The sequence below is a fragment of the Leuresthes tenuis genome, unplaced genomic scaffold, assembly GCF_036924035.1.
Source record: "Leuresthes tenuis unplaced genomic scaffold, fLeuTen1.0.hap1 SCAF_22, whole genome shotgun sequence".
Lineage (NCBI taxonomy): Eukaryota > Metazoa > Chordata > Actinopteri > Atheriniformes > Atherinopsidae > Leuresthes > Leuresthes tenuis.
Window position 1 is genome coordinate 15,865,338 of NW_027325376.1, and position 72,089 is coordinate 15,937,426.

Here is a 72,089-nt window from a genome sequence, read left to right on the forward strand (position 1 = left end):
TACTTTATTTTTTAATAAGAGTAATAAGAGTAATATAGAGTAATATCATTTTTTTTTTTATTCTTTGAACAATAAACTACCCTCTGTCAAACTACAACCCCTACTGGCGAAACTTCCTGAACCTTAGGCAGCTCCTTCATTTCCTGTCGCACAATATTGGACAAACTGATTAAACCAGTTGTGTCTGAGTAATCACAATGGTCAGATTCACTCAGCTTTTAGTCACACACTCTACTAGCCATCATTAATAAATGGCAAATTAAGCTTCACTTATTCAACGATCTATGTTCATTTTCTAGATAAAGCTGCAACAATTACTAAAGTTTAAATATTAATTCAACGTCCAATTGCCATAATACGTGCAGCCCAGAGAATTTTTGGCAATGCATTATGGGATATCTTGCTCCGGTTAGTGACCATCGGATACTCACTACATTTTCGCGGTGAATTGTGGGATACATTGAGTGCACTACATAGTGAGCATCAAAAATCCCTAAACATTTGGACACCACTACAAAATGGCGTGGTCACTATATAGTGCACTATATAGTGGTTAGGGAGTGATTTCGGACACAGCCACGGTGTTGGACAAATGCTCGGCCCCTCTATGAATACTGTTTCCCCTCGATGGCCCCTTACTCAGAAAAAAGTCAGAAGTTGACTGAACCCTGAACACTGAAGTTGCTCAAAATGACAGACCGAGTCATCACATGGCAGCTCAATTCAGTACGATTGTTTTAAAAAAGAAACAATACCCGTACAGCACTGTGGACAAGAGCACTTTGTAAGTACAGTCCATTTGCCATTTTCACTCTTTACTCACAAACACAATCAGTCAAAGTAAACAAATATCAGCCCACCAGCTAACAAAAAAAGGATTAGAATAGGAGTTACTTTAAAGGGGGATGAGTTTCGATATCAGCATTTAAGCTTGACTTTCTGGAAGGGAGTCTGCTGCTCTTTTGTAAATTCAAGCAAAGTGGCTTCAAGGCAAGAGGTCTGAAACCTTTATTATACAATTTACTCATTCTAAACAGATCTGCTAATTGACAGACACTTATTTTGGAAATGTTAAATTAGGTCAGAGTTAAAAGAGAGGGTGAAACGATGTGCTGCCAAAATTTAACTTGAGAAAGCCAGAAAACAAAGATGTGTTAACAGAACCAAAACAAAGTGACCGAAAAAAAGGCAAGTCAGACAAGACCAAAAATTCTCAGAAGAAACAGAGGTCTACACAGCAGCAGCTCAGTACTGTAAATTCAGATTAAGTTGAAATCAAAGTTAAATAATTCTAAAAAAAATGTACAAAAGGAAGACAACAGATGGCTTCATTTTGGGGGACTTTTAACAAAACTAACCCACCACAGAGCATTTTCTGTCTCTATTCATCAAACGAGACAAGCGAGATTAATTTGCCGACGAGCTGACTGAAGGCTTTATTATCAACTCTGTATCAAATATTTTGAAAAGAGGCGAGTGAGCGGTGGGAGACAGCTGTGGTTTTTAACACATTTCAAATGCTCATCAGAGAACACGCTGACAGCCTTGACAAGCAGAGCACACGTAATCCTTTTACATGCGGCTTCCAACTGTAATGTATAATCAGGGAGGGAAGGCGACAGGACAGCTTAATGAGGCTTTCACTGCCACTGTAGAGCTGTAATTTCCCCTTAAACATTAACAGGTGTTTGATTGAAAACACGAGCCGCTGCCTTCATCATTTAACGGTGCCCTCCAACAGTTGCCCCTTTGAGCTAAACGGCTCCCTCCGCTGGTAATTGCTCCAACTGACATCACTGCTTTTGCCCTGTTACAAGTCGATCTTCTCCTTCTTGGCACCCCTACACAAATATCTGAAGATTCGAAATAATATGTATGCTTTTTTGCTCAGTTCATTAACTTGTGTGTGTGTTTGTGTGTGTGTGATGTTGCAACAGTGATCGGAAGGCTGACTCAAATTGGCTAGTTTGGACATTTAAAAAAAGTCTCTATATTCCCATTTAAAGCATCTTTCAATGTCAATCAATGCAGATTCTTTTATTTAATGTAATGTATATTTATTTTGTGAATAAGTGCTTTAATAGCCATGTAGGCATAGAATAATACAATCGGGATAGTTTTTATATCATGAAAAATACCCTAAAGCTCTTTATTCGACATGACATGCTCATCCTTACAACACTCTAAATCAAACTGGTTTTGGTTGAAGACCAGACGTGGTGCATCCTCCACTTGGATATGTCACACTCTTACCCTCTGCCACAGAGGAGGAGGTGGCGTGCAGAGTCTGGCTGCTAATGAGCTCTAAAGGCTCTATCACAGGGACAACGAGCAGAGGAAGGGAGGTGGAAGGTGTGATAGACAGAGAAGTGATGAGGGGATAGAGCCGAGAATCAAGACAGGAGGGAAAAATCTTCGAAAGATGCAAAATAAAGAAACAAGGAAAGTTCAAGGAAGATGGAGAGAGAAATTAACTCACTTGAGGTAGTTTTTGCCTTGTTCAAAAAAGACTTGATACACACTTTGGGCGACTGAAACGACTTTTCCCACCATCTGACCTGGCAAAGACTAAAATAACATGACAATGTCACACCGGCTTGGCTAGTGAATGGAAACCTGGCTACTGACTATAATGTTTTATTCTCATTTGCAATTAATAAACTGGTGTCGAACACACGGCGCCCCTAACGTTGGTGAATTTAAAAGCAATTTGTAGGTTTTCATCAACAGGGGAGACGGCAGGTTGGTGGAAAATCAGCAGAGAAAGCCATAAATTAGCTGACCTTCACTACCAGAAACAGTGGACCCACAAAATGATCAAAAATCTATTTGAATAAAGTTTGTACAGTTTTCAAGCGTCAAATTATGACATCGGACATATAATAAAACACTCCTCTTGTGTGGGTACTTTTTTGCAAGCAAAAGTGCCCACCCCTCAGTTTTGGCATTGTCTCACTGACATGTTAAGCATATTTTAAAAGTGATTACAGTATTACTGTTACAGATTGGATACAAGAATATGTTAATCGACCTGTTGCATGAGTGCAATCATGTTTGCTTTTTAGCACCAAGACGCATAACCACACAGCAGCTGTTTCAACAGAAACTGAAACATCTTCGCTAAAATTTGAAGTTTGATTGAATACGCTGTCGGATTTAGAAAACCAGCAAAAATTAGACCCAAGCCCAAAACCCTCTACAGACACCGCCACCTCCCACCAAGACCGGACTGGCCCTGGTTCTCACACTCTCTCATTCCCCCTCCCACGGTCTGTATGCTGCCATAAATGTTGCTAAGCATCCGAGTCCACACATAGTTGACACTCCTCTCTGCTCTGACACATTCACACACATGTACATGTCTAACATTTAAGGAATCAGAATGAGAGATACAGATATTCACATTGACACACAAACATGAAAAACGTGTTTAAAGAAGCATTCAAAAACACGCCGTATCTGGGATACTGTGTGTGTGATAGTGAATAAAGTGGTGGGTTGGCACTCTGTGTGAAACACTGGCCGGCCTTTTAATACCGGTGTCCAAGCAACCAGAGAGGGCAGAAAAACACTCGACAGCAAACACAGATATGAGTTTCTCTGATGTGATTTAGTTTTATATTTTTGGCAGTTGAAAGCCTTGACCATAGAGGATGCAGCAGCTCTGAGTGTGCCAAGTCTTTTTAGGTTAAACGCTGAATAGCTGTCAGACAATACCTGTACTCCAGTTTGGCTGTCAGCTGTGGATTAAAGAAAGTTCTGCTGTTTGACTGAATGCAAGATTTAAAACTTCACCGTGGAGTGAAATAAATAAGGTTCAAAGCTCAGCGCAGTGCATGTCAAAAGGAGCAGACATAAGGAGTAATGACATAATTACAGTTTGATTTGAATTGGTTGAAGGTGTTGTAGGCCAGATCTCAACTTTCAGTCACACTGGCCCACGCACTAGCTAGTTTCAAGCTAGAAAACTGCTTAGAAAACTGAGTTATATGCGTTTGCAATCATAAGAGTTGAGTCAAGTTACCTTAGCCTCAAAAACAGGTTTAGAAAACTTAAATAATTCAAATTAATCATCCGTTTCATGTCAATAGGGTTTCCATTATCGTTTCTTTCCTGCATTTAGAGGATGTAAGAAAAAGTGAATGGAAACTGTAAAAATCTGTGTGGTATATACATATAGATTTATGAATATATATATATGTATTCACATGGTTGGCCACCTCAGACATAATATCCCAGATATTCCCATAGATTAAAGTAAACGCTCAAAAAGATATCTCTCCATACTCCCCTGGTGGATGTCCACCACAGTTGTTGTTTTCTACCTCCTTGAGGTTTGTTTCCCATTACGACAAACTACTTTTCATTTAATTACAACAACTGGCAACGCAACCTATTGCATCACCCTCTAGCACACCATAGAATGAAACTAGTGAATAAAATCATGCTTTTTTTTTGTTTTGTAGCCTTTCTGAAGATTGCATCAGTTTTTGGAAAGAGTCCAAACACAGATTATATAATTCCAGGCAAGCGGCCAAAAATACAGCAACCGTAAGAAAGATGGGAAACAAAGATACAGGTTATTGATCAGATACACACGAAAAACCTTTTGCTCAGGACACAAAATTTACGGTCATGTAAGACGATTGAACACAGCTGCAGAGAGAAAACTGGTGAGAAACCTCTTCAGCTGCCTGGTTTTTTTTTTTTTTTGCTCTCCTGAGCACTCTCCTGAGCTCGGTGGTTGCTCTGCAGTTGCTCTGCAGCCATCTCTTCAGATTCATCAGATTCTTCTGCTATTGGTCCACCATCCCTTCATTGGACAACATCTCATCTGAAGAGCTCAATGGCAGGTTTCTCTCTACATTGAAGGGTGTGCTTGACTCTCTGGATGGCAGCGAATGTTGAAATATAGCGCAGGTTAGATAGTTTGAAATCTGCCTCGTTCATTTTTTAGCTCTACCTTGTGTATCCCACGTGTTGAATATAAGTGGGCTCGCTTCTACATTACCCAGGTAACAGGTACCATTACAGAAGAGAGCCCACTGTCTCCGGTAGTTTGTGTTCACTGTCAACAACAGCTAAGGCTGTTGGCCAAAATTAATTCCTCTTTTGTTTTTAAAAATCTTCTTGGCAGAAGTTTTTCATGTGGCACCAATATCACCAACTGATTCAGGCGGGACATTTTATTTTCTCCCAAATTCTTGGAATAAAAATCCACAGACCTCACATCACCCACAATGGCCCATGGCATTTGTATTAATTTTCAACTTATTCTGGAAGACGCCCAAATTGAATGTGATCTTAATTAAATGCAGAGGAAGCCTGTACATAATTAGGGACTCTTTACTGCTCATTTTATGAATGCTTGTGGGAACCTGTGCCCATGGCAGAAGTTCATTTTTGGCAATTGCTTGCATGTTCATCTGCCATGAGTTCGTTTAGCCGCTGTCAAGTAAAGTCAACGTGATGCACTGATGCCACTCTTTGACAGTTGGCCGATGACAGGAGGATGAGATGTTGCTTAGTAACTGAAATCCTGACAGACTGAGGGATCAAACTTTAGACCGAACAGTTGGCAAGTGTAGGATGGGAGTGCATGCTGTAGTAATAGTGCATGTTGTGTGTGTGAATATGCGTGAGCTGTGTAAATCTGTCAGCCAAGGAAGATGCAAAATGTTAAGCCAGGATCACTTGATTTGAAATGTTTTCAGTCGGAAAGCCCACAATCAAGAGCACGAAGCAGATGGTTTTTCAATCCTTGACCTTCAAGAATCCATGTGTTTGAGGCTCCAATTAAATAAATTGCCAGGTATCAACATTCTGCCCATAAGGCAACATATTGAGTCGCGAAAGGCAGCCACCTGGAAAATGTTAGTCCCTTTTTTTTCTTTTCTTTTCAGTCCTAATTGACTGCAGTGGAGTTTAAGTGTGTACCTTTGAAGCTGCTATATCTTCCACTATGTACTTTCAATCAAGCCTCACAGCGAAACATTAAACATGCTGTTGGACACAAAGATAATTGTAGAGATACATACAACTTCTAGACATATTTCTGAGGCTGTTGTTTGTTTCATATGAACAGGCAACAAATGCTGCACGTAGAGGTCGAGGTTGAGCTCAACACCCGGTTGTTCTAATGGAGCTTTACTTCAAACAGAACTTTTGGTTTCAGTCAGTTTTCCCTGCATGATCATTGCTGTTTTAAAGTTAAAGACTATGCAGTCTAGTGGGAAAAAAGAAAAAACAGTACGGTGCATATATATATCTATATATATATATATATCTATGTGGCCCATTTTTGTTACCTCTGTTGAGTTAACAATTAGCTTCTTCCCTCAAATTCCCCCAAGCCATACACGGCCTGCCAACCCAACCCCAACCGAAACAGTCATGTGCTTCTCAGTGAAGAAAAACACGGAGACTTTTGTCTTTTTAGGAGCATGTTGAACACTTTTTCCCCTCTGCTGGTATTTCAGCAGCAACCATTTTGTGTTGTTAATGGGCTGAGATCAATAGCTCTGTGGGTTTCAAAGCAATGTGACAACCCTTTTAGGCAGTCATTGGGAACTGCAATTAGGCCTCAGCTTACAGGCCTTGTGGAGATAGTATAATTAAGAAATTGCTTTTAATGGAGACAGCACAGTCTAACCTTGAACTGGCCTAATGTACTCTACCTATGTCTGACAGCAGAGGAATGCTGGGTGCACACACACACACACACAAAATGTATCACGGTAGAATTTTGGGACTATTTTTACTTAGTATCTAACATCTCTGCAGTGAGTGGATAAAAACGAGAGAGATTACTTCAGAGTAATCAGAGTCATTTTCATGTTAATACTGTGTCATACACGACCGTATACTGTTGTGTGTGTCATAAAAATAGAAATCTATTGGCTTATTCAGTCATTGCTCATCAGAGGGGTAGTCAACATGAGCTGTAATTAACAGACCGCCCTGAGGAGTCACTACCATCTGCAACATCGGGACACATTTAGATTTCAAAGAGGCAGGCGTATTTCAGGAGGTGAACGAACAAAGCTGCAAATGACTCAGGTCGCGTAGAGGAAATCTGGAGTTGAACTGAATCCTTTTAAAATCCCGCGTCAGAATAAAGCCGTCGGCTCATGCGTTGTGTGAATGATCAGGGAAATAAATCGGTACCCAAGTTGCACGGAGGGGGGCTCTGGCTTCCTACCACCATCCCAAAAAAAATGCATCTTAGGCTAAATAGTGTTAGGTTCGAAATTGTCCCTAGAAGTGAGTGTGGCTGTGCGTGGCTGCTTGTCTGTTTGAAGGCTCGATTATTTAGTAAAATGGTGTTTCCACAAAATCATTTTGCACTGGCTGGTAAGTTAAGTAGTTAAATGAATAATATTTATCAAAAATAAACACAAAAATATACAAATTACTTTATCTGCTATTAAATGTTGCCATAATTAATGTATTATGACATTAAATAAACTGATATTTCTGCTGTGTTCATTTAACTTTATGTTATTTACATATTTACTTACACTGACATTTAGTTTTCATTTATTGATTTTATTATTTATGAATGTATTCATATATCTATTATTCTATACTTGCATTTATCTGTGTCTAGGATGTATTACTCCCACTCATTTCCATCCAGTGAGAAGGAAAAGACATAGAAGGTCATTCTCTTTCTCGTACCTCTTATGTAGGTTTATTTCACGTCAGAAGAGATACCAAAAGAGACCACCAAGATTTTTAGACTATCAAGAAAACTTGTGTAATCAGTCGATTTGTACTGGGAACAAAGAAAGTGATTCAGTTAAAGTCAGGATTGAAGTTACCACAGAACTTATTGGGTCCAATCAAAGTTAATCAACCAAAAGTGAGAGTTAACGCACCGGAAACGCAAATTTTTAATTTTTTCCATGCTAACTGACAAAATTACCACAAAAATAACCAAATGATTACATTTAACTTTATGAAGAAATGCAATCTCAAGTTATAGAACAGTCAGAAGAGATCAGAAGCTTTTGGCGTGGAGCTTAAAAAGTCCCTGACTCCCTTCTCAACCAGTTCACTTTCAAAGTATTTATTTTCCTTTGTGATTTTAGCTGCTATTACATTATTACATATTATAGGGTTGCCCATTATAAACCTTTTCCAGCTCTTCTACACTAATATATTTGAATTTGGGGTGCGTACAAACACCCCCCTCTCTGAGTGTACAGAGAGGACTGCTGTGCTTGATCCGTGAGGAATTTGACCAAATTATTTCACAGACATGTCATTAAGGTGCCTGTGACCCTTGTGAACTGGTGGAAAAGAGGTATAATTGTTCTCCTTTAATGTTAGGAAAATGTAACGGGTTGCACTGAAACAGGTACTGCAGTAATGTACCAAAATGACATGTTTTCTGGATTAATGGCTGATGACAACATATACGCAGTTTGTTGCAGACACGACCCCAAACTTCCCACTAAAATGCAAACACCTTTCCATGTTTGGCCATACTGGGTTGAGCAAACATGATGAAGTGATCAACAAGTTCACATCTGTTGCCTTATAATAGTTCTGAACAATAGCTACGATCATTTTAAATGGCTTAATTACAGTTGTTTTGTATTTTCCATTGTAAGAGTTGTTGTGGCTTTAGTGTATGTATTTAATTACGCTAAAGAGGACAACAAGACATTAAATGGCTGTGGCCTAACACGGAAAGGCAGGGCTGAGCTTTAGAAGCCAGTTGCTGTATGCGATTTATCATTTACCACTCTGATCTGGCCGTCTCTGCTTATAATGGAGTCTGATGCCCTGAGCCACTGGTCTGCAGTTAGTGCAGTCAGTGATTTGAGCCCAGTCCTTGATTTCTGCTGTGCAGTCATCGTCATTAAGAGGAGGAATAAGAAGACAAAAAGTTGTTTTTAAAAAAAAAAGAGGATGGGAAACAGAATGGGAAAGATACTGAACAACTTTAAACTTGAAGTGTGCGAATGGAAGGAAAGTGTGAACAAAGGGAGACTTTTAACGGAGCAGATAGGCACTGAGAGATGGACACGCAGCCAGAAAAATGACCAAAAAGACACCAACATGTCGCATGACGCCCATTAACAACACATCATTCAGTTGGGCGTTTCTCTGTCGGGGAACTCCACCAATATTAGCCATTAACATTCTATTTAAAGCTATTTGGAAATATTTCCTCAAGCTATAGAGGGGAGTGGGGGCTAAAGACAGAAAAAGATTACAAATGCACCAACGATTACAGGACAATTAGCCACTGTTAGTTCCCTGGCAATTGGGTTAAGATTTGGGATATCAGGGGCTCAACTTGTTGGGGTTAATCTTTGCAAATGTTTTGATAATTTTGAGTCCTAAATCCAAGAAGTAGAGTCATGAAATGACATTGGTTTGATACAAGTGGTCTTACCAATGTTTGTGAGCTGCGCCCCGCCCCATCTCGAGGCTTGCACACAGTGGCTCCATTAGCTTTTATTAGCATAACTAGAATAGCTCCTAAATCATTCATACCATGAGCATTATAGAGAAATCAATATGTGGAATGAAAAAACTCTGAATCATTTCCATCATTTTCATAGAGAAGCATTGTTGAACAGGTGAAGCTGTGTTATTAGATACATTTTTCGGTTGATATTTACAGGCAGTTTATGAGTTTCTCATAAAAAGAAACTCACAAGTGGACTACCACACCTTTATTCATTCAACATCCTGCTATTATCTATCCATCCATCCATTTTCGATACCTGCTTAATCTGTCGGTCGGGTCGCACAAGGGCTGCAGCCTATCCCAGCGGTCATCGGGCGAGAGGCGGGGTAAACCCTGCACAGGTCGCCAGTCCTGTCCAAGGACTTTCCAAAGGGCCATTGTCTTGAAACATGCAGTTGAACCAACATTACAACTGTTTAACTAATGTTTTTCATCATGCCAAGGAATTCTGGGGTAGTTTTGCGCCATTATCATGCCATTCAGTATTTGCTCGCTACCCATTCGACTGGCAGTGAAACAGTCCCAGAGCATGATGCTACCGCCCCCGTGCATACCCATTGGTATAGTATTCTTGGGCTTTTACCTCTCCAAACATACCTTGTTTACCGACCAGGAGTCGGCAACCTGTAAGAGTCAAAGAGCCATTTGGACCCCTTTCCCACAGAAAAGAAAACAGCCAAAAAACCTTTTGACATAAAAAATTATGATAACACTGCAGATATTGTTTTTTACCTTTGTACTATGTATAAAAAAACAACCTTAAATTCCGGACTATACAGCGCACCTGAATATAAGCCGCACCCTCTAATTTTAACAAGAAAATCCATTTTGTACTTGTATAGGCCGCACTACATTGTAATATGAGATATTTACACAGAAAGATGTTCCACGTGAGGAATTTTAAACTTTTGATTAAATGCGTATGGTGACATAAACAAATACATACTGCAAATGCTTTTTTTCCCCAACAGTACCTGTAACACTGATGGTTTTAACTCAAATACCTATCGGTGACGCACAAATCCTTGGCGTAAAGGCTTTTTTTTCCTAAAAAAGTCAGTAGCCTACCAGGAAAAGTCATTGAACACCTTCTTCATCTTCCACCTGCGCACTAAAACTATCAAAGTCATCTTCTTTGGTGTCTGAATTGAACAGCCTCAGAACTTCGTCGCTCACTTCAGTCTCTTCGTTGTCACTCTTACAATCTCATCTCAGATTGATCGCCTTTTGATTTAAAAGCTGCATCATATGCATTTCGTTGTTTGTTTTCCATGTTGAGGGTGAGTACAAGTGACCCATTTACAATAATTTAGTGGTGTAAGTGCGTTCCATTTATCGTACAATTTCTGTTTGTTAATTTTATCGGTCTAATGTTAAGAGGCAAAATGTTTTTGGCGGCATGAAAAAAAAAGAAAAAAACATATTAGCCACACCGTATTAAACTGTGGTGCTCAAAGCCTGGGAAAAAAGTAGCAACTTATAGTCCGGAATTTACGGTATCTTGCGGCGCATTTATGAAATCAATGAACTGCTACAGAGAATGCAACAGACACATTTTGGCCTACCGGGGATTGAAAAAGCTAAAAAAATCAAACCTTGACACAGTGGCTGGACCCTCAATAAGTTATTATATTATTATTTGACCTAATGATCTGCAGTTTAGAAAAGGTTGTTGGACTTTGTTCAGTCCAATAAGTGCTGGTTCAGAGCAGTTAAAGAAGCTTTGACTATGAGGTGCAAAAAATCAAAGTAACAGAAGGCAAGACACGACAGCCAAAAACACAACACGATTAAGAGAATGCATTTTTAAAAAAGACCAGAAAAGCCATAAATAAATCAAAAGTAAGATTACAGAAAGCACAAAAATAAAACAATGAAATATTTGATTATTTCCTCCTAAATATTCCTGTGTATTCTGAAATTTTGTGAAGAAAAAAAAAAGATTTCCATGTCATTTAAGTCCGCGATGAGTGATTGTAAACTCCTGTCCAGAGCTTTTAGCATAGGTCAGAGATTGTCAGGCTGCACGGCTCAGGTTAGCTGTGGATGATAACACCAACTGGAAAACAGAAAACTGAAACTTTCTCTCGCTCATTCAACTGAGAAACGCCTCTCCTGCGGTGTGAATGAAAAAAAAAACAAGGTTAAAGAAAGTAAAGGCATCAAAACAAAACAGAATTAAAGAGGTGCTGTGACTCTGCATTTTCATTGTTTCTTTTTCCACTGACTCATCCCTCTCAATAAGCACATTCACACACAGTGGCACAACAGTCCTTCTCCTCCACTCTCTCTCTCTTCTGATCTGTCATTCCCTAATCCTTCCCTTATCCCCCATTTGTGGTTCATTCTTTCACTCTTGTCTGCCTTTCTCTTCCTTCCCTCCCTCCCTCCCTCCCTCCTTTCTCAGCAGCTGAATCCTCGGCGTTGTTTTGGTTTGGGGAACTTCCTCTGTTCGCCCCCCCCCCTCCAAATAAACGAGCTGGTCTTGTGATGGGAAACAAGAACTTCCCTATTTTAGTCCGCTCTGGGGAAAACATAAGTGCAGTCAGGCACAAACGTAAATCTGAGTGTGCTCATGGGCTCAACCTTACAGTTTGCACACAAATGGAAATGTTTGGTGTTAAAATCATGTTTAATCCAATTTAAGATTTATGTGTGTATGTGAGAGAGAGAGCCCAGCTTCGTATAATATATAGATTGTGTTTGTCTGTTAGGAAGGCGCCTTCCCCATCCCCAGGAAGGACACACAAATGAATACACGCTGCTCCAAGCTCCATTTCTGGCCCAAAAAGCCACACCCAGTGCTGCGGTGCACCAATATCTGCAACCTGCCAATATATAGGTTGCAACTTTCCCCTCAGTGTGCAGCCTCAAAACTGACGAAAGGGGAGTAAAACATTTCAGAAACAACACGGTTGATAAATAATAGAAATGCATCAAAAGAGAAACTACAATTTAAATGCAAATGATTCAATCTGAGGGTTAAAATGCCCACATTTAAACATTTGTCCTAAACCATTACACTCGCTGACTTTTTTGGATGGTGGTTTAAGGAATCCTGGTTATCGTGGTCATATAGATTTTGTGATATTGAAGCCTCTGACTCTGGGCCCGACAAACCTTACTGGCCCGTGTTGTGAAGCGCACCCCTCGGAACTGAGCCGGGCTTAGTTATTTTGCTGCACATTCGGGCGTCTGTTTTTGGTTCTTTGCTTTGTTTCAGGGCGAAGTGGTGTTAGCCAGTGCCAGATCTAGGATTTTTCTGAGTAAGGGGCCATCAGGGGGCCACAATATTCATAGGGGGCCAACCATTTGTCCAACATGTTCGAGATTGTTCAAATCTTCTTCTTCTGTGAGCTTTATTCACGCTGGACATTCCTATTTGGCTCATTTGTGCCACTAGTGTTTCAGCGTGGAATTGCAGCCACCTTTAATCTGATCATCGCTCTCGGACGAAGGACAGTGACAGGACAGGGGAAGTTCAGGGGACCAATCAGATTCCAGCTGGGGCCAATGCCCCTGTGGCCCCGCCCCTAGAATCGCCCCTGGTGTTAGCCCTTCTGTAATGAAAATTGGTTCAGTAACACAGCCTTTTATTTACTTTTTCCTGTTAGATTAGAATAGTTTCGTCCCACTTTTTTTACTGTTAATTTTTATTGAACATTTCTTTTCCTGTACTTTTGCCTCCTTTGTTGCGCACGGTTTACATCACTGTGTGCATATATGACACTGACATTCAGGGACTCGGTACATCTTCCTGTGTCTCATGTTGACATCAGTCAGCGGGTGCACATGATGAGATCAATTCGATTATAGCTACAGTTAGATTATGCTCCTTATTTGAGCAACGGCAACTATCCAAGTATATATGGCGATAAATAAATCAAATCATTGGCACAAAGCATGTCATATCCTGGTACGATAGGTGGCGTTGTACCCATTTCAACTAGTGGTAATAGAGCAACTTCCAGTTGACCTCTTCACGGCCATCAACAACAACAACACGTAAATAGAATCTCACAAGCAAGTAACAGAGCAAGTAAAAACTAGAGTCATTCGTCCTATCAAGGGTTCCAGGGGAGGCTGAAACTTATCCCAGCTGCCACCGGGCGAGAGGCAGGGCACACCCATCACTGGGCTGACACAGAGACACACAACTATACACACTCATTCTCACTTTGAAACAGGAGCCTTCTTGCTGTGAGGCAACAGTGCTAACCACCAGACCACTGTGCAGCCTGAGAACTAAAGCCATTTTTCCAAGTTGTGTAGCGGAGCGATTGTGGACTTACACGCTGATTTTGTACACTTTTGGTTGGGTTTTAGGTCAACCTTAAAAAGTAGGTGTCAGTAAGCATCACGGCTTGCCTCGAAACAGACACCTTTAAGTGCAACAAACATCTCCTTGTTCTGGATTACAAGGTGACAAGTCCATCCCTTTTGTGCTCATCGTCACAAAAGAATTTGAATGATGTTTATCTGCAGGAACAGAGATAATTAGCGGTAAGAAGAGTTTGGTCACAAGCCCAAACATGATTGGCTCCCATTGTGTTAACAGACGAGGTTGCTAACTGTACAAACTGTATTTGACCCCAGGGCTCTGTTTAGATCACCAAAGCCAAAGAATGTTTCATTCATGAGCTAAAAGCCATTCCGATGTTGACCCTTATCCCAGAGGATGGTCACATTTCCATTTGCCCAGACAGGTTTCAGTGTTTCATCTGATAAAGAAAAAAGAAAAAAAGTCTGCAGCTAGTCATGAGCAAAAACAAACACAAGAGAGGGTCTCACACACGGATACATTCCTACATAAATTACCTTTAATAAACCAAAGCATAGAAATTTCAACTGATTGTTGATGAATGCAGTCTATTCCCTCTACCTGACACCAGCCAAGTGAAATGGAGCTTCCTTAGCGGCAGACTGGAACAATAGACGCACTGTTGTTCATGTATGCAAAGAAGCATAGTCATTTCCAGTGAAGCAACAGGGGGAAAAATAACGTTTGGATTCACAATGATGCATATACACAAGCTCTCACACTTTCATCTTTCATGCAAATCTTTCTTTTTTCTGTCGGCAGCCGCAGGTATTTTCCACGAGACTGTTTAAAGTTAAGGACCTATTTTTAAGAAGAAATATCCTTTAGCATAACACAACGCCGAAGACAAAGCTACTTAGTCAAAGAAAAACAAGCGGAAAGAACAGCTTGTGTTTCTGACAGATATGTCACATGTCAGATATTCAAATAGCTCTCAGTGGGGGGTGGATGAGGCAGCTGATGATCTTTGACTGCCAAGGAGGCCATATGAGAATTTTCAAAAACATGACAGACAATGGCTCCACAGGCCTTGTTTTGTCACAGTAGAATAACAAATCAATGCAGTTTGTGCCTCAAACATTTCCATTTTAAGAACTGCAGAATAATCACCATCACCTCTAATCTCAGAAATCTCAGCAAAAGACAATTCATCATTATCCCACGTTCCCATGGACAAGAAAAAGCATAGTTTGGGATGAGTCTCAAAGGTGTCTTATGACCCACAGTGGTGTCCCGACCCCCTATTTGGGAACCACTTAGTGGGGTTACATGGCACTGTAAAAATCAGACTGATTATTAAGTTCATGTATACACCTTAGTCTGACAACAAATTGGACCAGATCGGATTACTCGCAGTCGGATTAAGACCCTGAGATAACTCAGTTGATGGTCACCCTAAACCATGAATGAATGGTGAGGGGTGAATTGGACTTTGTGTTCTGCGCATGCTTGAGATTTTTTCCCGGGGTCATGACCCGGAAGTCGAAGGAGACGATATTACTGCTGTTGTTGTCGCCGCCGTCGGAAAGAAATAAACGATGGAGAATGTGCCGTTGTGCGTCGCGTTTACGCAGTAACCATGGTCATCACATGTAGAGGGACTTAGCTTCATCTTGCTCTTCATTTGCCCCCACAGCACGCTGTACTTCCGACAACGAATGGGGATTTCATGTGTTCGGATAGGAAATTACATTTACATGTTTGGCACAGTGCTGTTTTTCCTCTTTCTTTTTTCCTCCACTGATCTCTGCATCTTCACAACTTTTGCATCCGTGCAATCATTCACTGCTCATGTGCGCTGGGCTTTTATTGCACACAATCCCACCGGTATGATGTTTGATGCGTTGTGGGTAGGCTTCAGGGCAATACTTCAGGGGCCAGCGGCCCAGTGGTTAAAATGCAAAGAGGATATTCGCCTTGTAGCCTCAAACTCTAAACTACAGCCACGTGCTGCCACCTCGCAGTAGCGAGGTGGCAGCACGTGGTGGCCACGGTTATCAATAAGATAACCGTGGCCAAAAATGCTGAATCGCAGCTTTGTTTACTCCTATTTGCCATCTAAGTGAGAGGATAAAGACGCTTGTTGTTGGATGGCACACAGTACGACGCATTTACCTCTCTGATGCCTGCTGTGAAACCAGTGCACCCATTTTGCATGAGCCTTTCATTTAAGTTCATTTCGTGCTGCTAATGTTAGGGAAAGCATTGTTCTCCATTAACAGCCCTGAAAAGTTAGCCCCACCCTGCATGCTGACACTATTAGTTTCATGGTTTCTGTATATATGGAGACTCGAATAGATTTAATTACTAAATGACTGTCAGTGGTCAGTTATTGTTTCAAGGTGGAAAACTGAGCCATGGTGTGCAATCCTTCCACTCATAGTATGTTCTCTAGCATATATATATAAAAAACATCAAATGAAACAGATAAAAAAGGTTTAAAAGTTGATTTTAAGCTATAGAAAAGGTGTTGAAGCCAGAGCAAAATGTCTATTTTTATTTTCCTATGTGTTTAAGTGCATTTGTGTTAAAAGGGGGATTTCATTGTGGCCTCCGGGTCAAAGATGTTACAACAAAAGTCTCATTCATTGCCAGAGATTGGATGTTCCGTCTCATCATGAGTTACCAACCATAAGCACAGTCACAGCTCTTTTTCTGATACCAAAGAAAGCCCAGCTCAAAAGCCTGAGGGTCATGAGATGCTCAATAAAGTTTAGGGAAATGTCTGCAGCTGGAAAAGGCACTCGCAAAAAAAAAGATGTCAGGGTCAAAAAGGCGTGATCGTCCTCTGTATTTAGGCTTTGCTATGCTATTGTTTTATTTGCACCAACTCTGCCTTCATCGCAAAGTTATGCGGTATTTCCAAATGAAGTCACAACACAAAATGCACATAAAGACATGTGAAACCATTAGAAGTCCTGAGGCTTAGCTGGTAACAGAAGAATTTCTCTCAGTGGTTTTCTCATGTGCGCTTGAGGCCCCTTTTAGTCTCCATCGTTTGATATCATCCACATTTAAGCTGTACTTCAGAAGTGCCGAAACAGCTGTGCAGTTAACACCTACAATACATACAACAGTGTTTGAGAACTTCTGTTAACGAAATGGAAGGAAACTTGACCTCAAAGAGGAAGACCATCTTAAATATAACTCTGATTACGTAACCTCGGTAAGTCCTATGTGTCAGAAACTGAAAATATGACATTGAATAGGAAAGTGTTTCGCATGATTGCATGGTGTGAAATAGCCTGGTTTTACTCGTGTAATTAAGGTTCTTGGTTTACAGCTGACTTTGAACTTTTTGTTTATTACAATGAAGGGAAAGTCCAGCAAGTTCACTCGACAAAGTCTGTTTCTCAGGTCTTTTACAGTATATCAAAATGTATCAATCAACACTCAATACTTTCAAAGCACTTGCTCCAGCTTTAACATTTATCTGTGTTTTTTTAAATAGATTTAATCAATGAATAGTGTGAAAAAATCTCCACTGGAACCTGTCACATTTGAAAACACGGTATGTGAAAACACGTCTTTTTGTCCTTTACAAACATATAACACAAATGAACGCCTCTGTGTATTGTTTCTCATTAGCCGTGACACTGAAGTCATTGTCTGGCGTGCATAAACACGAGTTACTATATAGTTCCATTAGTTTTACGAAAGGGATCAGCCACTGCTGAGACTGCCTTTGATTTACAGTCTACACAGAGCGGAGAGGGAGAAATGATCATGATTGTATTCTTTTAATTATCATCAACCCACACATCAACAACTTAAGTTACGGAGCCAAGCAAGGGAAATGGGACAGAACGAGAGAGCTATTAATTACTGCTTGCAACCAAGAGGCTAAGTCTGCATCCGTCTGTCATCCTGTTTGTTTTCCTCTTAACTCTCACCAGCGGTGAAAACACACACTGATGTTCACTCTTGTCCCGCGCAAAACGCGTAGACTTTACTTCTCTCTCCTCACTTCCTCCAGTGACGTTGTCCTGGGTGCTTATTTACTGTCCCTCAGCCTCTGTGCGCTCCAGGGCAGTTTCAGCGAGGAGGGGGGGGTTGTGCGAAGGTCTGCCTTGAGGGAGGATGACAGAGGAAAGTTGAAAGAGCGAGGATCAGACTGACTGGCTCAAAAAGTCGCAGGCAGGAGGACAACTGGACAGGAGGGGCAACGGCAGAATTAAGAATGAGCAGAGTTTGACAGCGTGGGAGAGCAAGAGCGACGAAGCATGGCAGGATGAAAAGCCCAAACACGAGGGATCGAGGGGTAGACGGGAAGGAACAGATCTGCCTTGCTGAATTTCCACATAAGCTTGCTAATAATTTAAAAAAATGATTAGCAATTTTAGTCATGCCTAAAAGAAGCAATGGTGATGAACAGTTTCAGACAAGAAATAAGAAGCAATCTTCCATGATAAAGTCCAATGTTTTCTCAACCCATCTATGTGGCCTGACCTCCTCTCTGTGTGGGTAATGTAACACCACAAGCCACGCGAGTGCACATGAACATAAACATGTAATGAAACATTCTATTTTTTTAATGGAATGACTGATGGTACTTTATACCCTTCTTTTTTTTACCCTTGCATGAGTTTTCCCTCGTTTCCAATACAGTTTCCAGTAAATCATCTGCAATGCATGCTCTGCAACCAACCAGTGGAGTGTTTTACAAAGGTATTTGTTTTACCCCGCTATTAGTGAACACACTATTTTAAATAATAGGTTTTAGATAACACCTCCAATCCCTCCAAACAATGGATTGCTGGCAATTTCTGAGACCACTTTCCAACTGCAGGCTGCATGTTTGCTATTGTTTCTCACACAAAGGTGAAGTAGAGGCTTAGTCTCTCTTTCTAAACACGTATAATCCCGTTTTCCCACAAGTATCCATTTTAATCGTGCTACATGGCAACCTTTCTTCCGGGAGGCCAGAAGAGAGAAACTAATGAATGATTTAACCACGTCTGAGGGGTCAGCGCCCAGCAGCACAGCTCCTGCTGGCTTGCGCTCCTTTTGAAAAGAATGAAGTTGGTGTTTTAGGTGAAGCTGTGATGGAGAGAGAGAATCAGGAGGAGGGATTTGCAGGCTGGATGGTGCTGTGACATCAGCTTGGAAGAATGTGTGTATGCATGTGTGTCTGCGTGGAATCAGGAGACAAACGGAGAGAGCTCTCACTCTGCTCATTTTGTTGAGGACCAAAGGAAACGGACTCTCACAAACACAGCAAAAGAAGCTCTTCTTCACAAAATCCCATCAACCATTCGATCCCTTTGTGGCCAACCGCCTTCAGACCAGATTTGGATCAATCTTTATTCCAAAAGACAACATGCCAGACTGTGAAGATGAAGGCCAGAATATGGCAAGATGTTTTCAGTTAAGACTTTGCAGGAGAATAGATGCTGTCCACACCTTCACGGTGTAGTCCAATTACTTGCCCACATGGGAAGCTTCAGTGTATCTGATGCAAAAATGACTATATCAAGGACCGCATGCAGAAGCCCAAACAGAGATTCACACTACCAGGCCTTCATGTGCAGCGTTGTCAGATCTTACTGACTTACAAGGAACACGGTCCTCTCAACAATAGCAGCACATTACTGGCAGTTTGTTAAGTGGGTGAAGCTGGGGTGTCAAGAGTGTTTGAGCAGAGCTGCGGGTGAGCAGCTGCAGGAAGTCTGAGGAGACCGAAGCGAGGATCACTGACATATTCACGAATCTGAGCGTTTTGTAGAAGACAAAAGTTGATTAAAGGCACAAAGGGGTTATTTTCATGGTGGGAGGGGGGACAAAACAAAAAACAAATGTCATTTTGATAAAGTGATAAACAGTTTAACTTATTTGATTAAAGCAGTCATTTTAAATGCCACTTGTAGGCTGTTTTGTCTTTTCATGCATTTGCAAACAAAGCTAAGGTTTACATTCATTTGAGCCTTACCTCCTACAAACAATGGCACCAGGTGTTGTTTTTTGAAAACAGTATTAGGATCTCTAGTTACATTTTAAGAAAAGGTAACCTCATAACATAAAGATTGTGACAGAATGTGTTTTACTCCACATCAGGAACTTTTCCTCACCATAGCGGAGTACTTTTTATTCCTAAACATAACCAAGTAGTGTTGTTGCTTAAACCTACAGAGCCCCTATGGGAATATACTGTGTCATTTCATGGCCATGTGTTTCCAAGATGTGATTTCGGATTAGTAGTCTGTGGAAACAAGGTAAGAGTGCGCGATCACGCCTAATTAAGCCTTGGGAATGAGATGATTAGGTTCTGGGAATGGCTATGTGGCTGTGACCACAGCTTCATTATCGCGAGGCAACACTTTGAATCTATAATCAAACAAGATGAAACTGATAGTTTGCTGTCCATTTTTGCTGTTACAGCAAATGGAGGTAATTTATTGTTTTCTTACCTTGGCTTATGATTTTTAATGTTCAATTTAGTCTCTGGGCGTGGCATAAGACATGAGTTTTAATCCAAAGATGCGACAAGAACATCACTCTGTTTTGGTATGCAGGTTGGATGGTATGTCATCAGGTATGTCTCATGCATCTACCTATAGCCATGTAGTCTTTTAGGTTTTTCCAGGTAAGGAATGATAAAGTGGACTACTTACCCGGTGTCCGTATTGTTTGCAGTGGAAAAACTTGCCTCTTTCATATTATGACACTGCTTAGCAGCAGGGAATTGCAGGATATCATAAGAATTTACATTGTGGGTGCAACAAAAGAGCATTCTCCTATTTTACGGCCACAGTTATCATGGTCTCAAGCGCAAGACTAACTTGGCAACAGCTTAACAATTTTGACCCCATGTATGAGTAATCTGAGCAGTCATTGGGCGGGAGGCAGGGTACATCCTGGACAGGTCGCCAGTCCATCACAGGGCCACACAGAGACAAACAACCACACACACACACACACACACACACACTCACTCCAAAGGACAATTTTAGAGTCACCAATTAACCTGACATGCATGTTTTTGGACGGTGGGAGGAAGCCGGAGAACCCGGAGAGAACCCACGCATACACGGGGAGAACATGCAAACTCCACACAGAAAGGCCCCAGCCGGAAGGTGAAGCTGGAACCCTCTCGCGACGGTGCTAACCACCACACCACCGTGCAGTCCCCAATAGTAACATAAAAGCAGTTTATACAATTACGGTAAAATCAATATAAGCAATAAAAGTAATTGAGGGAAATTTACTTGTCTCTCCTGTCGACCCAGCACCTGCGGTTGAGAAGGCCCATAAAGGCCCAGTTCTTTGTGGACTGGTTGGCAGTGTAAGGCAATGGCGTTCTGATTCCCAGAAATGTCCTTTTGGGCCACGAAACGTCACACATTAGTAACGTGCAGCGAGATAATATGTTTGACATTGGTGGGAAAGGTACCAACCTAACAAAAGAGTGGCAAGGCAAGGCCATTTTATTTGTATAGCGCATTTCATACACAAGTGCAACTCAATGTGCTTTACATAGCAGGAAAATAAATAACAGAATAAAAGGATGAAAGGATACAAAGATAAAAACGTGCAAAGACACGCAGAACAAAGCAACAAAACCCTCTGTAAAATCTACTCAGCCGGAACCAGAAGTAGTGCAAGATAGAATGAATAAAATGCTTTGGTAAAAAAGGATAAGACAAGTAAAAAGGAGATAATAAACACTCAAGAGTATATGTAACTCTAACCATTGGCACCCATCATCACATTTCATAGGCCTGACAAAACAAGAAAGTTTTAAGCCTTGATTTAAAAGTAGCAACATTTGGGGCAGATCTAAGTGTTTCAGTGAGTTTGTTCCAGAAAGAAGCAGCACAATATCTGAATGATGCTTTACCATGTTTTGTCTTAGGACTATAAGTCGTTAGCAGTCCCTTTCCAGATGACCTAAAGGTTCTTGATGGTTGATAGGGAATAAGAAGATTTAGCAGGTATTTTGGGCCCAAACCATTTAGGGATTTGTGGACCAGCAGATTGATTTTAAATTCAACTCTCTCACACAGAGGAAGCCAGTGCAAAGATCTGAGAATCGATGTGATGTGGTCATATTTTTTGTTTTTTGTGAGTACCCGTGCAGCTGCATTTTGAACACGCTGCAATTTTTGGATGGTTTTCTTTGGAAGGCCGGTGAACAACAACAAAAAAACGCTGGAAAACAAGAATTCCTAGGATGGTATCAAACATACAACTTATCCCGCCCTGACATATTTAATGTAGTGACAGGCTTTGAGGTGCTTTTTGAAGAAATTGGTTAATTAAACGCACTGTATTTCATAGAATGGACAAACACCCTTGCATGTTAAAACTGGTTGACTTGTTTATCATATCTAGCAATAGCTAGCATTCTAGCTAGCACCTTTAAACCTTCTTGTAACCAATCTGGTGAAACTGTTTTTTTTTTTGCTGTTTTTGTCATTGGTTCTCTTTTATTTGTAATTACATAAACCCCGTGGTGCCTTTTATGTAGTATGTCTCCGGTTTTGTCAGTTGTGTTTAATTCGCGCACGCGTCCCTGTTTAATTTGGCAAATTTGTTAGAAAATCTCATTTTTCGATTGATTTTCTGGTGTATTTATTTCCGGGGGTGGCATATCGTTTCGAATAAACGATCTCTGGACGAATCAGACAGCGCGCTGAGCCGTGACCGAGGAGGAGAGAGACGGAGAGGGAGGAAAAGGCGTTTCCACTGCTCAGCAGCTGGTTTTAGAGCAGCGGACGGAGGAGCAGACAGACACACAGGAGAGTCACGAACAACACGAACGCTGAATTCCTCTCTTATCATCCCGAAAGTCCGCCTGACTGTAAAACTAACGCGCATCCCCCTTCCGCGGCCACGTTTCCCACGCTGATAAAACTGACTCAGATACATCACTGAACGACTTATCACCGTAAAAAGACCGACGAGGTGGACTTTTTTCCTGCGCCGCGTCCGTCCTCTCTCTGGTCGACATCAAACCTCAGAGGTGTCAACTGTGAGATTTAGAGGAACTATCTTCCCGCATCTCTCCCTGCCTGTAGCTGACTCATTTTGCTGCGCCCGGGGTGAGTACATTTCTATTTTGCTCCCCTTGTTTTAACCGTCGCACCATTTCAAACACACAAACTGTTTACCCGTAGGGGATGATTACTTTTAAATTACAAATCCCCGGAGTGTCCTTCATTCACTTCACAGTGGTCGGAAGCAGTCTGACTTTTGCGTTCAAGGATGTGGGTCGTTTCTCACCCTGCTAACCGTTACGACCGCTTCATAACCCGTCTGAAATTGTACTTTCCCGGCAACAGATCCACAGTTCAAAGAAAACATTAGAGGCTTTTTTTCTGATTTTGTATGGTAATAAGTTTTTTTTTTTAAACCAAGTTATGACAGTTATAATTATTTAAAATGTGCAATACCTAGTTTATACAACACAACTTAATCGTGAACTTGACTTTTAATTGGCCAATTGGCGAATTTACCATCCTCAAGAGGGCTTTCAACACACCATTGATTAAACTAATTGGATTGGGATTAGCGTGGCTGCCAACCTTCATGTATCCGGTGTCCTTTCCCTGCCCAGTATCCCCATGGCATTTCTTCCGACACCATCAGCCATATTTCTCCCTGGCCTCCTGCTTTAACTCAATAGGTTGCCATATTACATAACAAAAGCCTATAGTGGGGGTTGGATACTGGGTAATGGTGAGGTTGGCTGCAGTTTCCATTTTCTGGAGCAGACTATCTGGAACATTCTGCCTCCAAACCGACACAAACAGACTGAAGAAAGAGGCGATGATAAACGGCTGGTGACCACCTGTGTCTGTCCCGGATGGCTGTGTGTGTGTGTGTGTGTGTGTGTGAGTGGATAGGGTTGGGTTTGTTTTTTTTTTATGAATGGATGTGACTGGACGGCCAACTCTATGTGTGTGTATAGAATGCTTCTCTTACACAAATAACTGCCTTGTATTACCTAAGTTCCCTATATTGTCATTTTTTTCTTTAATCCATCGACATTGTCATCGAATGAATGCAGCACAATAGCTGACAAAGTCTTATTAAAGGCAGGGAAAGCTTTTTCGGGGGGTCATTTAACGAGAGTGGTCAAAGCAGTGCACAGGAGCCACTGAAAGGCTCTTTAAGAAAAGCTCATTAGCTACCGTTTTTTTTAGCAGTTTTAGTTGGTGTTATTTTGGGGCTGTCGCTTTTTTTACAAAAATGAAGTTGGAAGTTTGTGAAATGTAATGTTTTGTTTGGTTCTTTTTGTGTTCGAGCACGTCTCGCGGCGTTTCAGCGCAGAAGTAGACGTCGAGTTCCCGCGAGTTATCTTCAAAGGGCGCATTCGCGTTCTTCGCCAACGACGTCCAGTCGTCTTCGCTTGGAGCAAATGTTTTGTCCTTTAGCGTTGTCTCACTGTTTCCAAGTTTGGTGCCTGGGTAGCAGGTTGAGTTGCAGGCGGTAAGTAAACGCTGACCTGCTTGTAAGTGGCGCCTTTGGCCTCAAATGGATGGCGACTCTGCAGATTTGTCCATCTAACATATAAAGATGCCGCCAAACACTGCTTTTCAGGTGTTTTTGGGGTCCTGATCGTCCTCGTGGGACGGCTTTGCCTGCTAGTTTTCCCCATATTTGTAGCGACATTAAAAAAATTTAAAAAATGTTAGCATATTTCACTGAACGTAACCAGGGCAAGTGGATAAAGCGCCCTCTGCTGGTTGACAGGGCAAGCTACTTCTAACGGTCTGACACACCTGTCTATACATCCTTTGGTCTGAAGCGCTTACAGACAGTCATTTTGAAATTGGAATCGGTAACTGACATTCAGAGTTAGCCCGAGTTTGAGCCGACAGTTGAACCTCAAAGAAAAAGTGACAGCCCCAGGACAGATACACACTCTGGTCGTCAGAATAGTGCTAATGGTCCAGAAGACCAGAACTACGGGGAATGACTAAATCATATTTCAATTTATAATATTTGCAGACAATTTTTTTTTCTCCTGAGCTTTGTGCAGCTCTAACTTTTTGTCAGTTTGTGGGTTTTTCCGAACCATTCATCCCTCGCACCCTTAACCCTATGTGACTGTACGACTTTGTACTTGAGCGGACTTGACATTTGTGGAGTGTGACAGCTGTCGGATCATTTCCTGTAAGGATGGATTCCTCTCGTTTCATCCCCAAACGACGCGCTCTCAAGCGATAAAACATACCCGTGCAATGAAACGTGCACGCTCTTGCCCCTTGACATTTCAGTAGAGGTAGGGGGTCCTCACAAGTGTGCACGCTCGCGCGTGCGTGAGCCTTGACTCAGCTTTTTGGGAGCTTGTCTCCTCTGTGATCCACATCGATCTGTCTTCTCGAACAGAGGGGGAAAAACTGGGCAGCACAGCAGAAATGTGCTTTCTCTCTCACGTCCACTTCCTCTGTGTGTGTGTGTCAGTGGTGTTAGTTGCACCCCACCACCCCCCCGCTGCTGCCGCCGGAGGAATGTTTGCGGTTGACTGTTTGCAGGCTCCGAGTCAAACAGTTTTCGCCAAGATCAGTGTTAAACTGGTGGAACTTGAAACAGTCACAACAGAAGAGGAAACATGTCAGTGCTTCTTTTTTATTTATTTTTATTTTATTTTCCCGTTAGCGTGGACCGTCCTGTCTGCAAGCTGTTTGTTGTCACACATTCCAAAGAACCAAAACTGGACAATGGAGCAGACTTTTAGTTATTTCGCTATAACCATAGGAGATAGATTGTTGCCAGCCTGACGAGCAAATTGTTGAAGGATGTGTTATTTTTGGTGTGAAAGGAAGAGCATGACTCACCACAAACTAAAAACCGAGTAGTCAGTGCATTTTATGAAAGATGAAAGCTTGGAGTTGAGTATTGTTACTTCTGCAGCCACAGGAAATGAGGAATCGAAACTTTGCTCAGACCAAACTTGACACATTAACATCTGATCCGTTTCCTCTCCACCACCTTGAGCCTTTTGTTGAATCGCCACAGAGCGCAATTTCATTTTTAGCATCGTGACTCCATCTGCCAAAAAATAAAGCCCAGCAGTGGGGCCACATAATCCATTTTTGCTATGTTGAAAAATAAAGAAAACCAGATCCAAACATCATATAAATAAAGGGGCTCGCAAATACTTGCAACACATTGTTAAATCTTAACATTTTTGGGTTAATGTTTTGAAGAAAACAAACACTTTAAAGGCCTTCATCTACTGACTCGTATCTCATTAAAGTCACCTGCACATAAAAAGCTATTCTATGTGCACGTCTGTGGACATGGAACATTAGCCTTCAGTGCCTATAGACTGTTCTTAATTGGCCAGATTTTGCTCATTAGTGGTGGATACAGAAGGTAGTTTTGAAAAAGCCAAAATCTGCCATGTTGACATTTGCAATTGGCGGTTGTTGTTGTGTCACCTTCACCTTTTGTACTTTTGGACCCATTTCACATCCCTCCATTGGGTAGCAGCCATGGCACTCACCAGTTTGTTTGTTATTTTGGCGTTTGTGTTCTTTTTGCTCTTTGGCTCCCTCTACAGTTGTGGGATGTAACACCACTGTCATAAAAACAAATCCCTGACTGTGAACCCCGCACACGTACAGCCATAAACGGGGATTTGTGGTCATATTTGAAGAGACCACAAAGGCAAAATCAGCCGTAATGCAACATGCCGCGGTGCTTGGCAGGAAACCAAAGGTATTAACTGCGGTATCTCAGCCCCGGGGGGTGTCCTTGGGCAGTTTAAGGCCCGGGAATGTGCATAACAATCAGAAGCACATAGTTTTAAGGTTCCCAAAGCTTTTTAAGCCTCTCTAGTGTTGATAGTGTTGACCTTTTTATCTGCGTGGTGTCAGCTGTTCCTCTAAATGTTCCTATGCTGAATAAACTATCATTTAGCTAAAAAAAAAGTCGTATCGGAATGACTAGCATCAGAATAGAACCAGAATGAGCTCTGCTCTGGGTATCCTGAGATAAATGGATCAGCTGTTCAAAGGATTCCAGGTAAGAAATAATTTTCCTTTCCAACACTCCACAGTGAAGTTTGCTTTTAACACAGAGGGTCTATGGACATCAACTCCATGGGCGTCACTTTTCAGAGGCAACCAAGAGGAGCGGCAGGTTTTGGTAACTCTGGTCTGGGGGTTAAACTTGATCAAAACTAACCTGGAACCGAACGGATTGTACTTAAACATTCGCGTAACATTCTCTCTGCTGGTTTTGTGTCATGTGAGGTGTTCGTTTTTCAAGCTGTCGCTCCTGTTGTTCGGCGGAAGTCTCGGAACAAGCCTTTGTACCACGGTGAGACCAATGAAAGCGAAGCCTAACCCTCACTGCGTCGCCTTTGGGTGACACGATGTTTCCCATGTCTGCCTTTCTCCTGCCTTCTGTTTGTTTTGTTGTTTTTCTTTTTTTCTACCATGTGCACACTGGCTATACACACCAGCTAAAAGCTACAGCGGCATTATGCCCTGTGACATCACTGCCCGTAATCAGGGCTGCAGCTGCTTGCATGCATCGTTCTGCCGTCCACTTTTCTCCAGGCCGCCATTTATGGATTAAACTGTTGGAGCATATGCCGCCTTCTAAATCCGCACGAAACAGACTCCATATTCTGAGCATATAGATAGATTGCAAAAGATCGTATTACAAAAATCTTAAATACTCTTCTATGACATATATCCAGGCTGCTGGTGTACAAAGTTTTACAACAGCGCTGTAGAACCCGTCTTTTTCCAGTCCGGTGTTATTTTATGAACCTTGAAAAGATGACGCTAACCACATGAACAGGTTGAATATGGAAAATCTTGAAGTTTCATTAGCTAACTGCTACTGAGCTTGGCTTTATTTAAAAAGGCTGCCGCCTGAACACCAGTGATCAGCTGAATCACTGCGTTTTTGGTGGGGTTTTTTTGTAAGTTAGTAATTTCCCTCTCACATCTCTACACCTCGTTAAACGCCCTCCACTGTTCGGTATGACTCAGCTGTTTGCTTTACTAAATGATTGAGAAACATCAGTGGTGCTGGTTTAACCTTGGTGTAAAGTATTTTCGGCTGACCTGGGCAAACTGTTTCAATGACGGTTCGAGGTTGTGTTGAGTCTTTAGAATGTAAAGATCAAAACAAAGGCACAGCATGAACACAGCATTTGAACGGAGCTCATAGTATGGGAAGTTTTGCATCTCTCGCTGTGTAATAATATCACATACTCGACCTCACCCCCGGGTGAATTCCCTTACAGCAACAGCCCTACCGATACCTGTATGAGTTGAGGTTTTCCGGTAAAGTTTCAGCAGCAGTGACACAATTCAGCGTGCAGAGAAGCCCACGGCATCGAACAAAATATCTGCGCCACAGCTTGTAAACAAATGACTAAATCTGTTGTTTCTCACAAGATGCTTCGACACTTGAATAATGTTGATGTTGCAAAGGAACCTGGTGTGATCCACTCTCTGAATAATAACGGCGTTTGCATGGCAGGTTTTGGCTCTGCCGCAGGTCTACTTGATCATCAGCTGCTCTGGTGGGATGCATTGTGGTATATATTCCCTGTGTTAGTGACCATCGATTCCACGCTACATTTCTTTATGCATTGTGGGTTACTTTGAGTGCATTACACGGGTATGCTGCAATCTGACATTTGTACATTCAAACCGCACGAAAAAATGAGTGGTGAGGGATTTGGAACTTGGGCTCCGTCTCTGTCATTTGGGTCACTGGAAGTGATACTGCCAGCAGGACGGAATATGTGTGGGCAAGAGTGAAACCAGCACCAAGAGCCAAGCTTACCGCCCCCACTGAAATAAAAATGTCTATAACAAACACTATTTATTGTGTTAACCTCTCCCAGAACACTGGACACTCTGCTCGCGGGCAGTCAGGAAGTGATGCCTGTACATTACATCACCATATCTGTTTTCATTGCTTTTCCCCGGTGTCTTATTTTCTGGAGTATCTGGTTATGTGGGCTTTTTCTCATCAGAATCTACCCACATTACATTTGATGACAATGTATTTATGTGTGTGTTCTCGTTTACCTTGACAATTACCAAAGACCAATGTAGAGTAAATCTATCACAAAGAATAAACCTTGATACAAAGTGTATCCGAAGCATGTGGAGTGATTTATGTCAGATTCCCCGCTGCCACAGAGGTTAAGCCTTTCCCTCTCAGCTGTAGCCTCCACACGCACACGCATGGTAAAATTGGAAAAGATTTAATCCCTCTGGCAGCTAACTGCTGGGCTGCACGGGTGGTTGATGCCTAAAGTGATTTTGATCTCAATCATCCACACGTTCAAAGTTTTTCCTTTTGAGTGGAGCTGCAACATGTCAGCATGCGTCAGCATGCTAGCGAGTACTTAAAAAAAGATAATAAAAAAAAAAGTGTGTGTTCTCACACTTCTGACGCGTGGCAGGTGACGGCTGCATTAACACAGCCACGGAAATGTTGCAAAAGCAGCACCATAAGCAGCAGTATGGCAGATGAACTGAAGAGCACACCTGCACGATTCACTTCATGTTGCATTCAAACGCACGGTTTGATTTAAGCCGTTCCCCCCCTTATCCGTGGGCATAATCTACTCTGCCGCTTGACTCTGAATGAAACGCCTCAGTGGGCCTGATTGGATTTGACTTGATTCAATTGAAGCAGGATGGGAGGGAGGTGAATACACTTCTGCATCGTGTGTGTGTGTGTGTGTTTCAGGTGTAACAGGATATTTTGTCTGAGGTCACCCCAGAGGGTAGCGTCTGTTTCTGCCTGCCCACCTCTCACTCGTGAGCGTTAATCATCAAATCGGCTGTGAAAAAGTCCCCGCGTTCAGATGTGTTTTACCCTTTAGTTTCAGCATGTGCTGCAGTAGTGTGTCTATCCACCCAAATACTGCAAAGTCAGCACCAGAGTTCCAGAACTTTCTCATTGTCTCTGCCCTGTAATTAGCTAAATAATTTGGGAGGTTTGACAGCAGCTGTCAATACAAGGTCCTGGCTAATTAGCATATTGATACAAACACACATTATCGAAGCTCTTTGTCATTTGCAGTCTTTTTGTAAAGAAGAAGTGTGATTAGAGCATTACTAGCACGCATGCTAGTAGGTGCGCTCTACTACCTTTGACAAATAGCACAAAGACCCTGATATAGCCCACCTGAACTGGTCGGAATTAAACTAGCTCTTAGTTGTTTTTACACTGTAGCTTTCATTCAGATGTATTCAGTGTAAAAATGGGGAATGATGGGATTTCTTCCACCCTGTTGTATAGTTCAGTAGCCTGTTAGCTTAACTAGACTGCCGCGTAACCCCTTGTAAAACCAGAAGTTTTCTTCTTTTTTTTTACTATTTAAGAAATAAGCAGTTTATCAGAATGAATTATGTGATATCTTTTGAGTAACCTTTGTTCATTTTAAATGGAGGTGAGGTAGTTTTCGCCTCCAGTTTTGCTTCAGTATTTCAGTCCTTATACTAAGCTAAACTTATCCTCAGAAGCTAACCTAGTGGTAGCTTTACATTTACAGAGGCTAACTTTTCTCAAGCCTCATCTTGTTGAAAGTGACAAAGTGTCAAAAAGGCTAACTAAGCTTATTTAAAACGTTTTTCCTAATTTTATTCATTAGAAAGGGCTGAAAAACAATGCCTCAAACTGAAAGCAAGTGGAGACACCATGTCTGACCATGTCCACCATGTCTGAGTCTGCGAGGACTGGCCGACTTTTCATCCCAGGTTTTGTTTTTGTCTTGTGACAGACGAGGAATCAGCATGTGGGACAGTGGAGAATCTGGCAGTGCCTGTTGGGGGGTGCCTGGTGTGTTCGCGCCTCTTCGTCTGCTCCTTTGATGATGAATCTTTGTGTGTGTGTGTGTGTGTGTTATGAAGAAACTTGTGGCGTGGGTGGAGAAAACAGGTCTGTTGCACCGATGAGCCATTGGGGCCTTGATGAGACACTTTGTGTTGGTGAGGTAATTCAGAGGCGTGGACACTTTTTCTTTTTTTATTCGCCCCAAGTTGGACGTGATCAGAACCAAATGTTACCAAGAAAGATGGTCCCAGCAAGAATATTTGACCTCTCTCCTAACGCAGCTGTTTGAGTGTCCATCCACGTCGAAAGGAGAAAATTTGTTGTCCCGACGACATCGATTCAAATCTTGAAGCTGCCTTTGAATGCGTTCATGTTTCCTCCTCCATCCCCTCGTCTAGTGTCATGTGTGCATTCAATATTAAATCTGCATGTTTCTGTATGCTACTTTGTGTAGTTAAGAAAAGCCGAGGGATTCAGGTTAACTTCCAGGCCTCTGGAATGAAATATTCATTCGCACAGACACACACGTGGACACACAAGCTTCTCTCCACTTCGACTCGAATGCAATGCAGGCGTCACACTCGGGCTACGTTGTTTATAGCCCTCTTTGGACCTGCGTAATGCACTAATGCGCTGTAGCGAAACACAAAGACCCGACTGGAAGCTTTTAAGTAATACCTTTTTCATTGAGTCTTTTGGAGACGCTGAACACAAAGTTTGCAGCAAGCGGCACCTTAAACCACTTCTGCTCTTGTTGATGCTTACCTCAGAGTCTGGTCCCACCTTTTGGGAAAGTCGTCTCATCAACGATTTATGAGTCATTAATTATTATGTGAAAATGCATTGCTCTCTTCTGTAGGTGTTGGGCAATGAGTACAATTCTTTCTGCATGTATCAAGTCTTTTTTTCCCTCCTTTTAATTAGTTTTACAGCCTTGCTTTGATATGTCTCTAATATCTCATTAAGTTGAAGTGAAAATTCTTTCAGACGTGCACCATTCAGGTGTGATATAACTATAAAATAATGTAGCGTTTGAGCAGAAATTAATACATTGGCTGCGTCCATCCGTCAGTATGCAACCTTGACAGTTAACTTCAACAGTTTTTGAATGTTGTATCATATCAATGAAAATGTACAGATATTTACTTTGATACATTTTTTTTTGGGGGGGGGGGGGGGGGGGGGGGGGGGTAAGCCAAAGAGAGGAAGGTATAAGATGGTTGTTTTTTTTAGCTTCAACAATCTGATTATGTAATTTCGCCGAAAATGTTTTGAATTGGAAACATAAGTGTAAAAATTGTAGGTTTTTCCGCATCAGTGACACGCTTTCAGTCAAGTGGGGAAAAAAGGGTCCAAAATACACGTGTAGGTGTCTATTAGTAGGTTTTGTTTATCAGACCAGAGATTTTAGTCAATTAGATGAAGCCTAATTTGCTGGTTTAGAAACAGTTTAATCAGACTTGTCATACAGGAGATGATTGATGGAAGTAATCAGCTAGCAGAAGTTTGATAGTGATGAGTTCAAACTGTTACCTGTTAAAGGTTGTTTCAATTCTAAATGTGTGTGGAATTCTACAATGTAAACTTCTAGCTGGAAATCCCCACTTTGGTAACAGCCTGCATCCACCAAACATTCCAGTTTGATTCCTACGTGTATTCTGAAGGTTTATATCGACGGGTTTTTATGTCCCGTTCGTAGTTAGATTTATGAAACATTTGATGATGCGTTCCTCCGATATGTCATGGAAACGAAAGAAGGTTTGCACATATTTGGCTGTTTAAGACTTCTAATCCAAAACAGGAAAAAATCTGAATAGAATCTTTGAAAGTTACTTTGTGAAATAGTTCATTTTGAAGTTAAATAGTGTGACCTGGAATTATGACTGATCTTTTAAGGTTTTTAGTGGTGCTTTGCTTGAGTTGTTTGTTGGGTTTGGTTGAACGGGTGGAGAGTGGTGGAAACCTAGAATTTGAAGAAAATTCTCCTCATACTGCATCAAAGGAACATCTGTTGCTAGACATACATCACCACAGATGCTATTCTCCTATTTGATTTATAAAAATGCCTATTTTGAGGTACAAAATACAATTCCAAGTGTAATCCAGTTACGACACATTAAATTAACACTCTCTTTGTGTTAATCACAGCTGAAGCGATCCTCGACAAGCGGTTCAATATCCGAGCGGACGGGCCGATTCCACTCCCCTCTACGCACATTATGTGCTCCCTCCATTATGGCAAAAAAACGCGGCCTGGCAGTGTTTTTAGAGAGGATTTGGGGCAACTATCGAGTGGCAAAGTCCATTTCAGTTGAACGGCAACAGGAAAGCAAAAAAAAAAAAAAAAAGCCAGAACATTGCTTTTGGATCGATGTGAATTAAAGGATGGGCTGGCTGAGAAAATGAAAGGGAAATGATAGATTTACCCTGCCATGCCGTTGTTTTTAAAAGGTCTCGCACAGCCTCTAGTCTAACATTTGCAGGATGTGTAATGGAGCAAATTGGAGTTTAATGCTTGTATTACATAAGCGGTAATTGAACTGAAGCTGTTGTTGTGATGAAAGTTTCATTGCAGCCACGCTGATTATCACGGCAAGGAGACACAGCAGAGATTCTCACTGGTTGCTAAGGCAGGTAGTTTGGTTGCCGAGGAGCTAATTAGTGAAGTGTCATACTATTGCTACTACTGCTTCGTGTTTAATACGATGCAGCGATGATATGGAGAAAAAGCATCAATATTCTGTGCTGGAGGTCGTGTGTTTGTGCTTAAAGTGATGGCAACAGAAACTGCTCCTCGTCTAACATTTAACAGCGCATCCACCGAAAAATGTTCACTGAAATGGATTTAATGTCTTTAAGGAGGTGTTAATTATGTCCATTCCTTCAATTAACAAGTCACAGGCACAGCAGGACCATAAATGCTGCTTCACCAGTGAGAATCCTCATTTTAGCAGAGTTATTGCCTCATAATGTGGGGGAGAAATGGCACGGAGTCCAGCAGTGAATTCATCTGCCGTTATCTCAGATATAATATCACCATTATTCCACGTGTTGTCATAAAATTACATAAAAGAGCTCTAATTTGAAAGAGGCAATGAAGGCAAGCAGGTAAAGTGAGGCAGTTAAACGCCCCGTGTCTGCCTGATGCAGACCGATGGACTGAGTTTCATTTTCTCTGAGCTGCACCTGCCTTCCTCTCTGGTCCCGGCGTGTTTAATCCACTAATGGAGCAACAGGGAGGACCACTCGTCAGAGAAAGAGATGGAGAGGGTAATAGAGGAGGACAGGGAGAGACAGGAGGAGGAGGAGGAGGCAGTGTAATCTGACATTTTGAGTCGCACCAATACAGGCTGTTTAATCTCTAATGGATTGTTTGGGAACTGTATTATGTGTGTGTGTGTGTCAAAGGTGTCAGTAGCGCCAATAGCCATTCCCCACAGTCTGTGACCATTTGGCTCCAAGTTCCCGTTAGCGAAAGAGGGGGTCAAGCTGCCATTAACGATTGCCTCAACTCTGTTGGTGTGTGTGTGTGTGTGTGTGTGTGTCCGCTCTTCAGCTCAGATGATGTTTCTGACGATGACTCAGACTACCCCCCCACCCACCACCACCACCATCCTGTTCTCCTTCCTTTCCATGCTCCACTCAGTCCTCTTCTTCTTGTCACCTCCTTCCTTCCCCTCCTCCCTCTTTTCTCTGAGATTCAGAGCTCCTCTGCTCTTCACCTAGATTAGGACTCGGCTTGTAGATGTACTCCCCACCCACATCCTTTTATATTTTCCAAATTGCTGACAAATCAAGCTCAAGAGTAATCCTTTATTCCTCAGTTGAAACTATGTTCACAGGCTAATGCGCTACCTTCTTTGCTGAATGAGGCACACCGTGAAAGGAGCAGCCTACGTGGCAAATGATTGGAAAATATCAGAAAAAGAGCAAATATGGGAGAATATATTGGCCGGAAAACACAACTGTCTTTACAGTAGTATAATAGCCTATTGGACTAAAGGTTGTTGCACTAGGTAAAAGGCTGATTTAAAAAAAAAATAAAATAAAGAATATATATATAAAATGAATTCATCAGCCTGCAAACTTGGCGGCATTTAGGAAATCTTATGGACAAAGAGGCGCACAAGAGTTACTATGTAACTTCAAGCCCCAGATCTGAGCTTGTTAATGTCTGAGCTCTCAATTTGTCAGAGAAAAAGGGGTCATTGCATCAGAAGTACCTTCTGTGGACGTTCAATTTCCCACATCGAAAAGTAGCGTTTAAGTTGTATGCAACCTGAAATATCCTGCCGATGACCAATGACAGTTTTCCTGCATTCGATTTGTTTCTAATCACAATAGAATACCAAATTGGGTTTAATATGTGAAGACACGAGTACTTGTTGTTTCTCTGAGAACAATCGTTTCAGATTCGTGTTCATTCAGAGGGAGGAAGTGGAGCAAAATTCGGTGCTTTGTTTCTAAAAGAAATGCAAATGCTTATTCCAAGATACAGTCTTCCCTCTTTGTCAGTAAATTGTAAATTTGCATGTTCTCTGTATGACAATGCTACAGGATTTTATGTGTGTGACTCATATGTTCATATGTTCTGGAAATGTATGAAAAACAAAAAGGGGCCCAGTATGGAGCCTTGGAGAACACCAGAAATTAGAGCTCAAATGCAGGAGAACTTGAACCAAACAATGTTTTGTGTTGATTAAAACTGGTTCAGTGTTGCGGCACAGACGGAAGCTTGATTAAATTCCAACAAAAAATATCCTGAGTGTTTTATAAAAGGCAATTTTTGAATAAAAGAAAAGAAAGATGTTTTCCAAGCTGAAAGTAAATCAGAGACAGGTTCTCGTCCTCCCACTTCTCCTGCTTCCTACCTCTCATTGCTTTTCTCCTTCTTGTTTGACAGAGGAGCTGCATGATTGCGTCTGACACGCTTTTGGGAGTGTGCTTCATGCGCGGTATATAAATATGCAATGTTGGTGGGCACTGAGTGCAGTTCTGTTGTGTTTTTACGGTGAGTGCAGCAGCTGTACTGTTGCTGTGCCCCAAGCGTCTGTTTCTGTGTTTTAATGTAAATGTACAGCCCTGTATATCGTGTGCCTGTTGTTTTGTTTTTTCCCCATATGTATGCAAGCATTCATGTGGGTTGGTATAGACATGGGTTATCCCTGTGTGTGTGTGTGTGGCTGCAGCTGTGGCTCTTGCCCTCTGTGTGAGGCCAAGTTATGGCATCCTGTTCCTTTTCCTCACTGCCTCTCCATCTGGAGCAGGGCCAGCCTCCGTGAACTGGGCTTTACAGTGGGATACAGGCCATTATCACTGTGGAGAATGCCGGCATCCGGACCAGGGCCTGCTGTGTGTGTCTGTGTGTGCATGCTACTCTTTTTCTTTTTCAGTAACTGAATTTCTCAACATTTTCTTTTACTAATTAACACAATTCTCATATTTTTTGGTGTTTTTTTTTTCTTCTGTTTTTGTCAGGCTTTAATACTTTAATGTTTGGGATTTTCACGTCTCCTTAGCGGGTTTTTATGATCTCCCGTGTTTGCTGTATGCCTGATGTTCGTTGTTTTGTGTTCAAACTGTATTGCAGTACAACCCTATGGTCGTTTTGCTTCTCCTTCCGTTCATTTGTGTCTCTTTGTGGTCATTCTGTGTCTCATTTTCCAGAGACACAGAATGAGAAACAATTTTCCAACACAGTATGTTGGCATCAGTAGAGTTTTACATCTCTTCTGGGCTGTTTTTGTTTCTTAATTTCTATCTCTTTCAAATTCATATTTCTGATATAAAACCAGGCTGACCCAGGGGTCCTGCCTTTAAAGGGCACAGGCCTGTGGGAAATGCATCATGCTTTGACAGCCAACTTTAAAGTCTTTCAAGTCGACAATTGTAATTTTTCGTAGTTTAAGAGGTAAAGTAATACTTTACCCACATACCGTGTGAGTAAAGATGCTGGAATCATTGAAAACTCCTTGTAAGTAGAGTAAACACACGTGTTTGGGTCAAAGCCTTCCTCCATCTCTGCCCTGACAGGCGAAACAGCAGCTGCTATAAAGGCATCGATACACAGGCAGAACAAACCCAGAGACGCAGGCTAGCACCCGGGCTAACGCACTGAATATGCTTCACGCTCACGAACACCACGAGCCTACAGCAGGGGAGGAAGGCACAACATTCCCACGTTGATGTTATCTTTCAGTGGAGGAGAGGGTGGGTTTGTGAAGGTGTCTGTCAAGTACAGAGAGAGGCTTTAAAATTGAGATCTAAACAGGGTGGAGGCCATGTAAAGTGTTGAATGGCATCGGTGCGTCCCAAACTGAATAAAACTCTCATAATAGGCGAGTTTTCCTGTCATTGCTTTGTGTGTGTGTGCCATTTTGTCTGAATGCTCCAGCAGCAGATTTCCATATCTCCATCTAGGATCAGGTAGGAGCCAAACAGGAACAGTTTGGTTTTTTTTGTTGTTGTTCATACTGCCACTTCAAGTTATTTATGCAAAGGTGCTGTGTGAAAAGGGAGTGGGGAGCACACCCTGCACCACCAAAGTCAGCGTGGATCTTTTATCAGCATTGCTTTGCATGTCTGCGTAAGTCATTTTTGACCCTGTGTGTATCCGTGTGTGTTTGTGTGGCTTGGCCCTCTGCTAGTCTCATTGTCTTTGTTTGCATATTGCTGAGAGAAGCAGAGGAAGCACAGTTTGCAAATGGTGCCGGTGTTGTTTTCAGAGTAGAAAAGCCACATCATGGCCCAGGCTGCTCCCTCCTCTGTATGCTACGTTCAAAATGTCTCCTGCTGTTTGAAAAGCCTCCACTGTGGTCTGTAAAAGACAAGAATCCCCCTCAGCTTTGTGGCAGGGGATGTGGGGGAATGCACCGTGCAGTGGGTGCTTCGCTCTCACACGGCAGAATTATGGGTTTGCGCTGGGTGTGGTTTTCGTTTGAGTCGCGTCTTTAGCTCTTTGTCTCTTTTGTCGGGGCACCATCAGCAGCTAAGCTCAGTCTCGGACACGTGCCGTATCCTGGCTGTTGTGAGGCACTCTCCTGTTGTTGTGTTCGTGGCGGTCGGCAAACAGCTTTGCACATTACCGCCACCTTGTGGTGGTGACACTGCATTACTGCCAGCTTCCGCTTACGACAACAGCACGACTCCAAATCAGTCCGATGGTCCCATAAACCATTCAGTTTGATATCCTATAGTCCTAAAGTTTGATCCCTAATTGATGCAACCATAGAGAGTTGAATTTCAAAGGGAAACTGCATTTATTTGTTTCGTGGCTGTAGCCGCTGTTCAGTGTTTTTGGCCTGTTAGCATTTCACCTAAAAACAGAAAGATCAGTAAATTTCAAGATCAGTCCTTGACAACCTAAACTAAACATGCTGACGTCAGGCTCATCCTTATATATGCGTGTGTTTTGCCGACCTAAAGAGAGGAAAGTTTTGTTTTTTTTTATCTGAAAAATCTGTAGAGATCCAAGCACATCTTCATTTCGTTCCCATTTCTGTCACAGGCGATCGTTGCATGTCAGACCAACAGAAGCAAAGAGAAGGGCGGGGAGAGTGCAGAAAAGGGTATTTTTTTGGAAAAACAGACGATGTTGGATGTTGGACGAGTGTCAGGTGTTAGACGGAGGGGGAGGGGGGGTGAGATCGCAGGAGCAACGCAACGGGAACTGTGATGATGGAATGAAGGAAAGGAAAGGGTGAGGAGGAGGTGTTCATGATGTTCGGGGGTTAAGGGAGCGAGCAAAGTAATGAGATGAAGGGAGGCAGTGAGGAGGAGGTGTTGGAGGCACAATATTTGCGAGAAAAGAAAATGGGTGTTGGTTGGTGTGTTCCTCTGTTTTTCTTTCATTCATTTTTTTCCAACTCGTTTATCTGCAGCTCTCGGCTTTTGGTGCTGAAACACACATCACTTTTGGAAGATTCAGATTTTTAAAAAACGATGTCGAGGGGAACTGTGTTTTTTGCTCTATTGGATGGAAATCTGACAAAGAGAATCCAAACAAAATCAATTAATTAAACAAATTTGCATATCTCCAGTGTATTCGTGACTTGTTTTAGCTTCCACAGCCTTTGGTTCCGCTAAACTTGATATGCAACCACAGAACGGGTTCTGATGGAGCTTGTTTGGCTTGCTGTGGACCTTCTGCAGCACTTTGGGGAGGGACTTCATTTAGGCTTTTCTGGGAAAACATGGCGGCTTTAAATGTGTTCCTGCTCTGCATCTTGTTCACGGAGCTTTGGTTCACCTTCCCCTTTTTCCTCTTCTCGTGATGAATTGGTACGGTGAACTTTAACCCCCTGAGGAAATGAGATGTCATTAGAGTGACTGTCCCGCCATCTGGATCTCATCTTCCCCTCAGGACGGCGCTGTAAACGTGTCTTAAACGCAAGTCGCAGCTCACCGAAAGCGAGACAGGATGCTGCTTTACGTGAACATCTCACCATCCCTCTTTCATCCTCTCCTCTCCTCCTCCCTCCCTCGGGCCTCATCCTGCTTTTAATTCTGTGCTCACACACACACACACACTTACAAACAGTCAGACACGTCATGATTGTAAGAACGCAGCCAGACCCCTGTCTGATTTTCCTGATTATTGGACAACCAGTCAAAGTGTCTGACCGTGTTTCCCTGCAGGCCGGCTGTGTCTGAGTGTTTGTGGCTCTTAATTAGATTTCCTGCATGACTACCTGGCCACCTGTTTCGTTGGCATCCTCAGAGCAGGAACGGCACATATAGCAGCAGAATTCACAATGCACTTGATTCATATCGTATGTACAAATTACAGCATTTGAGTGCCAAATTAACAGCAAATGGAAACTCTGAATTTCCAACAGCCGACTGGGAAAAGTCAAAGACGATGCCAGGAAGAGGTCAGGTTTTGCTCAGAAATAATTCCTCAGAAAGTTAGCATAGCATGTTAGCATGTTATCCAGAATCTGTCATTTGTTATTGATGACTTAACGTAACATTGAACAAAAGTACTCTGAGTACTTTTCTTTTCATTTCTTTCTCCAGCGTCAAACCATCTGGTGAGAAGATGTTGATAGCAAAGCAAAAAGAGTTCTCATTTCCCATGTAGAGGTACAGCGAAAGCAGCGTGAACTGAAGATGAAGATAAGGAAGATAAGCTTTTGGGCTTTAGATACTTGGATACTTTTTTGTCCCCTTTAACAGCCGCTTGCTGCACAGTAATTTTTCCTTCAGGCCGAGGCACAACGGTTGCATCTGCAAGGAGTGCAATTAGGTATAACGATGCTTGGTTTGGTCATTTGTTCAGTCGGAATGGGTCAAAAGGTGTTTATTACACAGTATGTTGGCATTTTTGCGCTTTTCAATTTGGTCTCAGATTCTTTTCGATAGTTTCAAATGTGTATGGCTTTTATTCACCCCCTCTGGGATTCACCCTCTACGTTGCCACTTCTTCATCTATAATCTTTATTCTATATTTATTTTGCTATCCAGGTCGCTGACACGTGCTCTTCACATCTCCATAGATAGAAAGTGGTTTTGAGGTTGGAGGAGGAGGAACTGAGGGGAATCGGTGTGAAGGCGGAGGTATTTTTGACAGAACTTCGGTTGAATAACTGAAGAAGCTCGCGTCGGCTCGCAATTTAAACCTTTTGTGTCGTTAACTCAGAAGTTTAGCTTGAAGCGATGCGGCTGCGGTGGCCTCAGCCCGATGCAAGCATGCACAGACCATAAAATCGTGCACATTTTTTAGAGAAAAAATCCTGTTTTTTGTCTCCGCAGACATGCTCAGCCCCTCCCCTCTCCATCCGCTCTCCTCCCAGAGGCACAGAGATATTTTTATCTTCCATGCAGCCCAAACGCTAATGAAGCATCGATGACACAAATGCATTTTTATCATTCTGTCTGGCCTCGACCATTACGGCTGTTACAGCCCTCCTGTCTGCCACTGTGAACACAAACTGTCACGCTACATGAGAGTCAAGATTATTCCGAGTCGAGCCTTGTGCATTCCAGCAAAATAACCTTGAATCACGCACCCAGTCTTAAAACCTCATCAGATGAGAAGAGAGGCAGTGAAGTGGAGTGATTCCCGTTCTGTTGTTTTGACACGGCCACAAAATGAGACCCAGAGCTCTTCCTACGTAATCTGGCAATTTACTCAAAACAGTTCTGGGAGGGAGTTCGTCAGCAACGGGAAACCTTCAGAAACACGGCTGTCATAACAGGAATCTGTCACCTGACGCGTGCAAACTGGGATGTTCTGTCATATCACTGTCATCGAGGAATGTGCTTTCAGTCTGGGCGACGCAAACGGCCGTCAACCACCGTGACGTTGGGAGGCCGGACGGCGCAGCTACCGGGCACCACGCCGCGCTCTGCCCTCGCTCCACTGCGCTGTCAGGTTAGCTTCAGATGATGGGATGCACCTGCTCTCTGTCATTAGGAATTACGTTGCGTAACCCTCCGCAAGCATACGTATGCATAATGCAGTGTTTCTGCGGTCCAAGTATTTGCTCGGAATGCTTCATGCCATGTTTGCTCAGGTCGCAGTTATTATAGGTATTACATAACGCCTGGATGGCAATTATTTGACCCTGAACATCGTGCATAATTGTTAGAATAATGTAAAGTGAAAGAAAAGCATTTCAGACCCTATTTGTGTGTCATCTTCCACCATTTGTGCCCCTTTCTTCTGCTCCGGGAAGAAGCGCACACACACACACACACACACACACACACACACACACACACACACATACTTGTTAACCCTAACCCAGCCATAATCTTACTCTGACCCTGACCCTAAAATCAAGTTTTGACCCTCACAAATCCCTTTAAACATGAATGGATGAATGCATGATCACACAGAGGAATACTCCTTGAGCCACACTGTTTCTAATGGGATTCGGCAACTTTGAGACTCGTTTCAGTTTCCTTTTTCTTTTCACACGAGTACCCAATGAAAAATGTTGCAAGGTTTGGCCCAAACTTTCTGGAACACAGCCTCTTCTCTGCTGCAAACGCTGAAAGGAAGGCTACGTATCTGCCCCCAGGGTTCACCACAGTCTGCCTTCTGACTGTGAGACGGAACGAGGAGCAGCGCAGCAGCTGACCAGCACGCAAATGGGAGTGAGAGGACGATTAGGGCGTTAAGTGAAAACATGAGGATGGACGAAAAGTATCAAAACACTTAATAAAAGCTTATTTTTTTCTTTTTCCTTATAGTTCTACCAAACAAAAACATGAAAACCTACACCGAAGCTTAGACTGAATGTCCTTTAATGACCTTTGACTGTGCCGATGTTTCAGGTGCTGAAGGTTAGCGGGTGTGAGCTCAGCCGCATGGAAGCGGGATTTGAACAGGATTTGGACCTGATGGCGGGTGCAGTAGCAGCACGCTGTTCGGTCTGACCGATTTCACAGAGGAGTGACTAAATCGTGAGGGGTGTCCCAGACAAACGAGGCTTTGCTCTGATTAGAGTAACACATCAGTATTTCTCTTGCATTCCCGCAGCCGGTTTCTTTTTCAGCATCTCCAATGCCACATCTGGACTCTCTCTCTCTCTTTCTCTCTCTCTGCTTCTGGCTTTAGTCATGATCATCTGGTCTTTTTCCGCTGCCATAATGACGTGTTTTAGAATCAAGACAAAGCAGAAGCCATCTGCAGTTGCTGCTCATTCTCTCCACGCTCCGTCTATCGGTCTTAGCTCACACACATCTGCAGCTGCTCCTATTCGCGCAACTATATGGGCATTCGCTCAAAGATATTATCAGCTGGTTCTGGTTTTGGACAGTTTCGTGTACTCGATGGAAAAGAAAGGCTCTTAGGCAAGGTTATGTTTCCCCTCAAAACTAACTGAGATCAAACTGTCGGTTAGAATCCGAAGATTTGTCTTTACGTTGTACAAAAGTTTGTAACAAAGTTGGGGGATGAATACTGGCCTGAGGGATTACTTTATAAGCAGTTTTTCAGTGTATTCTGACACATTTCATGTCTGCTTGCATCTTACAGAAGTTCAGATCCACTTTTGAACCCTTAAAGTTACTTTATGTAGGTGAAGTCATTAAATCTGGCCCCAAAATGTGAGAATGAAAAATTAAACATGAGAACTTAGCAGGAACTGATTTATTTACAAAACAAGCTTCAGGGCAAGAAAGGCTCGATGAACATGCCGTTTGATCTGCCTGATTGGAGGTTCAAAAAGCCGAGTCCCGGGGGGGGGCAGAATTGAACGAAGAAGAGGGTCGCGTTGAGCAAAGCAGACGGAGGTTAGCTGCAGTTTTGGGTCCGATGGTAAGTCCAGCTGCTGCTTCTCCCCCCACTCTTCCTCCGTACGTCCTCTATGCTCTCCCCGTCTCAGTCCTCTCTGTCTTTATTCCTTTTTGCCTGCCTCCCTTGACGGCGGCTGTTTTTTCCGCTGACTTAAACCTGGGGCCAGGAAGTGTGTCCATGGCGATGGCAGGAAGTAAAGCCTGGGCTGTTCAGCCGCGGCCAGGTCTCCACGGCACGAAGCACACACTGCCTGGAGCTCCTCAGAAAATCTTGTTTTTCTCATTCACCTCGGCCCTGAAAATGTCCCTACCGCATATCTGACAGCTCTAATTTGTCTTGATTTTAATTTTGGACCAAAAAACGGCAACAAAATCCTATTCTAACCTCTTAATGTCTTTATTTTGTTGGGAGGAAAGACAGATTTAAGGAGCTGTGAGGCCTCTCGGGGTTTACTCTGTGACACGATGCAGTGTATGATGTTGGTTTAAATTTAAGAAAGCTTTTGTTAATCAATCATTGTCTTTTTTTTTCCCACTGCTGAACAGGAAATCCAGGTATCTTCGTTCTTTAACACCTAAAGTTTGAATTTATCCCAGATTCAGCAGCTGAAAGTCCCCTCTTGTGTTTTCCTCTTTCAGTGACCTTTACCCTCTTGTTTTGCCAAAGCTTGTGACAAGAGAAAAAAAAAAGGGGGGGGGGGGGGGGTATCTGTATGCAGGACGCATGCACCGGTGCCCACAGTGTTTGTGTGTGAGTGCATCGTTGGATTGTCGGCTCTGCCTCCTCAGGGGAAGGAATACGTGTGAGATAAAATGCCAGCGTTCGTGTCACACACAACTTCCCGCATGCAGCTGCAGGTGCACAAACGCAGAGATGTTCGAACAGACGAGTAAAGACATTTCAGTTCAGCTCCCTCTCATTTGGTTTGTTGCAGAAGCCTCAGCTACGAGCCAAAATGTGCCTCTAAAGGTTCAAATGCTGCATCTGTTCCACGGTCATTTTTGGGATTTATCCCCCGAGAATCCAAGTCCAAATGATCAAGTTTGAAATCCTCTTCTTTTCCTAAACCCGCTCCTTGAAAGAGGCTCTACTTGAAGATAAGGGTGCTAAATAAGCCTTGTTGTTTTTATCAAAAGGGCGGGATTAACCTTCAGCCCTCTACAAGCCTTCATCAACTTCACATTCAACTCACGGTCTAGTTTAATCCATGCTGACTTTTTGATTTATTCGAGTTTTGACGAATGCCTTGGATTAAATGTGTTTATCTCATTGTGTATAAAGTCAATGTCGGCCTGAGATCACTGACTGAGGGGAGAGTACAGGAATATGACGACAGTAACTGATCTGTCTGAATTGATGCTTTATTTTGCTTGAAGAAAAATCTATCACAACACTCGGTGGTTAAATGATGTCGTAGCTGTCTGAGCTTCTGTTCGGGTCTTCTGCAGCAGATGTTGGTACAGTTGGGCTGTGTACAGGCTGGGGATAGTTTTATTGCAATCACTAAAGGGAAAAAGATCAAGGGTCAAATACTAAAAGAAAGAAACTCTTGTAGTCTATTACTCAACCTTTTTTTTTTTTTTTTTTTTTTTTTTTTAATTTTTTACCTTGTTTGTGAACTCATGAAGGTAAGACAGCACCACCACGAGACTAAATTATCTCTATAAAAAACACAAAGAATAAGATGTTACCCCATGTTGGTAATTGAAAAGTAAAGAACAGACCACAATTTTTTTTTAAATTTTTTATTTTGTGAGAGATAACAACTGCCGGCAAAGAATTCTACGTACCTGTCTATGCGAAATGAAGCTGATTCTGACAAAAGAGAAAGATATTGCTCACTTTTGCTGCCCAACCTCCCGTGTTTGCTTTGCTAAAGGAGATTGTAAAGAAAAAATGTGAAGCCTCTTTGCTTACTGCTGTATTTGAGACAGTTCGACCAGCTTTTGTCATGACTGCTACTTGGATCCTTCAGGCTACATCACTTAACTCATAGCCTACCCTTCCAAAGCAAAAAAGACTGTTCCATCTTTTTCTGAGCAGTCTAAATACTTGGCTAACGCTAAGCAAAAAAATCTCTTTGTTCTTATGACAAGCAGCTGCCAGTACTGCTTAGCAGGAGCACGGTCTGTCAGGCTTTGGCTGGAAAAGGAAAAGGAAAAAAAATTGTGTTTAGGGATGTAATCCCTCTTTTTGGATTATTTGACCAAAAGAAATGCAACAGATGCTAGCTAGAATGCTAGCTAGAATGCTAGCAGAGTTCCCCCGGGGATATCAGCTGTTCCAATCATGTAATTTTAGCCATTTTTAATGGTTAATTGTCAGACAAACTATGCCACATGTGGTCCTCTGTCAAGACAAGTGTTGCAGCACGAGATAATCGGTTGTTGGAAATTAACCACACCTGAGGAGGAACTTGCCAATAGAAAAAAGCAACATGGATATAGTTAGCTAGCACTTTTACGAAGGGAAAAGCTTCTAACTGTAAAGTCAAATGATTATGTAATTATTTTTTTATCCTGGCAGGTCAACTTGTAATGGAAATATCATTATATTATCAGTCAGCTGAAGAACTACACTCTATGAAATGCAGCGCAGACATTTATATTTGTTTGCTTTTGGTTTGTTTCTCCCTCTTTTCGTGGCCTCTTCTCCTTGGAAGCTTTTGCTGCCGACTCATTATCGATACAGACAAGCTTACTTGAGTGAAATGCAGGATCAGCCCTAAACTGCAAACATTTTTCCACAAACGAGGAGCCAAACTGACGTTTACAGTATGATGTTATTTTGAAATGCCACAGGCTGCTGCTGAAATGAAGCTTTTAAGGGAATCCAATAAATAAAACCATGAAATGAGAGAGAAGAGGGTTTTAAAAAGCTCAGACCAATAGATTGTTTAAAAAAAGATGAAAATATCTGAATCAGAGGCTCTATTTTTACACACAGCCAATCTTCTTTTCTGCTCAGTGAAAAATGGGCCATTGGCCTATATTCTCTGGTGCTTTGCTGCTTCTCCTCAGATTAGCGCTTCCTCCTTCCCTCTGTTTCTCTCCCTCTCTCTCTCTCGCTCAAGGCTTTTGAACTGATAAGTGCTGGCAGTCCTTTCTGTCTCATTGGATGTGAGGCCGTCTGTAAGGAAAAGCACCAGCCCCCCCCCCCCCCCCCCTCCATCCCGTAATCCTGTGCTCAAAATCGCTCTTTCTCTTCTCAACATTTGTCTTTTCACTGTCCAGGCCTGAAAGATGAGGCTTGCAGTGGGTGAGCATAACCGGCCAGGCGAGGGGTTAATCCTTTGGTACAGGGCAGGGAATCTCTTCCACAGCATGCAAAAACGCTCGGGACGTCAGAGAACGACGCAGGCGGACTCGCAAAGAGTAGATGAGGGAAATAGAAACAAGCAAGTTAAAGCATTTGAAGGAGAGAATTAAAAAAAAAGAGGAGAGATGGCGTAACACGGGGTGTTTTGTTTGGCGAGAACACGAGGGCAGCTTTCCCAACAAGGGAGAGATCAAAGTAAGATTGTTGAGAATCAATTAGAATATTTCCCGGCAAAAATGTGCGCCTGTGATGACACTTAAGAGCGTGTCCAGGAAGTCTGAAAGAGGAGTTAGGATGCATCAAAGGGAAACATAATGGCAGAGCCCAGATGAACAATGAAAGTTGAAAGAGTGACGTGGATCTTGAGAGGTGGAATAATCTTGAAGCTCTTTTAGACGAGATTGGGTTTTAATTTGTGGTGTGTGTGAGTGCATAAACGATATATACCACGTGTCAAATGAAATCTTGTACGAGCAGCATAAATGTCATCCTGGTTTGAAGTCCACATCAATGAAACTTGCCTTTGCAAAACAGGATGTCTGTTAACAGGAAGCAGTCCTGCTGAGTGCCTCCCCATTAGGTTATGTGTCCATTACTGAACACATTTCATATTCACAGAGAGGATTTTTAGGAAGCTCATCAGCGAATTTAGAATATCTACTGGGCTTGGACGTATTACCAGAACTGGTATCTTACAGACCCGACTTTGTCTTGCTTTAGGAACCCAAGACGTGGCTTTGCATCGTAACGATCGCCAGCCTGGATGATTAAGCTTTTTTTTTTCTTTTTTAAATCCTTTTAATCATCACTTTATCCTGACCCTACTGTCATGGGCAGGGTTCGTCTTTTCCTCCTTCTGCTTGATGCCAAGCTTGTCGATGTCTGCTGTTGCGAGTGGCCATTCTGAACACCTATAAACACTTTTCCCTTGTGGTCAGGCAACATTTAAAAAACAAAACGCCAAAGAAGCCTTAATTTCAGGGAAAGCTATGAGGAGACGCCTGCTGAGAACTCTGTTTTACGGCCTTGTGGTGTTTCCAAACACAAAGTTATTGGGGCCCAATTCATTTTTATTAATGTCTCTCCCTGATGTCCACATGGTGAAAAGGAGAGCTTTATTGCAGCGTTTCGTTTCATTTCGTCAGTACCGGCGGGATAATCTGGAGACGTGACTTCCAGAGACTGAACAGGAGCCAAGATAAGCACAGACTGACCTCGCTCCCAACGGACTCAGTAGAAATACAAAGATAAAAAGGCACAGCTGCATGCTAACAGCGCGCCGTCATTATGCAGCTCGTGAAGATGCCACGGTGTTGCAGCAAAGCTGCTGCTGGTTGTCCACCCCGAACGGCGCTTCCTCCACATGGGTTGCTGTCTGCAGGAGGCGTCCGTTTGTTGTCTGATGTTGGATGCTGGAAACCTGCAGGGAGGCAGCGCTGCAGCACTGATCAATGTCCCAGCCTTAGTAGGGTGTCATGTCAGATTCTGCTGTGGTTTACGCATAGATAAACTTCTTAGAAGGTGTACATCATTTAGTTTTTGTTGCTCCTTCCTAAATCCTGAGGGAACCTTAGGTTTGACCTCACACATGGCTGTAGTATCAGTGCAGTGAGTAATAAGAGTAATAAGAGACACTATATTCATAGTGTTGCTTCACGTCCAGTCATACTTTTAGGACAAAGTTTTATGGCAGCAGCTGTAAAATCTTTAGGAGGCTCACACACTAGTCCCACACAAAAGGGAAATTGTAGCTTAAGTTTGAGCAGGAAAACCCTCATATCCTTTAACAACCAATTAGAAGGATCCCCTTACTTTTCAGGGGATTTTTTCCCTTTGTATGTATGTGTGCGTGAAGGAGTAAACGATGACAGAAAGGTGATGACAATAGTTCTGAGAGATGTAATAAATCGTTCTGGCTGTGGCAACGCCACCATAGAGGTCTGGATCCGAAAATGTTTAACCAACTTTTTCAATTATTGCTGCAAACCACGCCAACGCCCACATCCAGTTAAGTACTGCTATTAAAATGGGAAAGCTACCATTACCTCGTCCTTAATGACTCACTTCAGCCAACCTTAGCATCCAACTGTGGAAACGTCCCTGATTAGTTAAGTACATCGTAGGAAAACTGTTTGCTTTTGTGCAATGGACTTCAAACTTCCAGTATTTGTCACTTTTAGAGGGATCAATAGGCAGAGATGTAAAATGATATTCTTAACTATGGTTTTTACCTCAGATCAAGTCATTTATGTCCACAGACAAGACTGTTTATCCCCATAGGGGGAGATTTTTGCAACAGCAGCATCAGTACATAGAAGAAAAAAATATGCATTGATAGTTTTAAAGTACAAACAGAAGAAAAAAAATTAATCTCAAGATTAAGACAAGACAGCAGCCCAGATATTTTTAGCTGCTATAATAGTTTCCCACAAACATTTGCAGCAGGAGGAGGAGGCAAAGGGTATTTAGTTAAGTGCAGTCTTCAGATGAACCACTAGATGTCACTAAATCCCAAACACTGCTCCTTTCAATCAATAGAATTGATTGTAATAAGTTAGTAAACTAGAATAAACATGACTTAAAGATACATTAGTACAAATGAAAATCAGGTTGTGATGATGAAAATGTGCTAAAGATATAATAATTACATCATAAAGGAGTTGGAGCGTAAAAGAGAGGATCTAACAAGCGTAACCTCGGGATACAACAAGGCAAGAGACGAGAGAAGCGCCTTTTGTAATGGTGGAGCTAAATCTAATGTAGGTGCAATAAACCGAAAGGATTGGACACCTTTGTGGGTTTTTGCTTTTCAGTGAAACATTATTAAACGTAGTCAGTGTGGCGCTTTATGCGTTGTTTACAGTCGGCAGGGCGTGTCGTCACTTCCGTAGGTGACGCTCTGCTGCATTAGGCAGCAGTACAAGATGAGCAGGAGGGACCAGTAATGTTTCTAAATTCTAATTAAACTTTTAACATCAGCGAGGAGTTCCGTCTCTTTAAAGATTATTTCGCGATCAGTTTAGCCACATTCCTTCGGCTTAATTCTTTTGCATTGTGTTTTATAATTAAAGAGTATGAACACGTGGAGGAATAAAACACCCGAGCATGTGGGCTGAAGGGAAATGCTTGGAAGAAAAGGCAATTAGTTACGCTCAGCGATGCTCATTTCTATCTGGGTTGGGGAGGCTTTCTGACCTGCAAAGTAGATTTTGGAGGCGAGCGTTCAGTGCAACCTTCGACTGTGAGCTCCTCTGCCTCCCACTCCATCCCTCCCCGCCTCCTGCTGCTCCTGCGAGATGGATCCTGAGAGAAGGTGGGGCGTGCTTTGTTGCACTAAGAAGGGGAGGTATGAGACAGATTAAGAGAGATTTAAGATCACACGAGCGGCGGTACGCTTTAAAAAGGCATTGCCTGGATTGGAGAATGATTACATCAGGTAATGGTGTAATTTTTTTTGGAATAAAAGCAGCACTGGGTTGGAATAGACGTTGCCATACTTGGCTGAACAGATTTTTGTGATGTTATTCATGGGAGATGTAAAGATGGAGTGTGGGTGGGACTCCCACTCTCCGCCTCTGTCCATCTGAGTGAAACAAAGAAACATAAAGAGTGTGAAAGAGATTAGGCAAGTATGTCAGTGGTTAAGGTATGTTTAAGAGATTCTGCCAACATGCTAGAGACACGCCGCTCTTCTCAGCCCAGCAGAAGGAAACTGATGGAACGATTGAGTAAGAGATGATTGGCAGACTTTACAATGTTTGTTTTGGCTATGTGCTAAGTAGTTTAAATACCATATACTTTAAGTTTTCACTCTTTTTCACAGGGAATATCAACACATGTAGTTGATAGAAAGGAAGCAGGGGCCTCTTTCCATGGAAGAGCCGTCCTCAGCAGACGTTTTCACACGTCATTGCAGGAAAAAAGCCTGTAAAATGAGCATCTGTCTACGGGCTCACTTCGGTGGAATACCGTTTTTGACAGCATGAATTGCACCTGTGGTGCATCTATAGATGTTCAACATATAAACGCTGAAACTGGATAGGCGACATTTGGAAGTTCGAGGGTCGGTGCAGGTATTTTTGGACTTTCTTTTTGCCTTCTCTTTACTCTGTGTTGTCACTCTATTTGGGGCATAAAAACTACTCGATTGTGTTCAGGAGAAGATTACGAAACCAATAAGGAGAGCAGGGAAAATGGATGATTTGCCCAAAAGTGGACGGTGGACCTCACAGGCTCTCGGAAAGTCCCTCCAATGCACACCCAGTTGTAAACGAATATGGTGATAATAGTAAGAAGTGAACTGGACAGAAAACGGATATTTTCAAAACAGGACTTTTAAAATGTGTGTAAACACATTAGTCTGGCTGAAACTGTACAAAAATGGAGCCTCTTTAAAACAGGCTAGATAACCCACTGGGGAGTGAATCCCTCATACATGTATAAGCACAACCGGACTAAAATGGGCAGAAAAAGCGGTAGAGTGTGAGTTTGTCATCAATATAGCTGAATTCCTGATAAAACTCCTCACACTCACGTAACTTTCAGAAATACTTTAGAAAGCAGGCGCGAAAATCAGCCCATTAAGACTACATGTCGCTCTGCTCTAATAAAATCCTGATTTATTTATTTATTTTTAATTAATTTAATTTTTTTAACCTGATCCGTCACTCGATAAAATGACCATTCAGATAACCTACAGACTACGTCTGTACAGTGAATTCAGCTATGCTTACACCTAGGATGATGATGACTCTGCACAGAGAGCTAGAAGCAGCGGAATGTTTGTCAGCCATCACACAGCTGACTGACTGCTCACGCCAAGTGGAGCCGGAGTCTCACTCTTTATTGCCTCCACCTGAAGCTAATCCTGTACTTTTGGACATTAAAAATGCTGGAAACAGGCTTTGTGATATCGCAGTACACCTAGGAAGGTGTTCGCTTTCTAATAAAAAGATCACACTCTGAGTCAGTTTGAATTTCGACTGTCACTAATTGAAGCAGCTGAGAAACTATGCAGCCTGAGAAAGATGAGCGAGGGGCTTATAGTAAAAAGACAACGTGTGTGTGAGGGGGCCGGGAACGGACAACAAAGGAAACGGAGAGCTGGCAAACGCAAGCCAGACGCAAAGTTGGGATGTTTTGTGCTGAGAAGAGTCTGCGGTTCATTCCAGAACTCAGTCGGAGAGATTTTTTTGAGCCGCTATCCCGGTGGTTTGGTTGCTATGGTGAAATGTGAAGGCTTGTCTCCACGCTGAAGTCCAGCACAAGCCGGTGCTGTGTGTGTCTGAAGATGAGTGTGCTTCTGTTTGTTTATCTGTAATTGATTTTTTTTAAAAAGAGACAGCTGGAGGGAGACCGTGTGAGCATATTCGTTGATCACATGACAGTCGAGAGGTCAGCACCCTCAGAATGTCTCTTTGTCCCCACTCGTGTATCCGGCACTCTCTAAAAACGGCATCACCGTGTTTTTAAGAATGTCGTCAACAGTAGGATGAAGAAAAACCTCAAAGTCTTAACTCGTAACTTTAAATGAATCGTGCACAAATGCAGACAGGTGTGTCAGTGATCGTGGTGTGGGGGCTTTTATCCTGAGAGAGGTGCAAAGTGAGCTCAAATGTGTGTGTGGGGGGGGTCTCGGCCCTGTCGCTAGGTAACAGTCTCCAGGCCTAAAGGCAAAGCCGGGCCTGGTATCTATGGCAACATCATTAGTGTGGAGAGTGAATGGAGTTTCGGTGGTTGTGGTGTGTGCGGATGTTTCTGTGTCTCAATAAAGAGAGGCACTCAGCAGGATAAGTATCAGCGTGACTGAGAACTGAAAGAAAATGGAGAAATAAGCGAGAGCTGGGGAAAAAAAACAAAAAAACGAGACCATAGTTTGACATGTGTCGGTGCTCAAGCTCTCAGCAGAGCTCATAACAGACCAAGGCCGTCTGCATCCGCTCCTCGTAACGTCTTTGTCTGTGAGCGTTGTGCCTCAGGGCCGCGCTGTTGTCTTTAAATGAACATTCAGATCCACCACTGCTACTTTGTCCACAGCCAGATACAAAGATGAAGACAAATGAAGGTGCGAGGTGGCAGAAATTAGGGGAAAATGGCAGCCGGGGTGCAACAGAGGGTCATGTCTGGTTGGATAATGGTGTGATTGCACAGTGTAAAGCAGCAGAGCAGTAAAGGTTGTGTGTGTGGGGCGGGGGGGTTAACAGTTTAGTCATGGAGTGGAAGAGACTGCTCGGTTTCCATTTACACCGAGATCTGTGGGAGTGTAGTAGTGGCAGAACTACTGAATCAGAGCGATAGTAATTCAAGCTGTAAACACCAAGAAAAAGGGAGTAATGATGAGAGATGGTGTCCTATTTTCTTTAACTGAAAGAAAAACACACGCTTTGCCACCCGAAGCTCAGCTAATTTGGCTTTCTTTGTGGCTTAAAATAGAAATTTGCACTTTTTTTCTTTTTTTTTCTCTTTAATTTTTTCCCTCATTGTCGAGTTGCACTAATACGGCTCGTAGCTTTGCATCATGTCTGCGTGGAAGAAGAGAGGCTCTTGGTATCACTGAACTGCAGGGCTTTATTCGTACTCTTGTTTCACTTTGGATGACTGCACACATGCAAAACCAGCGCTGGAAGCAACATGCAGTCTCTCTAAAACCTCAATCCAGGATGTGGTTACCTTGGCTTAACATGAAGGCCCAAAACAGGAAGTGCACGACAGGTCTCTGCTCGGCAGACTTCCCCATTCGATCCACGACTATAACAGGTGAGGTTTCATGAAATAATGATTTCATGCTGCGCTCTGAATGAAGGGCTCCTCTGCAAACAGTTGAAGGGCCAAGCAGTTTTTGATGTATGCGCCAGTAAGTCTGTTATCCCGTGGATCGGAGAGCTGTCACACTTCCAGTCTACGCAGAACCCCCTTAACCTTACAAGGTTAAGGTTCAGAGAGACACTGGGACGGGGGACCCCGCACTGGCCTCCATGTAGGCCCACAGCTCAATGGCGTCGAAGCCTGTCAGACCCTAATGATGTTATTTTTATGCATGCACATGGCATCATGCAAAAAGGAAAGGAAACAAAAGAACGCGGCGGTTGCTTGGCATCCCCTGCAGTTGACCTTTCAGTTCCAGGAGATCACATTTCTGCGGTGATTGTGACAGCGAGCTTGGTGTCGAGTCACATGATCCCACCTGCTGCGAGCTCTGGCTGAAGTGGCCCTGCAGCTCGTGGCAGATATCCTAGAAAAGCTCCACGGCAGCAGTTGAAGACTTGGAGTCCATCCATGCAGTGGAGAGGGAGCTTAATGGCAGCAGGGATCACCAGGCCAGCCTCCTGGTGAACACTAAATGAGATGGGTCACGGCAAGCTGCTGAACAGACTGCAGATTGATGACGATTTAAATAGCCGCACTGCTCCTCCAAATGTTTTGGCACAAAATAACCACATTTATTCCAGCAGACATGCCATATTATGGGAATATGATTTCGAGTTTTAGATGACACAAATGCGATCTGGATATTTAGAAATGTTTCTTTTTTTAGTCTCTGGTCATTTCCTGCTTCGCAGTCGTTTGTGGAAATGCTTTTTTTTCTTCTTCTTTGCTTTAAGCTACCTCTGCTTACCGTTTAAAAATGTAATTTTATCAAGTAGTTATGCTGACATGGCCATTTCACTCCATTATGGTAGCATGAGTGACAGCGCTTTCTTTTGCTCTGTAGCTCTTTCTGTCACACACACACACACACACACACACACAGGCAGCGCAGACAGAGGAACGAGCAGACAAAAGCATGTTTGTGTTCATGAGAATGTGAAGCACAGTGGGTCGCTATGTATGGGAGCAGTGTCAGGCTCGTCCCGGAGAGACCAGGGAGGATGGGGGGGTGCAGTTTGAAGGGATTTCAGACTCTTTTCGTTCGAGCCACAATATGCAGATCATTGGGAATACGAATCTTCCTTCCTTTTAGTAAACACATTTAAGCATCTTTACGATACGTGGAGTCTTAGGCAAATGAAGGCGATCACTTTGTTCTTTACAGTCCATCATGTGATAAAGGTTGACTGTTTTGTGTTTTTTTTTGGCATATCGTGTGTCCGACACACCTGATCCGTCTGGTAATTATCGTTTTCGCACAACGCGTGCATCTCATTGGTCGTCTGCGTCTGTTCTATCGTAGTGACCGTTTTTCAAAGCACGCGCAAGTATCTTTTTTTTATTCATTTATTTTTTTTATTGAAATCTGTTGTCAGGCAACAGCAAGCCTCAGTTGCCAAGGAAGTGATGGGAACCTCTTGTCAAGTATGGAACCCTATTTGTGTCAAAATGATGGCCATCCTCCTCATAACTGTCACATAGTAAGTCATAACCAGGGTCCTTTAGTCGTGGGATTGGAGCTCCTGAAATGTAATGTGTGGAAAAACTAAGTACACCCCATGACTCCATAGCATGTAGAACAGGGGACATTGGGCCATGCAGACTTGGTTTATGTAATTGAAGGCATGTCTGAGTTAAAACATGGCTACCTAATGCTAACAGTCTGTCATACAGTCTTTCAAAACTGTTGGTGTATCAGCATTTGTAGACTTTTGACTGCTTTGTGAGGACAGTTTTAGGTCTTTACTCCGTTTTAAATCAGATGGTAGTATAGTTGGCATGCTTGGTCAACGTGTTGGAATCAACACGTGTGACAATGTTCATGCTCCCGCTTGTTTACGCCTCTTTCTGGCAGAGAAAACTTTTACTCCAGTCCAAAGACCCTAATATGTAAAAGAAAAAGAAAAACAACAACAACAACAAACAAAAAAAAACATAGACTGGAAAGAGGGTGTACTTTCTTTTTCACCTCACTATAGAGCAACGATGTGGTCACACTGGCCAAAGAGATTCGCCCCGGCATGCTCGGCTGGTCACAGGTGTGGCACACTAGGATAAAAAGTACGTATTTTAAGAACAACGGCCACGTCTGCACATTTCCCAACAGAGACGTCTTTAAGTGGTGGTTGTGAAAGGGTTAAAGGAGAAAGAAGAGAAAAAACATGAAGGAGGCAGATAAAAAACACTAAATGTAGCCATTCCATCCATTGTTGTGGTTTTTTTCCCCTTCTCCTTTAAAAGTACACAAAAGCAGCGCCAGTCCATTGTGGTGCAAAGCAGGGAGCAGTCAGGGCGACCGGGGTCGAGAGAGGAGGCTGTGGGGGGCCGGCACACACTCATTCCTTCAGTCAGCATCCCTCCACGATCGCCACGATGCGCAAGCACACACACACACACACACACACACACACAGACCCTGTTGTATTCAGAGAAGCAGAGGTGCACATCGCCGGCTTGTCCCAAGCAGAGCTTTGTGTTGATTAAAGAGGTTGGTCTATTCAGAGAGGTCATGAATGGGACATTTAAGACTATAATAACACTCACACACACAGTAAAAGTGCTCTGTCATCATTGTGCTCTCACCCTGAGGCTGAGATCATGGATCAGCCAAGCCAAACCAAATCAAATGCCACCATTAGCCATCAAAGAACAGACAAACGCATCAGACCCCGAATCCGTCACATTAGCCCTCGTATCTGTTCCTGTCGTCCCACACACACCACGTGCCGATGTGCCGACTTTTGTCGGTACAGCGTTTAGCTGCTGTTTTGCACCTAATCTGAAAAAAAAAATCTCAATCAGGTTTTTTTTTAATGAAACTGTTTTGGAATGAATGAATGAATCCTCCTGTCCATATCCCCCCCCCTGTGAGGAGAAGAGATGCTGATACTTTTTTTAAAAAAAAACCAAAGATGCTCTGCAGCTAATGGGGGCCCTCTGCTGGAAGCAGCAGGTAACAATGGATCTGTTATATAGGTCACACCACTCCTCCCAGAGCTCTTCTGGGCTTTCTGTTCTCCGTGTTTATCTGTGACGAGACTGAGGGGATCAGAGGCAGACGGAGCTGCGTGCCAGTGCCCATGATGCACCGCACAGAGCGCCAGCCGCTCGCCAGCTGCGTGGATGCCAGGGACTGGGGGTGGGGCTGGTGCTGCCGTGACACAGACTGTGCGTTTAGATGGGGACGCTTAGGTAGAGTGAACACAGAACGCGACTTGTATCATTGTCCAGGGTCGCTAAAGTTCCAGAGGGAGACGCCTTCCAATTCAACTGCAGCCGTTTCGTGGTTAGATGGTGCGGCCGTGCCGCTTTCATAGAGTTTCAAAATTCTAACTCGGAAGCGGTGGCAGCCTCACCTCATCTTCTGCCATCTGGGATGGGAGGGGCTAAGACACAAGGACGGGAACCCGGGATGTAGAAACTGGGAAATGGGATAAGAGATATGAGTGGAAGGGCAGTGGAACTCTGGAAGGAGGAAGTTAGAAAGCAAGAATGACAAAACAGGTAGTCAGTTTTTAGCTGGTGAACAAAACCAAAGCCATCGATGACTGGCTGAAAATGTGAGACCAGACCAGGCGACTTTCTCCACTGCTGTAACGTTAATTTGCACTGAATAAACTGATTCTTCCAAAATGAACTCTTTTGCTCATCTTCCACCGGGTTAAACGAGAAGAATCAACAATGAATCTAACATAAGATTGCATCATGATTAAAATGACCTCCAGTTTTTAGAAGCTCATCTGTAGCATCAGCTCTGCGGCTTCATTCTGAACTTTAACTCGCTGTCCTCCTGTCCTGGAAACACATAACAGCAGTGTATCAAAACAACAAACCCATTTATGCAATAAGCTACATGTGAGAGTTCATGTGAACAGCTTGATTCAGACGTGCTAATTAGCATGAAATCAGATGTATTCTGCACTGGAGCTCCAGTTTACCTCGTGATGTATTTTCTTTGCTTCTTCCAAAGTGACACAGCTGAACAGAGCAGATGTCCTCACAACATGTCTGAATCACTGTTTTTCCAGCTCCCTTTCCTTTTTTTTTCTTCTTTTCTTTTTTCTTTTAATTCTTCGCTGGCTGCCTGCTTCCGAAAAGCGACTCTTATGCCAGCGCACACTCACACAGAAACACTCCCCCCCATCCGCCTTTTATGAGGCTAATCTTAACCCCTCGGCCTTGAAAGCGCTCGTTTCTGTTGGTTCTCGCCCGATCTGTAACCGCTACATTCTTGTGTACTGACTCTGTCAGCCACCGCTCCTGTTTCGGGGCAAAAATCTGAAAACTGTAACTTCCCCCTGAATACTTACAGTATCGGTTACAATCAGTTATTCAAGCTTATCTTGAGGTTAAATGAGGACACGTGATATGCTGAGCTCTGGAGTCACAAGTGTCAGAGCAGTGTTTGTGTTGGATATAATACAGAAACAGTAATGTTGTTATACACACTCATTTATATACTGATATGAATCACAATATGCACATTCTACAATAATGACCCAGCGTTATATATATTGCATATTTGTGAAAGGCTGTGCTAAGGGAAGGGTTTGCTGTCCAACTCGACACCAAATCTGCTGTCTTTCACACTGAATTTTAGTCATTATTTAGTCACACCATCTCCTACTGATCCAGCATATCCAGTTGTGTTTCCCATCATCAAGCAAGTTAGATCTGCTTCTGACTGTAGCGCAGAAACTCAATCCGCCCACTAGAGGGAGACGGAGAGTCACAAAGGCTTGCATTAGAGGTGAGTTGATGTGACGTTTTTAAATGCTCTTACTGGCTCATGGTGTCTGATCTGAGGATAGTACAGGGTTCACTGCAACAGCATTAGTGTCTGACATGTTTTAGATTTAGATCTTTGGAACCCAGGCGGTTAGGTTCTTTCAATCCGTGGGTTTGGGTTTTGCCATCGAATGACAAAAAGATTCATCCGGACTGTAGGCAGTTGAATTTTATTTGCTATTTCAGGTTTGAATTCACCGTTGTTGAGAAATGAAAACCTTCCTTTTCCGGGTGGATGGACACATCTGTCCTTTAGGACTGTCCTAATTAGGGTTCAAGCTGGTGTCGTGTCGTGTTTTGCCTCTAGTCAGATCTGCTCTTTCAGCTATCAAACAAAACAAGGCAGCATCAGGTGAACTCACCAAAGTGTCTTTGTGCTTTTTCCATCCCACCCTGACGGTATGCTATTGTCATTAGCTTAGACTGCCGGACAGTTTTTCCACTGTGGAGTCTGGGAAGTAGGTGGGCTGCGGCACACTGAGCGGTTTGACAACATTAGGATCATTTCAGTCGCTGGTCTTTTGTTTCTCTCTTTCTGTTGATACCCTCAAAACTTCAAAACCCTGTCTGTCTTTGACTAGATCATGGCGGAGTACAGCTCTCTGCTCAGCGACCTGTCTGAAAACATCACCAACGAGGATTTGGAGCAGCTGAAATCGGCCTGTAAGGAGGACATCCCCGAGGACCAGAGCAACAACATCACCTCCTCCAAGGAGTGGTTCAGCTACCTGGAGAAGAACGACAAGCTGGCCCAAGGTGAGAGACGCAAATTGAATCGCGTAGCGTACAGTAGGTTTGAAAATGTCTTGGCATGTGTTAACGTGACTTGTCTGACATCAGCTTGAGATCTAAGACTGTTGCACGATGCCTCCCATGTAGATAACTTGTCGTACATCGAGCACATCTTTGAGATTTCACGGCGACCTGACCTGCTGACGAGGGTGATCGAGTACCGCACCACTGTGCTAAAGATCTCTGAGGATGACGAGATCGACACCAAGCTCACACGCATTCCCTCTGCCAAGAAATATAAAGGTAGTAGACCCCTAAGGCTCCTCTCATTTGTCTGATTTATGCCTCCTCGTCTCTTCTCTGATCCGTCGTGTGACCCAGAAACTGAGCAGAAATGTTTTGGAGGATGTCTCAATTCCTTTATTGCACCAGGAGGGGAGAGGAGGGTGGCCAAATAAGCTATGAGGGGAGAGACGGGTGTATTCTTGGTGAATTCTTTTCGGCATTCACAGCATCTAATGGGGTCATGACAAGTTTGATCCTACATCATGAAATGAGCTAAAAGTACACATATATAAAAAAGCCCGTTACTCGAGGGTTGAGCCAGTGTTGGAGATGCAACACATAACAGGAAATGTAGCAAAGACCAAGTTTTAGATGGTGTCTTTGGGCACTTTTTGACTAGCAGCCTGCTGCAAAGACACATCATTTGTTCCCATTTCTTCAATTAAATCTAAAAGTACCTCAAAAGACTTTTACACTTTGCTGTAGATTTTACCACAAACAGTTCTAACTTCCTGACAGAATATTAAACATAGTGGCAGTAGGCCTTCACAAAGCAATTGTTAGATTAAGCAGCTGTGTCGCACACGATATTGAACTGACGTCAGTTATTTAAGGATGTCTCATTTCTCATCTACGTACCGCTTTGCCTCTTATTTCCCAATGTCTGTTTATTGCCTCCTCAACTTGCAAATGTAGTGGGAGAGACTTGGATTGGAGGAGAGAATTAGAAGCTGCATAAAGTGGGAAATGGGTAAATGAACTGATCTTCCAAATGTGGGGAAGTTCTGCCCTCTTGTGGCCAAACAAAATAGTGTGTGGTTACCAGTCATTGGGCCAGGAATGAAGGGAAAAGTAGTTCATTATAGAGATATTTTTGTTCATAAATGGGTGCATATTGTTACATTTTTGCCACACTAACGGAACATCGTTAAAAACAAAAAACAAAGAACAAAGAAAGGCTTTGAAAGTCTACAGTCAACTTCAACTGGCGGCCGGCGGGCAACATCCGGCCCGCCAGAGCTTTTCAGCCAGCCCCCAGAATATGACTGAACTCAGGAATAGTCGAGTTAGGAGAGAAAAGTATGTTCCTATACACACACACACACACACACATATGTACAGCTATAAATCGCTCTTACCATGACCCCCTTCTGAATAGCCTTTAGCTTGGCTCACTCACCAGAGTTTGTTTGAGATTTCCCCAAAACTGGGAGCGCTCTGAAAGAAACTTATGTTTGCCATCTGAACTGGTTACAAATGAAAGGCAAAGATGCTAAAATGGAAATGATTTGCTGTTTTTGAAGTTCTGCCTACAACTTGTTTGAATTATAATTTTCTTATTGCATGTCTCCCCCCCTCCCTGCCTCTTCTCCCCACCCCTCCCTCCTCCTCCATTCCACCTGGAAATGAAGACATCATCCGCCAACCGTCAGAAGATGAGATCATTAAGCTGGCCCCTCCCCCTAAAAAGGTGTGAGGTCAATACTCACAGCCCTGATCTTTGCACCTTGATCTCACCACCCCTGGCACTCAAATCAAACAACCAACCATTTGTAATCAGCCCTCTTACACCTCAGCCACACCCCCACACACATCCACCTATGCTCCTCCCCTCTCTCCTCCCAAGGTACATCATGCCCTGACGCAGGACCATGCAGGCTGCCACCATAAAGCAACTAATCAGATCGTAGTGACATGGCCTCTTCTTGGGAAGCTGCAGAAAAAAAAAGACGTTACAATATGTAATCTGGAGACGGACCAACAAAGTATGTGGCTGTAAGGAGAGAGCCAAAGTCTACCCCCCAGTTCAGAAGCTGAGTGGGTCAGTTCAGAATGAATGTTTCTGTGATACTGTGTGTGCATGTCATTGTAGGTTGTTTAAGTTAAAGCAAAGACTGCATTCACCCACGAGGAAGCAGAAACCACAAACCCTGCCTCCAATCAAACGGAAGAAAATCAAATAAAAGAAGTGGCACATTTTCTGAAAAAGCTGATAACCATAGATGCTATTAGGACGTGTAGGCTTTGTATGAGCAGTAACGCATAACTGTGACGAACATGATTTATCAGTACTTAAACATTTCCTTTTTTAAAATTCACCCTATTTTCCAAAATAGTCAAAATCTCAAAACAAGTTGACTGAAAATGAACATGCTAATTGTGGGACATGAAAGTAAACTAAAACATCTTAATGCTTAGTTTTTGACAATGGGAAACAATTAAAAAAACTAAGCTACAGCTAATGTTATTAAGTAGTGAAAAGACCTTCAGTCTCACAATTTCACCGTTTCCATTTCCATGACGGTGCTTGTTTTAGCGTGTAGCTAGCTGCCTTGGCATCATCGTTTGGAACGTGACAGGCATGGTTTTAATGCAAAACTCAAGTCTTTCCATTCGCAAATGGTTAGCATTGGCAAATACTGAAGACGGGGGAGAACTGCTCCGTACCATGTTTTTAGTCTTTAAGCTAAGCTAAGCTAAGGCAAGCTAACCCCCGCTAGTTGTAGCGGCGTCTAACTCTCGAAAAGAAAGCATGTCTCCTCAGATGTGTAAGAACTCTCTATAATTCCATTTAATTGACTGAGCTACCAATCACCCAGAGGTTGCTGCATTTGAAACAAAAGTTCAACATGAAATTTAAACAACAGAACCGTTTGTTCTTTAGAGGTTTTATGTACATTCCCCTTTACACGTAGGAAGATAAGTTTTCAATAAAAAAAAGAAAGAAAAAAGGTCTGATGTTTTAGAGGAATATATTTAAAGTTTTATCGGAAAAGCCAATATTTGCCTTGAGCTCACGGACACTGCAAGAATTCAGCGAAGATTTTTAGTTTGGAAAACTACGACATGCATTTCTCTGCTACGCGAGTTCCCAGTCTAAAGATTCTCTCTTCGTCACGGGGACCAGTTAGAGGGAAAGTCTTTAGTTAGAGCTCGTTAGAGATGTAAATATAAAAATAATATATTAAAAGTAAAAAAAATATTTTAAAAACCTCGTACTTGCGCCAGCTTATGCTCTGTTGAGAAAGCGCTAGCTGCTGTGCGCGCGTTTTTTTCCACTTTTCCAAAAATTTTATTCGATCCAATTAGCATTAGCATGTCCGTCGGCAAAGGAAGATTATGATTATGATATATATAAAAGACAAAATGTGTTTCGTTCAACCTCTTTGTTGCCATTTCATTTGTTGCACAGAAAATAACTGACCAGAGCAATGAAAGCCAACCTTAAGTCAAAGTGCATGTGATCGTTAAACATGTTTCCTAACTGACTTCACACAATTGTGACCGTGATCTATAATGCACAGAGCGGCTCATAACTTGACTATGCCATTCCCATCATGAACCAACACAAAAGCTAGCAAGACTGTTGAAACTAAACTATAATAACTGCTCTTTTGAACACTGTGTATCTTTTTCTCCCCACGATGAAGCCTTAGCAGAATTTGTTTAGCCCAAAAATATTCCACAACTGTGAGCTTGTGTGTGCGTGAAGCGGAGACGGGTGCCGGCGCACACGGCGAGTCAATCGAAGCGGCTCTTTTTTTTTGAGGGAGCGCGCTCTGAAATTTGCTAAGGACTTCAGTGTTGGTGTGTACAGAATGTCTGTCGTTTGTTTCTGCACCTGTTGTCCTCAAAGATGTAGGATAAAAAAAAAAAAACTGAGGTTACCGCATCAAAATCTTTAGTGTATGACTAGTTATTCACTCAAGCCCTGCCGCTTCCCTGTTTCCTGTCCCCTCCACTATGCTCCACTCCCACCCCAGTGCCAATGACCAAGACTTTTATTTAAATCTTTCCTTTTTATTGCTTGGTATGTATTGTAATGTTTGGACTGATGTTATGCTATGCATTTACACCTATAGGAAAAATCTGCACTGCAACATATCCTCTCAACAAACCAGTAATTTCCATTGTCTGAGCTCTTTAAATGCGACGAGTCACGGCGTCTGAGAAGATCCTGATATACTTGTATTAAATTTGCATGATGTATTTGCCGGACGGAGTGGCATTCGATGAGCAGTTTCAGGGAAGAAAAAACGAGCGCTTGAAAAGAGCAGAAACCGACGCTCTTTTTGGACGCCGTTTCTCTGCACTAAACATCCAGTTTACCAAGATAGTTAAAGGAATAGTTCACCCTTTCATCCTTTAACACTGTTATACAGTATACAGGCTAGACATAGACTCAGTCCAGTTTGCAGTTGCTGCTTTTAGCAATCCAGAGTGGTCCACCCATTGGGCCCAGTGTTAAACACGTCAGCAGATGTTAGAATAAGTGACAGCTGCACACGTCACCAGGGAGTTAACTTTGAGTCCCTGGCATACATTCTATTTTAATTTTGTTCTGTTTTTCTTTTTAAAGAGAACCGGCGCATTATAGGCTCAGTATTAGTGTGGTAATATGCCAAATCCAAGGGATTGAATTCAAATTCAGCCAGAAGATGTATTAAAGTAAAGACTTTTTTTTCCACACATGCCCTGAAGTTTTCTAGATATTAAGTGGAAGAGCGGTAGTTGACGGCAGGATTGGACACTGCGCACGCTTTACCCCGCCAGCTTACCCTTTATAAAGTGCTTATAATGTCCAAAAGAGACGAGAGAGATTCACTGTCTGGTGAATTCTCACAGTATTCAGAGTATTTGCTGATGATGTGTATGTATAACAGTGTTAAAGTGTTTCTGGGTGTTTTTTTTTCCCCCTCAGTGTACAGACTAGTCCGAGCTAGGCCAGACCCCTAGTGAAGCGGTGGCTGCCCTCCTTCAGCTTTAGCCTTTTGAACACAAAGTGGGACCACTGCATCTATCTCAAAGGGAGGCAGTTGTACTTACTGCTATGACCTGTGGGTAATGGTCTTTCCCTGTGTTAACAAAAAAAAAACAAAAAGGACAAAAAGAAACGCATGCATTCAGACCTAAATGTTGGACTGCCTCTTACCAGATCCTGTGCAGAGCTTTGGTCATTTTACAAACCAAAAAGGCAGGTTTTTCTTTGTAGATCTTTGCATGTGTTTCCACGACTGTACAAAATGTCATCACGGGGAGGGTTGGGGGTCATAGATTTCTATTTATTTTCTTTCATCTGAAGTGCTTTTTTTCAATAGCAACTTGTGAATTTAGACGTGTGTGTGACCATGCAACTTTTCTTTTTCCTCCTTGTCAGAATTTCAGTGGGCAGTGGGCTCATTAGCAACTGTTCGGTGGTTCGTTAGTACTTAAGTAGTTGTTTGGTAAAGCTCCGGCTGCCTGATAATGTCCTGATAAACGCTTAAGATAAATTGTTTTGGAAGCTTATTCAGTGTTTGCATTAAAATGTGACTGTGCTGAGCCGCCGCCCTCCCCCTCCGTCGTTCTTTACATCCAGTTCCTGCTTTCTTCATATCTTAAATAGCGCAGTACGTCTGACTTCATCGCCAGGCAGGTTCTATTTTTGGCATAACTTAGCTTTTTTCCTCTGCAGCCGCTGGCACATAATATATCAACATATCAGCCACAAGTGATGTCAAATTTGGTTATTTGGAGAGTACATATCAAGTCAGTAAATGCTGCAAAAGTATAAGCCTAATGTATTTATGATACAAATTTAGATAGACACACAAGAATAGATGAAGAAGGTAATAAGAGGCAGTCATTGTTTGGAGGTTATTCAGCCTGTTAGTCATTCTAACAATGAACTAAAATTCCTGACAATATTTTCCCTTAAAGTTAAGACTGTGTTTTTCTTTGGTTTTTATTTCACTTGGTTGTAAATATGTATTTTTGGATATATGTCGCTGTGTTTGTTTTTAAATGGATTAATTTATTTAATGCCTATATATTATTGTTTTTCACATGTCCTGATTTTGTTTTACAAACTGGAAACAAATCAAGGGGATGAAAACCTATCGGCTCTTTTCTTATTCATGTTATTCTTTTTGTTTATGTTTTGCCGTTTCAGCTTTCGGTGATGGTTTTTACAGAAAAAAAACAAAAAAAGGTGATATTCATTTACTTGCATTTACTGATATGTAACATACGTTTAACTGTCTTGTATTTGAGCAGATGTTTCGTGGTCACTGCTTGTGAAAAAAAACATTTTGTTTTCAGAGAGTTTCCAAATCATGACAAAAGATGAAAGCAGTCACAGATAGCACAATTTAACCTTTTGTTTATATGAAGTCAGTTGTCACTTGTACATTTAACTGAGAACAAGCAATTTAAAACGCATTTAACATGTCAAGAAATGTTGACTCCTAATTTGTAGTTTCTTTATAGAGTTTCTCCAAAGCCCCAAAATATTCAGTTTTAAATGTAAATTAATAATTATTCAATGAGAAGTCATGCTAAGATAGATGCGAAGATAGCCAGTTAGCTCCTGTTAGCTTGAGCTAAACCCTATGACTGGAATTTGACCAATCAGAGGAAAGTGGATTCCTTAAAGAGACGGGAGCTAAAAAGGTTAGCTTCGGATTACAAATTAAAGTACTGCATAAAGGACCAGAACAAGATAAATAGGCCTAAGCATTTCTTTAAAAACTTTGAATGATGCTAAGCTACTAGCTGGAAATTAGCTTGTTTTAACTGAGCAAAAACGTGGCTATTAAGTGAAATTGGCCTGCTAGCTAACTAGCTACTCTTTCTAGTCTGTGAATTTAACTGAACATTAATAAACGGAATCAAAAACACTTCAAATTTACACGTGCTAAAGTGGCAGTTCTTGTAAAAACTTGTTTAATTGCTTCAGAGATTATTGGTTCATTTCTGTATTTTACACAGTGCATCTTTTTTAAATCTCTCAACGAACTGTTGTATGTTTCCACTTATATTTGGTATTTTATGTTTGAATGAATAAAGTGCACGCGTGAAGTGATAGCGAGGAGGTAGCCATACGAGTGCTGGACAGTGCAGAGTAAGTACCGAGGAATAGTTTTGGGGGTTTGTAGCTCAAAATAGCGGCGTGAGCAGAGTAAGATATATAGGTTCATGCTTTGAACATGTGTACAAACGTAAAGTCTGCTGAACGTATAAATAAATTAAACAGTTTCCATATAGTTACACCACGTTGTTATGAATGTGGAGGTCTTGCACAAGGATGCTGTAGAGTGGCAAGTTCCATGTGGTGATGTTAGGAAAGTTGAACGTCTGGTGAGTCACTTGATGATGTTTCAACAGTTACAGTAAAGAGTTGGGGTTGGCCTCAAGCTTTTTAACCACGTTACTTAGCCTACTTTTCTACAGAGCTGCAGAGCAAAAGAAGAACAGACGTTTTTCTTTTCGTTGTGAGGAAGAAAGTTTACATTTCATGCACAGAAAAGCGAGCTTTTCCATCGCTGGTGAAAGTGCCAACTCGATCCAGTCGCAGGTAGCTGGGCTGAAGGGACCTGACACCACGACATTTACAGTTCAAATTCTCATTGTGTTGAACAATCTTGATTTCCAAGTAACGTTTGTGGATGAATCAGAAGTCGTCTGAGGTGTGTGTTTTGCAGTAGCAGACGACGGAGGTGTTTGCAGTGCTCTCATTCCTGTAACTGTAGCGGTGTGATTTGCACTGTGGGTGGAGGTTTGGTTTCAGGCTAAAATCATTCTTGTGGTGATGTTAAGAGAGTTAACAGTTAGAAGCCATCTAACACTTTGAGTTAGACTAGAAGGATTTTTGGGTTAGTCGAGGTTTTTGCAGAGATAGTGCTTGAAAAGTCTGTGAGGATCTTTCTGTTGCGAACAGATATATTCATTTGAAATTTAAATAGTTGTATCAGACTGTCCCAAAACGCATTTGGTTCTGGATTGAAATTCTGGATTTTTCAGTGTATTGACACTTCTTTACTAAAACCACACAAGAGAGCATATAAATCGGAACATTCATTCTTGGGAAGTTCATTCAGTCGGATGTTTTCTCTCATATTCTGCTCTTCTGTTATTGTGTGAAGCACATGGCTCTAAAATGGTGTAACAAGAGGCAGATGTCACTCCAATCCATCATGTTTGCCAAGACTTGACACTCTTAAATAAAGCTGTTCATATAGATGTGCAATTGTTTGATATTGTCCACATGGTTGAGTTTGGTAAAAGACCGTAAAGTGATCTAGTTGTGTCCCAGTGACAAACCGATGGAATTATGGAATGTATTACACTATGCTTAGTAAATGGACTGAGGAGTGCTATTACATCCACTGTATTCTCACATTAACCTCCCACCATAACCCTGTTAGATGCCATAGGCTCAATGCTGTTAGAAAACTTTCGCTGAGGTTTCTCTTCATGGGGCAAAAAGTACTTCAGCAGGATTTTGCAGTGACTGCAACGGAATATAAGCGAGGAGCGTAAAAATGTGGCTTTTTGTCATGATTTAAGAGACTGACTGAAATGATGCCATTTTGTCATTGTGCTAAAATGAATATAAATATTCTATATTAAAATATATTTGCTAACCAACACTGTTGCCTTGGGTTTTCTTTCCAACATGGCTGTGAGGTGCCAGGATCTGAGGATGACCTTCAACTTAGAACATTTTAATACTACGACCCACTCGTATTACAGAACATGTAGCTATTGGCTATGTTGGTGAATGTGAATGGAAATGGTAAAAATCCATTAATCCTTTAACTGTTTTAATGAATTAGGACGATGTGCAGCGTAGCCTATGCCGCTGCTCTCTGGTGACACTGTGCAGCCTTGTTTATTCTCTCCCAGCTGATGGTTGTTTTTTTTTCCACATTTCCCTACAGAGATGCAGCTTACCTCATGCTACGTGATGATGTTAACATTCAGTGTTTCACTCAGTGTCTCACTACGTCTGTTACAGCATCAATTACTCTCTACAATATAGCTGTTCTATGCTTTGGATTTGGCCACAAATGCTTCAAAGGAGGATGGCAGTGGGAAGCCTTATTTGCCTGACTCCCATGCTGCAGAGCTTAATTCGAGGCCCTTCCCACTGTCATTTTCCACTTGGGCCTCACTCCTGAATTATTAGGGGTAGGAGTTACAAAAATACGTGATTAGGGTTAGGTTTTACTATTCATGGGTCACAGTTCACTGTCAAACAGCCTTGGAATACTTTGGCATCCAACACTTTCTAACCATGGATTGTTGCACACTGAAAATCTAACATACCTATCACCCGTTTTCTGCTGAGTCAGAAAATATTTCTTTTTTTCCATGCAATTAGATTCAAATTCAAACATTCAAAGGACATGTCCGAAAAAGATGACTTCATCATATCTTACAAGGTAAGAACAATCTTAAAGGAGCACATGTAGAGGTGTCATGATAGAGAAGTTGGCCTGTAAATCTGTACCTAATGTGATCATCTGAGGGGTGATTTCATTCAGTCTCAAGTGTCTACAAAGCCTCAACTTTAAGCTCTGTATTTACTAATCACAGAAAATGATTTTTTCTTTTTTTATTGTTATTATTATTGCCAGGACAAACCAAGTAATGAAATCAAGTAATGAAAACCAAACTCTTAATCAAACTCGCTGATGTAGATTTAAAAGAAAGTGTAAAAGGAAAAGAGTAAATGAGCAAGCTGGTGAGTTCAAAATCATCAATTTGTACGCCGTCAATGTTCGACATTGACTTCTAAGAGAGTATTACAAGGGTGTTTTATCAATAGAAATGATCCCGAATATGTTATCCAGTGCCATTTATTTGCAAACATTTGCGTCAGCCATGAAAAAGTCCAACACTGTTGTTACCGTTAGGGGTAGGAGTTAAAAAGATACATGATTAGGGTTAGGTTTTACTATTCATGGGTCACAGTTTACCGTCAAACAGCCTTGGAATACTTTGGCATCCAATACTTTCTAACCATGGATTGTTGCATACTGGAAATCTAACATACCTATCACCCGTTTTCTGCTGAGTCAGAAAATATTTCTTTTTTTTTCCATGCAATTACATTCAAATTCATAAATTTGTGGGACATGTCCGAAAAAGATGCCCGAACCACCTCAAATGTGCAGCATTTCCAGTAAAAAGGCGCGGCTGCCAGGACATAAGCTTACAATGCCAACAAGTTGCTAAACAAGTACCGCAGTGGGTCATTTCTGAAGAAGCCAGAGTATTTCCACAGCTTTTGCCAACAAGGAAGCAAACATGGCCTAACTATTTAGATCAACAATCACAGCCTACAGTTGTAGCTTTCTGAGGGAAATCCCGCCCACTTGGCCTGGGCGTGGCACAGAACTTAAAAGTTAGAGTTTCCTTTATTTATGTGGCATCTTTTCTTTAATAAAGCAATATTCTGATCTAATAAAGTTTGAATTTAAGATCCGTCTTCAACTGTGTCTTTAGTCCAATAGAACATTTTAAGCTAACTCTTTTGATTTTCAACATTGATTAAGGGGCAGGCAACTGAAGGTCCAAGATGGAAAGAGGACCAGCTCTGTCCACTGATTGGGGTGGGACAATATACGTGGGGAATGAAATGAGAGATTTCCTCTTTCTGTTGGATGTTCTCCATGCAAATCAGTGTGAGGCGGAGGTTGATCCAGAAGTCACTGAGGAAAACTTTTACAGAGGGGCTCCACCCATCTGGTTAAACTTTTACATTTGTGAGCAGGCAGCTGGAGCTGGTTTTATCAAACGAGATGGATATGAAACTCTTAAGGAACAAATTGGGCAAAAAAGAAAACTCCCTGCAACATCAACTGTTAAACTTTTCCACCAGCCAGGATGTGGGGGAACTACAATGGCCATGCAGGTGTTGTGGGACTTGAGGAAAACCTTCCGCTGTGCTGTTTTGACGGGTTCCAGATCAGACGTCACAGAAGTGGCAAAAGAGGTGTTTCACCTTTTCACAGCAGGCACTCTAGGCCACCAGAACACTGTGTTGCTGTTAGTGAATGATGAGGATATATCAGGCACACTCCAAGACAGCCTTCTGAAGACCCTTGCTGAACAGAACATACGTAGCCGTATGCCTGTGGTCATTTTACTCAACTGTGTGAGAAAGGACGACCCCCCACAGAGTGGCTACGTCGTCCTGCGTAGAGAGCTGTCAGATGCAGAAAAGCAAAAATTCAGTGAGAAAACAAAAGAGCTCGACACAAGGTATGGAAAGAAAACTGCTCAATTCCATGGCTTTAACATAATGAAAAGTAATTTCTCTCAAGATTACATCAAGCAAGCATGCACCGCGTTCAGCACAGTCAGAGTAGAAAATATAATGGAGTACCAGCTGGCTGCCATCCTTTCCCTGCTGAATGCGTATGTAGCAGGTTCGTATCTGCTGGAGAGTCAGTGCCTGGACTTCCTCAAATATGGAAACCTGTCAGTTGGAGAACTGCAGTCCTTTGGTCACCTCATCATCACCTTTCAGCAGGATACAAGATCTGAGAGAAAGGTCCGCATGGCTCACCCGATGATAGCAATGCGTTGTACTGAGCTATTGGCTAAAGCAGGAGTTACCAGAAGTGACACAGCAAGAATCTTCCTGGACTGTTTTTCCAGATATCCGGAAATTGATGAGTTCCGTCGTGTGCTTGGTTTTGTCAATGAAATGCTAACCAAAAGAGCAATGAAAACAGAGAATGATTTCATTAGTAGTTCAGACAAGACAGAGAAACAAAAAAGGTTTTCAAAATTCATTCTAGATATTCAAAACATGGAGGGCAATGACCAAAGTGTGTCGGTTTTAAAAGTGGCATCAGAGAAATGTACTCAAGATCCATTTTTTCCACAAGCTCTTGCTCGATTTCTTTACATTGAACAAAAAAAGTACGACCAGGCAGAACTTTGGGCAAATAAAGCAAAGGAAAGAGATCCCAAAAATTAATTTATTGCTGATACACTGGGCCAAGTCTATAAGAACCAACTGAAAAACTCAGATGAATGGATTCAACTGGCCAAAAAGGCCAATGAAGCTTTTAGGCATGAAGAACAACTTGCTGAACAAGAGATGTACTTGAGAGGTGACGGCAAGACCAAAGTCTCAAAGTTCTTTAATTGCAGAGGGCTGTTTGGTTTCCTGCAGGTTTGCAAAATTTTGCACGAAAAACATGACAAAAACATTTCGTCCTTGGAGACAACACTCGGAGACAGCAAAATCCACAGCTTAAGAGCAGAAGTTGAGAGAAAAAGTGATTTCTTTGACAGATTTCTTACATACTCAAAGCCCAGCATGGAGAAGGATGATCCCAAATACATTTCTGACGACGTCTCAAAATGCTACGAGATATATGTTGGAAACTCACCACCTAAACACAACGAACAAAAGGCTGCTCAGCTACTGCAGAAGCTTAAACAGAAGCGGGCTGACACCTCTGTAGGAGTGCTTGCATGTCTTGACCGAGAGTATACTGAATCAGAGGTTAGAGAAATAACTACGTGGTGGGAGGAAATTTGCTCAAGCGAAGGTCCAGGAACAGCTGATGTCAACTACATCCTTGCTCGTATCATGTTAAGGAATACAGGAGCCACCTTTCCCCCTAAACTCGAGCCCTTGACCTCATTTAGACAGAAAATAGCCCTGAGTGAAAGAGATGAGCCCGAGCAGTGCATGCTAGCTCTCCTCTTGCACTGGCCGTCAGAGAGTGAAGACAAATGCCTCTTTGACCTCAGTGAGTCAATTCAGGCGATGCGCTCTTCTTATGAACGTACATACAAAAAGCACCTCGGATCGAGGTACCTTCGCCCCTTGTTTTTCCTTGGAAACGGACAAGATCTGAGCAGAATTGTTCACAGAAAAATTCTCGAGAGGTTGTTCGAGGATGGTAAGGACACTAAACCAGACTGGAGGGACGAGAACATCTTCAAAGATCCCGGGGTCCAAGCACGACTTCTCAAAGTTGAAGGAGAGGTACGGAACTACAAGGTGTACGCCACTGTTGGTGGCAAAGAGATCCAAGTGGAAGCCAATCTGCAGAGAAACCTTTGGAGACGACGCCAAGTTTCCTTTTACCTCGGATTCACCATCAAAGGTCCAGTGGCCTTCGGTATCCAGACAAAAACTGGTAAGACGTTACGATTTATTTACCACTTTCTGGCTGTGACACAAGTAGAACAAACACTGTTGCCATTTTTTTCCTGATGTTTAGCAATGATAATATTTGTGTGTATTGAACTGAATACTATTTTATGAATACCAAAATGGGAAACTGCGAGCCAAAAGCTGTCATTCTGTTGCCCTGCCCCCTTTTCCTGTATTTGCTTGTTCTAACAGTCTTTGTTCTGAAAGACACCCACAAATAAAATGTTTATAATAATTAATTATATGTATATATTATCATAATTAATATAATAATTCTTCTTTGTCTTTTCATCCACTATTTTTCTATATTTCAGAAAAGGCAGAGAAA

General features: G+C 42.4%; 1 protein-coding gene and 1 pseudogene across 1 annotated transcript; both read left to right on the forward strand.

Moving 5' to 3' along the window:
• The first annotated feature begins 22,462 nt into the window (after positions 1-22,462).
• On the forward strand, positions 22,463-60,385 carry LOC140282232 (astrocytic phosphoprotein PEA-15). The gene is made up of 4 exons (XM_072376824.1): positions 22,463-22,849; positions 58,377-58,551; positions 58,675-58,830; positions 60,225-60,385. Exons 2-4 carry the CDS (start codon positions 58,380-58,382, stop codon positions 60,287-60,289), a joined length of 393 nt encoding a protein of 130 aa, XP_072232925.1. The 5' UTR covers positions 22,463-22,849; positions 58,377-58,379; the 3' UTR covers positions 60,290-60,385.
• Positions 60,386-69,141: 8,756 nt separating this feature from the next.
• Positions 69,142-72,089, forward strand: part of LOC140281714 (sterile alpha motif domain-containing protein 9-like) — a 3,612-nt pseudogene continuing 664 nt past the window's right edge.

Bases quoted from the DNA above. Each gene is read 5' to 3' on its own strand.
- LOC140282232 (XM_072376824.1), top strand. From the start codon at position 58,380: ATGGCGGAGTACAGCTCTCTGCTCAGCGACCTGTCTGAAAACATCACC. The intron at 58,552-58,674 runs GTGAGAGACGCA...CCTCCCATGTAG, and splicing joins GAACGACAAGCTGGCCCAAG to ATAACTTGTCGTACATCGAG. The intron at 58,831-60,224 runs GTAGTAGACCCC...CTGGAAATGAAG, and splicing joins CTCTGCCAAGAAATATAAAG to ACATCATCCGCCAACCGTCA.